General features: G+C 44.4%; 1 protein-coding gene and 1 pseudogene across 1 annotated transcript; one reads left to right on the top strand and one right to left on the bottom strand.

Moving 5' to 3' along the window:
* The first annotated feature begins 20,447 nt into the window (after positions 1-20,447).
* LOC124554272 lies at positions 20,448-20,565 on the top strand (annotated as a pseudogene).
* An 18,413-nt stretch (positions 20,566-38,978) lies between these two features.
* LOC124553255 (poly [ADP-ribose] polymerase tankyrase-1-like) lies at positions 38,979-46,667 on the bottom strand. Its single transcript, XM_047127142.1, has 2 exons — positions 46,165-46,667; positions 38,979-39,627 (listed from the first exon to the last, which is right to left on the bottom strand). Exons 1-2 carry the CDS (start codon positions 46,647-46,649, stop codon positions 38,979-38,981), a joined length of 1,134 nt encoding a protein of 377 aa, XP_046983098.1. The 5' UTR covers positions 46,650-46,667.
* Between the last annotated feature and the right edge of the window lie 25,422 nt (positions 46,668-72,089).

Genomic DNA, 72,089 nt, shown 5'->3' with positions numbered 1-72,089 from the left:
AGCGCTGGATGGCACATCTGGGCCCAACTGGCCAAGAACCAGATTTGCAATGAAGAACCAAGACAGTCAGTACGACATTGAAGTGCCCGTGTTATTCAGAAGTACGATGCAGTTGTTCCTGTGGTGACTACAGCCGTTATGAAGTGCATTAAATGTATTCGCAACTGAGAATATCGATAACCATCAGCTGAATAATGGCATGAGTACAGTGAGAATTTGTGCCTGAGTGCGACTCGTTGCCACTTATCACGAGCGGTCGCTCTACCACTAGGCTATTCAAGCATCCAGACTCCCATACGTCATCGACAGGCTGCGCTCGTTCGCGTCCTGGTCCGGCACAAATTTTCATTGTCGTCATTCCTTTATTCAGCAGTTTTCGATAAAACCGTTGACATCAGTTTCGATTTTCGTTCGACATTTGCCTTGCTTGACGATCCAACAGCGAACTGAGTGGGACTTTTTATCACTTGAAACCTAATATAAGAAAGAAACAAGATAGTGTATAGAAGTGCTTAAAAAAGGTATTAAAGGTTTTTAAAGATCAGCAATGCTTAATTTCAGCAAAAAGAAAAAAAATTAAATAAAAAACATAAATATAATACAGCAGTTTTAGTTTCCACACTGTCCTGTCGCTGAATAGATGTTACAACTCAAAATAGTCCTATCTTGGTGCATTATTTTGCAAACTTCAATGCTTTGTGTGGTGTCACCGCCAGACACCACACTTGCTAGGTGGTAGCTTAAATCGGCCGCGGTCCATTTAGTGCATGTCGGACCCGCGTGTCGCCACTGTGTAATCGCAGACCTAGCGCCACCACAAGGCAGGTCTCGTGATACGAACAAGCACTCGTCCCAGTTGTACGGACGACCTAGCTAGCGACTAGATGTACGAAGCCTTTCTCTCTCATTAGCCGAGAGACAGAATAGCCTTCAGCTAAGTTAATGGCTACGAACTAGCAAGGCGCCATTAGCCTTACAGTGATTGTAATTAAAGTCTCCTGTGTATAGTCAAGAGCGATGTACCACAATGATTGATAAAAGATAAGTATTAATCCAGCTACGTACTTTTCTTCATAGCATTAATTATGTAGCCTGTTCCAGAATTGACGCCAGTTGGCGTGTGTGTACGCGTGCCTTTCTTCCGACTACCGTGTGGCGTAACAGTCTTGTTACGTCACTACACTTTGTCCTATAGGTATGAGGTTTTCACATCGTTTACCTTGTTTTCATATCAAGATCAGCGTAGCGTTCGCTGCTTTGCCCGTGTAGACTCTATTGTCTGTGCAGCTTTTTTCTTTCGTTTTCTTTTTCCTTGCAAGGTGGCAGCTTGAATGAATGTCAGTTTCGCATCTTGCATGAGATTATATACTTCAGCGATAGTGAGCAGATTTGCCTATGAAAATGTACAGTATGTAATGGAGAGGGATGACACTCGATTCAACAGTATTAACACGCCGAACCCAAATCCTGCATGTCAATGAGCATAAGGTGAAAAAAGCTGCTGGAAGAAACGTTTTAGTTTGGGGGCAGACGCAAGTTGCGCCGTCACGGCCCGCCTACAATGAAAGACTTCTAAAAGAGGTTGGTAACCCACAGCGAGGCTGACAACGAATGCGCCGCGTGATACACCGAGGGGAGCAGTTAGCGGCCCGGCGCTGCCTGTGACGGAGAAATTCTTTAGGAAACTGCATTGGGGAATTTCCAGATGAACACAAACAGACCAGCGACGCAGCTGATCACGTGAAAGGCCTGTGGTACAATCGTGAAGTACCTGTGTAGCTTTTAGGAGTCAGGAGCGGGCCCAAAATGTGTGACTGGCTGAAGTAAACTCGGAAGCAGAAAAAGGGGCGATGTTGCGACGCAGTTTAAAGGTAGGCCCTTTGTGATTGGCACAGGTAGTTTCCACAAGATGAAAGGAACGCTCCCATTGGTCTGAAAAAGCTGTGACATGGTGCGCGAAAGGACACAGTTGGGGGACAGTTTGGTACGAAGTTCGGGGACTCTGCTCTGAACCAGAATCAAGTGTAGAACTGGGCGCATCACGCCTGTACGCCGCTAAAAAAGGGATTTTTGTGTGAATACTTTTGTGTTGGCAGAAGAGCCAACACCGTGCTACGAGAGGAGGCCGAAATGCACGCGTTTTAGCTCACGCAGGCTGGCGTGAGGAGGAAGAACTATACTGACGTGAGGTCTGGAACATGACAATGAATGAGAATTCAGAAAGCGGACATAATTAGTTTGATACTTAACTTTAATCCACTAATGGTGAAGGTCGCTCTTGACGGTACATGATTCACTATATTATCTGTTCAGAATACATTCTTGAAGTCATTATAGTAACTGAATATGGCGCCTTGCTAGGTCGTAGCAAATGACGTAGCTGAAGGCTATGCTAAACTGTCGTCTCTTCAAATGAGAGCGTATTTTGACAGTGAACCATCCCTAGCGAAGTCGGCTGTACAACTGGGGCGAGTGCTAGGAAGTCTCTCTAGACCTGCCGTGTGGCGGCGCTCGGTGTGCAATCACTGATAGTGGCGACACGCGGGTGCGACGTATACTAACGGACCGCGGCCGATTTAAAGGCTACCACCTAGCAGGTGTGGTGTCTGGCGGTGACACCACAAATACTGCATTCACTTTGGCTGACATTAAGCTGGAAATCAGTTGAAGAGTCGTTGAGCTCCGATAGTGAAGAAACGAAACAGCCACGTAGTTAATTGTTCTTGCTAGAACTGAGAGGTCATTGAACTATACACACTGCTCCAGCTATGTACGTGTAAACCGCCATATTTTTCAGTCCAGGTATGAGTGCATGTTTTCTCGGCTAATGAGAAACATATGACAGTTTCAGCTAATAAAACCAGCCAAGATTTTGATGAGATTTTTATAGGATTTTCAGAGGGCGGGAGCAACCATGCAGGCAACAGCACATCACCGCCAAAGCTAAATGCCACTGCCAGAGGCGAAAAATTGTTGGATCACCAGCTTGCGTCCACTGTGAACTCGAGCAACCTTGAGTAATCTTTTGATCATCTAGTCACAAAAACTAACCATCCTCTGTAGACTTGATTGTCAACCTAAATAGTACCGAACTTAGAACCGGAATTGGATGATTTGTCGTAATATTGGCCAACTTCTCTGTGTATAAGTAAGAAAAATCCTGTAGCGAACCTTCTATTTAAATTTGAGATTGTTGTGTTCAGTGTTGTTTCCGCTAAACAGGTCGTAATGCATTATATTGATAACTGTTCTGCAATTGTCATGTCACAATCTATGTAAACTCGTGTGCTTCTTTGACAATAATAGAGAAATTAAACCAGTCTTACAGCTAAACACCGATGTGCTCTGTCATAGAATAAGGGTCCACTCCTAACCCCTGTCATGTATTCTAGTGATGCTAACGCAATCACCGGGTGTTTTTGCTGGTTTCTGCCGAACGGGGAAAGGAGTGGAGTGTCGGGTAATGGTGACCCTGCCAGGATGGCAATTGGTCTGCCAGGATGGCAATTAGTCAACTTGGAAAGAATAATTAAATTTTGGTATTAAGAAAAAAATTCTTTTAAAACAAAAAGTGACGAGGTTGCACAAGGTATGCATCTGCGTAGTGGTCAGATTAATGTAAATGTGTGATCCACAGAGTAGGAAGGGTTGTATTAACGAGTAAAGAAAAATTTTTGTGTTTGAATAAAACTAGTTTGTGCATAACTGGTGCGAGCGAAGCTATTCACGATGTTGTTGAATAGTTTGAGTACCCACAAACTGATAACGGTGTTGATAATGATGTGTTAATGACATATGAGACTGTCTAAGAAGTGCCACGTCGTATAACTTTATGTTGATTAGAGGCCAGGCTCGCGCAAATCGTGAAAGATAGATGCTAGTTAGACTGTCTGACATGAGATGGCGGACCAACGTAGATCATCGCATATAGGACGAACCGAATATCTTGGTAGGATAGAAAATGACGTACAACAAAATGTATCGAATGCGAGTCACGAAACCGAACGAAGTGACAATGCAGAGGGAATGGTGGCAGTTTCGCGATCGGTATCTCCGGTTGCGACCGCACAAAACCGAACAGATGACGGATCTAGTGGGTCAGAAGTAGAATCAGAGAACGAACAACTTCGATACGTTGATCGAAATGTTGTAATTCTGAATCAAAAGGGACTGTTTCCTACGGAAAGAACGTGTGTAAGTGCGTCAACACTATGCACAGAAGTCGGTGAGACGTGACATGAAAGACGCGAACGGCAAAATGTACACCAAATGGTGACAGATGACGATGGCGAAGAGTCTCATAGTATATTCGCAATGTTGAAGCAACTCACTATTGTTTTCAAGCAAACTAATGCAGGTTTAGCAGACTTAAAAACAGAAGCGGCGAATTTAAAAGCCGAAACAAAAGTGGCTTTGAATGGGCTCAAATTTTAAACCAATGGTGGTTTCGAAAAAGTCGGCCAAGATCAGCAAAAGTTGCGAACGGAAGTTAATGGACAGCTTATTGAAATCCGAAAAGAGGCGAACTAATTCAATCGAGTATGGCCGATCAGAGAAAGATGCGTACTGACATTGACCACTTGCAGGATGCACTTGTATATCCACAAGATGCTGCGTCGGTACTTTCCGGTCCGAAACAGAAGCAAATGGTAGAAGTACAGCAGAGACAGGTGAGCGAAGCAGACAATGGCGCGAGAAGCGGTAACTGTGCGCATAACAACACAGCGGCAGCCGACCCTCCGAACGCACGCGAATGACGCGACGACATTGCAGTTTACTGCCCCCACACGTACCAAATTCTCAGTTTACGAGTTACAGTACAACAGATCATTTACTGCAGGTCAATATGAAGCATATACAAAGACAAAACACTGATCTTGTAACGGGAAATTTAAACGTATCTTCGAGTCCGATACACGAGGAACGGTACGGTTTAGATAATTGCACACCGCTGCGTAGATGCGATGCTGGATGGGACTCAAATATGTCATCTCAGCATCCAAATGTGGTGGTACGAATAAAGGAAAACATGGCGCCGGCCGGAGTGGCCGAGCGGTTAAAGGCGCTACAGTCTGGAACCGCACGACCGCTACGGTCGCAGGTTCGAATCCTGCCTCGGGCATGGATGTGTGTGTTGTCCTTAGGTTAGTTAGGTTTAAGTAGTTCTGAGTTCTAGGGGACTTATGACCACAGCAGTTGAGTCCCATAGTGCTCAGAGCCATTTGAACCATTTTTTTGAAAACATGGCGTAATTGAAGGGAACGGAAAATGTTGCGAAAACACAAGCGCCATATGGTGCAATAGAAAAATTTGACTATGATCACTTTTTAGCAGTCATAAAATTCCAACATTATAAAGAAAACGGGAAAGGATTACGCCCCCGCACGTTTATACATCAATTTTAATAACACACTGTGGCTGTGTCATGACTTTAGTTCGAAAGCTAGGTCACAATCGTCTACGAATTCTCTATCTTCATCTTTGTTCCCATAAAAAACTCTCGACAGTAACATGACTCGTTCAGGGGCGGGTAAACGACAAAAAAACCTACACTACACGAGCATGAGCTATAATTTACATATTTCAAATCTGACTCACTTATAAGAGTTTACTTTTATTATTGTGAAATGTTTTCTACAGTAGGTTGGTAGAAATTCACTTTAACAACAACAAAATATTAGCATTAAATGTGATCACCACAGCCAACCACCTCGCCATTACGGTATACAAGTTCGGTAGTTGGTGATTCAGCTTCAGTATAACTTTCTTTTAATTTTACTGGTAGCTCTTGATACAGTTCTTGCCTTTACTCAGGCACCCACGCACTTTGCACACCTGAACACAACCGCACAGTCTGGACTACTGATTTTCCTGAACTGCAAACTCCCCTTCTTCCATTCGAGAACTGCTCTATTGGAGTCTCCTTGTCCATAATGTATGCATTTGTTATGCAGCAGCCTAAAAAGTGAAGGAACAGTCTCATCCACTATTTCTTCCTTTTTCTGTCTGTAGCATAGTCTCACTTAATTCAATCAAATTTATCCGCATAGTTCACACTGGAATTGCAATGCTTCCGCACAACACGGCAAGTGGTATTGGTTATTGTTCCGTCATTTGTCCTGCCACTGTGGACACATCTGATGATGCACGGCATGTAGAAATCGTCCTGACTTCCATGTTACCCTTCCATCTGTTGACGATCGCTGATTCTGTAATCCAATACTCTTCTCTCGAGTTCCTTTTCCTCCCCCAGTTTTGGCGTTTTTTTTTTCTTTCTGTGGTATATTGTTGTACAAACGTTCAGACAATTGCACTTTAAGAAACTTCCTGGCAGATTAAAAATGTGTGCCGGATCGAGACTCGAACTCGGGACCTTTGCCTTTCGCGGGCAAGTGCTCTACCACGCTTTTTTTTTTTTTTTTTTTTTTTTTTTTTTTTTTTTTTTTTTTTTTTACCACTGAGCTACCCAAGCACGACTCACGCCCCGTCCTCACAGCTTTACTTCTCCCAGTACCTCGTCTCCTACCTTCCAAACTTTACAGAAGCCCTCCTGCGAACCTTGCAGAACTAGCACTCCTGAAAGAAAGGATATTGCGGAGACATGGCTTAACCGCAGCCTGCGGGATGTTTCCAGAATGAGATTTTCACTCTGCAGCGGCAACTGTGACGACGGGGCGTGAGTCGTGCTTGGGTAGTTCAGTTGGTAGAGCACTTGCCCGCGAAAGGCAAAGGTCGCGAGTTCGAGTCTCGGTCCGGCACACAGTTTTAATCTGCCAAGAAGTTTCATATCAGCGCACACTCCGCTGCAGAGTGAAATTCTCATTCTGGAATTGCACTTTAGGTTCTTGAACAGATCATATGATTTAAAATTATTGTCCATGAAAATACACTGCTGGCCATTACAATTGCTACACCACGAAGATGACGTGCTACAGAGGCGAAATTTTAACCAAGAGGAAGAAGATGCTGTGATATGCAAATGATTAGCTTTCCACAGCATTCACACAAGGTTGCCGCCGGTGGCTACACCTACAAGCGTGCTGACATGAGGAAAGTTTCCAACCGATTTCTCATACAGAAACAGCAGTTGAACGGAGTTGCCTGCTGAAACGTTGTTATGATGCCTCGTGTAGGGAGGAGAAATGCGTACCATCACGTTTCCGACTTTGATAAAGGTCGGATTGTAACCTGCTCGCGTTGGTCGAGATCCAATGACCGTTAGCAGAATACGGAATCGGTGGGTTCAGGAGGGTAATACGGAACGCCGTGCTGGATCCCAAAGGCCTCGAATCACTAGCAGTTGAGATGACAGGCATCTTATCCGCATAGCTGTAACGGATCGTGCAGCCACGTCTCGATCCCTGAGTCTACAGATGGGGACAACAACCATCTGCACGAACAGTTCGACGACGTTTGCAGCAGCATGGACTATCAGCTCGGAGACCGTGGCTGCGGTTACCCTCGACGCTGCATCACAGACAGGAGCGCCTGCGCTTGTGCACTCAACGACGAACCTGGGTGCACGAATAGCAGAACGTCATTTTTCCGGATGTATCCAGGTTCTGTTTACAGCATCACGATGGTCGCATTCGTGTTTGGCGACATCGCGGTAAACGCACATTGGAAGCGTGTATTCGTCGTCGCCATACTGGCGTATCACCCGGCGTGATGGTATGGGGTGCCATCGGTTAGACGTCTCGGTCATCTCTTGTTCGCATTGACGGCACTTTGAACAATGGACGTTACATTTCAGATGTGTTACGACCCGTAGCTCTACCCTTCGTTCGATCCCTTCGAAACCGTGCATTTCAGAAGGATAATGCACGACAGCATTTTGTAGGTCCTGTACGGGCCTTTCTGAATACAGAAAATGTTCGACTGCTGCCCTGGCCAGCACATTCTCCAGGTCTCTCACCAACTGAAAACGTCTGGTCAATGGTGGTCGAGCAACTGGTTCGTTACAATACACCAGTCACTACTCTTGATGAACTGTGGTATCGTGTTGAAGCTGCATGGGCAGCTGTACCTGTACACGCTCTGTACAAGCTCTGTTTGACTCAATGCCCAGGAGTATGAAGGCCGTTATTACGGCCAGAGGTGGTTGTTCTGGGTACTGATTTCTCAGGTTCTATGCACGCAAATTGCGTGAAAATGTAATCACATGTCAGTTCTAGTATAATATATTTGTTCGATGAATAGCTGTTTATCATCTGCATTTCTTCTTGGTGTAGCAATTTTAATGGCCAGTAGTGTAACATGATTCTTTCCATGAATGAGTGAATTTAGAACCACTTTATATCCTAAACCAACCATTGGAGACTGAAAATTTTGTAAAAAGGACTTTACAACTTTGAAAATTCATATAAATTAATTCATAGAACCTACAGAGTTCATTGTAGCGTAATTTGTAGGAAAATATATCAAGTTTTGTCTCGCGTAGTTCGCTAGTGCCGAATCGCCCCGTAAGAAGCGATAGAGGCAGTTGCGTTACAGATGGCTACCTTCACTGGCCCTGAGCGTGTTAGTTGTGTGATTTGGTTTGAAGAATCGAAATCGGCGGCAACACTTCAGCCTAATTTCTGTATCAAGTACACTTAAGATCCTCCTAGTAGGCCTGCAGTCTAGGAGTGGCATAAGTGTTTTGTAGAAACAGGGTGCTCGCTAAGACGCGGGAAATCATCTCGTCGTCCAAGCACATCTGACTCGTCGATCGACTGAGACAACGTTTTGTCAACAGCTTAAGAATTCTACGCGGCGTGCATCTCGCAAACTGCAGATCCCACATATGACTGGCGTGAGTTGAGAAACCGTTTGCATCTGAAACCGTACTGACTGACGGTCGTGCGAGCAATAAAGACACTGATGAAATTGCTCGCGAGATCTTCTGTGCGGATATGTTAAATCGATTACATGAGGTTGAACGCTTCTTGGACAAAATCATATTTTCTGACGAGTCTACTTTTCACTTATGTGACAAGGTTAACATACGTTACTGTAGGACTTGGGGCGGTGAAAATCCACATAAAACATGGCAACGTGTTCGTGAGAGCAATAAATTGAACGTTTTTTGTGCATTGCGCGAAAGCAATGTGTACGTCCCCTTTTCTTACATGAGAGAACCATCCACGGGATAGTGTACCTGGATGTGATACAACAAACTTTGATACCACAGATCGATGAGGACGACCAAAAACGAAATGATTACTTCACGCAGCCACTACCTGGCTGATGTCCGGGATTTTCTCAGCGACAGCTTTCCAAGAAAATTGATTGGCGTAATGCGCCAATTACATGACCTCCACGTTCCACAGACCTGCCACCGCTCGATTTTTTTTTAATGGAGATTCGTCAAGGCTGTCTTGTTTGTACCTCCTGTGCCCGCTTGTCTACCTGAAGTTAGAGCAAGAATATGTACACCGCCACTGAGCAAGTTACACCTGCAATAACACAGCGAGTTTGGGAAAAAATTGACTTCCGATGGGATAACCAGCGGAAACCACATGCATCTTTAGTCCAAGGTAAAAAAAATTGATTTTTTTCCTACAAAATAACATTAAGCCCAGGTCTATATTTTCTTTCAATAAATTTATATGAATTTTAAAAGTTATAAAGTCCTTTTTGAAACAGCCTGTCAATTTTTTCATTTCCATAAAACTGTGTAGACCTCGAATCGTGGGGGTGCCAGAGTGTATTACTCTAATCCAGTGGTTCACACCCTGGAGGCAATTACCCCCTCCCCCTGAGGGGTAAAAACTGAACGATTTGACTGGTTGTACAAAGCGACATGTGGTACTACAGAACTCCAGCCATTGTAGTCCCAGAGTGCAATGCTATAATCCAGGGTCCCAACAAAATTTTCTCGAGGACTCCCTCATCGAACATGATTGGTACCTTGTCATATCACAGTATTAAGTACCTAAAAAAGCCAAATTAAGAGTCTTTCTATACGTTTTCTATTTGTGGTACTTAGAAAAAACATTGACATATTCATTATTGAAAAAATATTGAGCTTAAAACTTTTTCAGTTTAGCCATCATTGTTATTGTTAAATATTTGATTATTGCTCAAAAGCTTTGTCTTCAAATCTAGGTGTTTAATATAACAAACTCCTTATAAACATAAAAATTGAGTATGAACTGAAAATTACAGGAAAAAATTAAAACTGACTGTATTGGTCTTTCAAGTGTACTACACTTCAGATTGCATTGAGTAAACATGTCTGAAAAATAAGAAAACACTAATTTCATACAACGTATTATTTATTTAAAAAAAATGCAGTTACAATGTACTCCATCAGTATACAGTTAGACGCAGAAGTTAGCGTTCGCTAAAGCTCTGCTCATGCAGGAAGCGGCCAAAACAAATCTGTTATCATACGAAATATATTTAATATAATTTTTATTCTAATAGCATCTGGCGGACCCCTCACGGACACCTGGGGGTCCGCGGACCACCTGTTGGCAACCACTCATCTCATCCATTGGTTTCTAGCCTGGGTGGTAATTACCCCTGAAGGGTAAAAACTAAACGATTCGATTGGGTATACAAATCAACGTGTGCTACAACAGACCTCAAACCATGGGAGTGCTAGAGTGTATTGCTCTAACCCGGTGGTTCCGAAGAAAGGGGTGAAAACTAAACGATTCGATTCTGTTTGAATCATGAAACTAAATTACTTTCGTACGATCATTATAGTGATAACAGATCCGTGGCTTTGTCCTGTACATCGCGGATGATGAAAGTGAGACATATGCGCAACAAATGCTAAACATCTCAAAAAAATGTCTTCTCTAAGTTTTAGATAGTAGCTGCAGTAGTCCAGAAATTCCTCCATTACTCGCTTCGAAACAGATAAATGGGTTAATTGACAGCACAATACAAGAATAGCTATGTAGAGTCTACTATAGTACTGTACACTGTATAATAATAATAGTTATGGGCTGTGGTCAGACACAAAGCATTAAAATCGTGAAATTTTCCAGTTTGTGCCAGTTCAGAAGTAAAGGGTGCAGCAATCAAGTAATTTATGAACAGTAAGTGAAGTAAACACATTTTAACTAGGATGTTTTTAAACAGGGTTGCAGGTGAAGCAAGTGCCGCAATGGAGAGGAGTAATGCAGGGGAAATATGTTTTGTAGCAACTGTCTTACCCTCACTGTGGATAGTTCGCTTTCTTATCTGAGAAGCAGTTGTGGGTAGCACTTGCGATACACAGCGAAACACACACACACTCAACCTAAATAACATTCATCTTTCATTATCATAAAAATAAGTGCTCAAAGAAAAGTGGTTCATTGTACAGTTTAGTGGGAGAGGTTTGCAACAAACAGCAAGTGGGAGTGGGGGGGGGGGGGTGGTACAAGCTAGTGACTTATTGCACTCAGCAGTAATAGTCTAACAAGGGAACATCCCCATCGCACCCCCTTCAGATTTAGTTGTAAGTTGGCACAGTGGATAGGCCTTGGAAAACTGAGCACAGATCAATCGAGAAAACAGGAAGAAGTTGTGTGGAAGTATGAAAAAAATAAGCAAAATATACAAACTGAGTAGTCCATGTGCAACATAAGCAACATAATGGATAAAGTGCGTTATGGGAGCCGTGGTCCCGTGGTTAGCGTGAGCAGCTGCGGAACGAAAGGTCCTTCGTTCAAGTCTTCCCTCGAATGAAAAGTTTAATTTTTTATTTTCAGACAATTATCAAAGTTCAGGCACTCACACATAATCAACTTCGCTCTCCAAAATTCCAGGACATGTTCAGATTTGCTTGGAGATATGCAGGATTTGACGGTCTACACGCGGAAAAATTGGAAAACGTTAAAAACATATGTTTTGACAGAGCACAGGGAAAACTGTGCGCCTGTGAAACAGTTGCATTCATTTGTTGCAGTTTATGTGACAAATTGTTATGTTTTAATCACTTTTTTGGGAGTGATTATCACATCCACAAGAAAACCTAAATCGGGCAAGGTAGAAGAATCTTTTTACCCATTCGCCAAGTGTACAAGTTAGGTGGGTCGACAACATATTCCTGTCATGTGACGCACATGCCGTCACCAGTGTCGTATAGAATATATCAGACGTGTTTTCCTGTGGAGGAATCGGTTGACCTATGGCCTTGCTATTAAATGTTTTCAGTTCCCATTGGAGAGGCACGTCCTTTCGTCAACTACTCGCACGGTTTTGCAGTGCGGTCGCAAAACAGACACTAAACTTATTACAGTGAACAGAGACGTCAATGAAGGCACGGACAGATCATAACTTTGCGAAAATAAAGAAAGTAAAATTTTTATTCGAGGGAATACTTGAACCGAGGACGTCTCGTTCCACAGCTGCTCACGCTAACCACGGGTCCACGGCGCTCATGTCTCATATTCTCCTTGATGTTGCATATGTTGCGCATGGAATACTCAGTTTGTATATTTCGCTTATTTTTTTCGTAGTTCCACACAACTTCTTCCTGTTTTCTCGATTGATCTGTGTTCAGTTTTTCAAGGCCTATCCACTGTGCCAACTTATAACTAAATCTGAGGGGGGTGCGATGGGGAGGTTCCCTTGTAAGAAGTCAAACTCTTAGCTTCGAGTACTTGTCACAATCAAAGTGACATACAGACATAAGTACATGTAGACCAATGTACGATGGAAACCTGTAAGATTAGCCCACAGATACACACAGGCGAGCTTTCCAAGTTCTTCGTCGTGTACAAGCTTAATTGAGTATAGTGCTCACTCACATAGTATCTGCTGTAGGACGCTGTCTGGGTGTCTTTTCTGTCTGGAGATCTTCGCTGTCTGGAACTCTTCTCTGCCTGGATCTCTGCCTTGATGTCTGACAAGGGAATGGTCAGACTTGCCATGTCGAAACCTGTGTTGCTTTTTTTTACCACTGTGAGTTAACATTGCAAGAAGTATGTATGCAGAATTTTAGCTGCTGACATGACCTGCAAGTCTGTAAACAATTTTATGAAGTAAGACATTATTGTCGCATAGTTTACACGCTTATAACTGCCTCTTGTACAACCCTGACCTCCCTCGCTACGTTATACCGACGCCATCTAGGGTCAAGGTGGCGTCAGCTACGCGCCGCTCTCTAGCCACAGCAGTGAGAGAGCTGATTCCCCCAGTGAAAGCGATCGTATGATAATTAAAGGTTCGTTGACAAATATGGCCGATATGTTATCTACAACATTCTTTCCAAATAGCTATGAAATAGACACAAATAAATATACGGTTTAGAACACGTCCAAATTTTATTTCTTGTAATTACCGCAAAAATGCGAAATATTGATACAATGTTCAAAACATAGGTTTTTTTGTGCACCGAGAACATACAAGCAAAGACGACATATGACAGCCCTGCGAATCACAGACGTTGTTAGATGTCCGTAGACAAAACTGGGCTGGTGTTAGGAATGAATCAGGCCTAGTAACAGTATATTTTGAGGAGTGCCACGCATATTTAATCAGATTCTGAAGCCGTGGAGAGGAAAATCGATAATGTACTACTGATTGCAGCATGAGAATATTGTCACGGTGATGTACAGGAAATTGCAGTGATCTGCACACAATAATTTTCTCTGTTAGTTTTCTGTAAAATGCCTTCCACTGGCGGAAAAATTCTCTGTCTAAAGGTTGAATTACGTTCGTCGTGCCGGGTGGAATCTGAAGTATCTCTACTCCTTTGTCACGGTGGGCTCGAAATACAGCTTTTAATGACCTTTTACGACCTGACAACGAATCTAGAAGGAGAAGAGATTTGTTCCCGCAGAACGGAAGAAAAGCATGACGCACGAGAAGTGTAACGTTTTCATTTCCCATTTTTCCAGACTTCGATGCGTCTACCACAAGATTGTTTGCGTAGAACATTGTTCTTTTGACACGTGGTCCAAAACGTCCAGTTGGTTCTTGAAGACACACATATAGTTTAGGCAGCAATGAACCATCCAGACTAATTATGGGCATTATAGTGTATGAATGGGTGAGTGCAGTCGTGGACTGCGCAATCGCCTCAATATGTCTTTTCCCTCTGAATGTCAGTGTTCTTTTCGCACGCATTTCTTTTTGAAAACCTGACTGATCTGCATTGTACACCTACGATTCATTAAAACTAGCGATTTTATTTTTTGCATTCGCAAGAAAAGCTTCTATCATTTCGATTTGTGTCACTTCATTTTCCGACCTGTTTCTCGAGACAAATTTTGTTACTTTTCTTGCCACAATTTTTTGTGATCTTCTAGAGCGACTAATCCAACTTTGAGAAACTGTAAATTCTTTAGCGCCTATCGCTTTGGCAATCTCTAGCGCCCAATCACGCGAAGTTGTATCGCTGACACTAAATGACTGTTTCCTGGCATCGGTAAATAGCTCAAAAAGTCGCGCATTTGTCTCCGTCGCAATTTCCAGTCGACTCTTACGTCGTCCAGCGACTTGCTTTTTCCATCTATACAATTCGCGTTCAGAACGGACAAAGCGACAATTATTTTGAACAGCACTGACACGTAGGCGTTTCTTACCACTTTCGTTCAATCAATACGTCACCGCTTTTTCTTTGTCTGATAAGGTAATTGTAGTTGCTGGTGTTACTTTCGGGGATAACTGATGATGGTACGCGGCACAATCACTCGAAGAGTCTTCACGAGTGCAACTTTCGTCGGTGTCTTCGCCGTCTGTAGATTCACAATCTGCAACATCGAGCGTTTCAGTTGTTTCTAGCCACATGTCTGCGCCATTTACATGCTCGTCTAGAAGTTTAACAACCATGTCGCACAACACACAGTCATCACACGTGTTTTCTGTTGATTGCTTCGTTTGGCGTCTGTGGTATATCTCCATGGCAAGCAGCAAAACATTTACAGGGTTCGGCATCACCTGAGAGGGGAGATTGAATGTTCACCGTAAAGTGGCTTGCGGAGTATAGATGAACATGTACAGAACCTCTTTCACATCTCTAACCAGTTTCAGGACGGTATGTTTCGCAATAAGTACCAGAAATTAAAAGGACGTGCATGCCACAGAAACGAATATTTGTTTCCTCTTTCCACCAAAACAGTGCAGCGATACTCCTCTGTAGTGAACGACGCGATAAGACGGCCGCACTTGCCGACCATGCGCACAACGCTCGCGACTCGCCATTTCCAGGGGTGGCCAGCCGTCACTGCAAGCGCCAAGCAGGAAACACAGCCATGTTCGTCATTTTGTATACGGACCTTTTGCACAGTTAAATAACAGTGATAAAAAAGCAATACATGTTTCGGCATGACAAGTCTGACCATTCCCTTGTGAGAGCCTCTATGTACGGCATTGTGGCCTGTTTGCTTATAGAGGATAAGTGACTGCAAAACCTTTTACCTCCAATTCGCAGCGGCTCCCCCTTCAGAGATGTGTGTGTTGTTCTTAGCGTAAGTTAGTTTAACATAGATTAAGTGCAAGCTGTTCGAGATTCTGAAAAAAGTAGGGGTAAGCTATAGGGAGAGACGGGTCATATACAATATGTACAACAACCAAGAGGGAATAATAAAGAGTGGACGATCAAGAACGAAGTGCTCGTATTAAGAAGGGTGTAATACAAGGCTGTAGCCTTTCGCCCCTACTCTTCAATCTGTACATCGAGGAAGCAATGATGGAAATAAAAGAAAGGTTCAGGAGTGAAATTAAAATACAAGGTGAAAGGATATCAATGATACGATTCGCTGATGACATTGCTATCCTGAGTGAAACTGAAGAAGAATCAAATGATCTGCTGAACGGAATGAACAGTGTAATGAATGCACAGTATGATTTGAGAGTAAATAGGAGAAAGACGAAGGTAATGAGAAGTAGTAGAAATGAGAACAGCGAGAAACTTAACATCAGGATTGATGGTCACGAAGACAATGAAGTTAAGGAATTCCGCTACCTAGGCAGTAAAATAACCAATGACGGACGGAGCAAGGAGGACATCAAAAGCAGACTCGCTATGGCAAAAAAGGCATTTCTGTCCAAAAGAAGTCTACTAATATCAAATACCGGCCTTAATTTGAGGAAGAAATTTCTGAGGATGTACGTCTGGAGTACAGCATTGTATGGTAGTGAAACATGGACTGTGGAAAAACCGGAATAGAAGAGAATCGAAGCATTTGAGATTTGGTGCTATGGACGAATGTTGAAAATTAGGTGGACTGATAAGGTAAGTGTGGTGTCACCGCCAGACACCACACTTGCTAGGTGGTAGCTTAAATCGGCCGCGGTCCATTTAGTACATGTCGGACCCGCGTGTCGCCACTGTGAGATCGCAGACCGAGCGCCACCACAAGGCAGGTCTCGAGATACGGGATAGCACTCGCCCCAGTTGTACGACGACTTTGCTAGCGACTACACTGACGAAGCCTTCTCTCATTTGCCGAGAGACAGAATAGCCTTCAGCTAAGTCCATGGCTACGACCTAGCAAGGCGCCATTAACCGTATCTGAAGATAGTCTTATTTGTATTATCACGAGCGATGTACCACAAGGATAAATAAAAGATAAGTATTCGAGGAGCTGCATACTTTTCTTATTAGAATTCAATACTTATCCTGTTCCAGACTTGACGCCAGTCGGCGTGTGTGTACGCGTGCCTCTCGGCTCCCTTTTCAGTGTGGCGTAGCTAGCTTGTTACGCCACAACAGTAAGGAATGAGGAGGTTCTACGCAGAATCGGAGAGGAAAGGAATATGTGGAAAACACTGATAAGGAGAAGGGACAGGATGATAGGACATCTGCTAAGACATGAGGGAATGACTTGCACGGTACTAGAGGGAGCTGTAGAGGGCAAAAACTGTGGAGGAAGACAGAGATTGGAATACGTCAAGCAAATAATTGAGGACGTAGGTTGCAAGTGCTACTCTGAGATGAAGAGGTTAGCACAGGAAAGGAATTCGTGGCGGGCCGCATCAAACCAGTCAGTAGACTGATGACCAGAAAAAAAAAAAAAAAAAGAGAGAGAGAGAGAGAAAGATTAAGTAGTGTAAGCCTACGGACCGATGACCTGAGCAATTTGGTCCCATATGAACTTACCACCATCACCAATTCGCAATCAGCGAGTGTGAAAGCAGCGGTTCCTCAGTGTGCGTGACCTACTGAACTGGAACTCTCACTGTGCATCTCTATCTAATTTGCAAAGATTACTGCTAACGCTTATATCTAGATGACTTTTTTTTCTGGCAACCCTTCACGATTCATCCACCATACCATATACAACAGCGAAGGGTAAAAAAAAAACTCTTTGCAGGCTGTATTGTGAGTTTGTAATTTTGTCGCAACGCCTTCACATTTGTAGGAACTTTAAGAATTTTGGCATGTCTGTTAGTGTAAAAAGCTAATTATACTACATTTGTACCCTCACATTTTCATTTTTACCAGTTTCATCCTGTGAGAAAACACTAGTTTTCCAGGAAAAACAATCTCGCCAAAAAAAAAAAAAAAAACCATAAGCAAATACTCCTTTTGAATTTGGTTTCAGGCATTAGTGCGTAGTCACATTACTGGAAGTTACACCCTTGATATTATTATTGTTGACACAGTCTCAGTAGTCTTAATTCTGTTGGGCAGTATAGTTGGCCACTCAGTCAGTACGAAGTTTTAACTGAGTCTGGCAAAACTTAACGGCTGGATACGTCGCAGGCAGCCAGCGGTCAGTGACCGGGTCCACAGACAGCGCGAAAGGCGAGGCGGTGGGGACGCGCAGTGATCAGCTGCAGGCAGAGCGGTCCCGGTCTGCAGGTTGGGCTGGGAGTGGACCCCTGGACAGCCCGGATGTGGCCGACACTCCTAGACCGCCGGCTCTCAGCTGACGTGTGGTGCCGAGGCAGCCAGAAACATTTTCGCCGTGTATGGGGATAATGTCATTGGACAGAGCACGACAGTAAAATGGTTTTCTCGGTTTAAGAAGGGTCGCTTTGACATTAGTGACTCTCCACATTCAGGATGGGTTTGATAAAGCTCGTTTAAACGCATTAATCCACAATGATCCACATCAGTGGACTGGAGAACTGGCAAATGTCATGAACTGTCATCGTTCCATCATTGCGTGACCTTTGCATGCAATGATGAAGATTGAAAAATTGGGTGTCCAGGTACCATATGCTATAAGCCAAAGTCAAAGAAACCAGCGGGTGGTCGTATGTGGGTCCCTGCTTGCTCGTCATCAACTGGCCTGTGAACAACGCCGACCATTGCTGTCGTATATCGTTACTGGTGACGAGAAATGTATCTTTATGCTAACGTAAGGGCAAGAAAGCCAGACAGTAAATGAAGTTGGCGACCCTAATTGCTTATAAATGGTTCACTTCACTGTGTCAGTTGTAATCTGAGTCATGTACATCTACGTGATTACTCTGCTATTCACAATAAAGTGCCTGGCAGAGGGTTCAATGAACCGCCTTCATGCTGTGTCTCTACCGTTCCACTCTCGAACGGCACGCGGGAAAAACGAGCACTTAAATTTTTCCGTGCGAGCCCTGATTTCTCTTATTTTATCGTGATGATCATTTCTCCCTATGTAGGTGGGTGCCAACAGAATGTTTTCGCAATCGGGGGAGTAAACTGGTGATTGAAATTTCGTGAGAAGATCCCGTCGCAACGATAAACGCGTTTGTTTTAATGATTGCCGCTCCAGTTCACGCATCATGTCTGTGACACTATCTCCCCAATTTCGCGATAGTACAAAACGAGCTGCCCTTCTTTGTACTTTTTCGATGTCATCCGTCAGTCCCACCTGATGTGGATCCCACACCGCACAGCAATACTCCAGAATAGGGCGGACGAGCGTGGTGTAAGCAGTCTCTCTGGTAGACCTGTTGCACCTTCTAAGTGTTCTGCCAATGGATCGCAGTCTTTCGTTTGCTGTACCCACAATATTATCTATGTGATCGTTCCATTTTAAGTTATTTGTAATTTGTATTTAGTTGAATTTGTATTTATATATTTATATATTATATTTTATATTATATATATATATATATATATATATATATATATATTGTATTTATATATTTAGTTGAATTTGTATTTAGTTGAATTTACAGCCTTCACATTTGTGTGACTTATCGCGTAATGGAAATTTAGCTGATTTCTTTTAGTACTCATGTCAATAACTTCACACTTTCCCTTATTCAGGGTCAATTGCCACTTTTAACACCATACAGATGCCTTATCTAAATCATTTTGCAATTCGTTTTGGTCATCTGATGACTTTACAAGACGGCAAATGACAGCATCATCTGCAAACTAAGACGGCTACTCAGATTATCTCGTATGTCGTTAACATAGATCAAGAACGATAGAGGGCCTATAACACTTCCTTGGGAACGCCGGATATTACTTCTGTTTTACTCGACGATTTTCCGTCTATTACTACGAATTGTGACCTCTCTGACAGGAAATCACGAATCTCAGTCCCACAACTGAGGCGATACTCCGTAGGCACGCAGTTTGGTTAGAAGACGCTTGTGAGGAACGGTGTCGAAAGCCTTCTGGAAATCTAAAAATATGCAATCAATTTGACATCCCCTGCCAATAGCACTTATTACTTCATGAGTAAAAGAGCTAGTTGTGTTTCACAAGAACGATATTTTATGAAACTGTGCTGACTGTGTGTCAACAAATCGTTTTCTTCGAGGTACTTCATAATGTTCGAATCCAGTATATGTTCCAAAACCCTACTGCAAATCGACGTTAGTGATATGGGCCTGTAATTCAGCGGATTACTCCTACTTCCCTTTTTGGGTATTCGTGCGACTTGAGCAATTTTCCACTCTTTAGGCAATTGTTCTTGATTGGAATTCAGGAATATTTACTTCGTCTTCTTTTGTGAAGGAGTTTCGGAAAACCGTGCATAATAACTTTGCTTTAGTGGCACTTTCATCAGTGGCTTCACCGTTGTTATCACGCAGTGAAGGTATTGATAGCGTCTTGCTACTGGTGTGCTTTATGTATGACCAGAATCTCTTTGGTTTTCTGCCAGATGTCGAGACAGAATTTCGTTGTGGAAATTACTAAGAGCATCTCGCATTGAAGTACGCTCCATATCTCGGTCTTCGGTAAAACTTTGGCAATCTTGGCGATTTTGCGTTGTTTTAAATTTGACATGCTTTTTTCGTTGCAACAACGATCAGTCATAAATCTGCTCCACCAGTTTACCCGTAAGCTGCACTGTCACTACTGTCAAACCCCAGACTCTGCTCTGGTCTCGGCGGCAGACGCACCACAAACTTCAGTTACTCCTTGTCCCTGCAGTTGTGGCACCTTTTGGCTGAAAGCTATGTCCTTTGTACGTGACTCACTGCCTGTCTACGGGGTTGTGCCACAGTCGTCTTGAATAGTAAAAAACGATACCATTAATCTCCATTTATCCGAAGGGAGCAAGTGTACGTTTCTACTGAAAAGAAAAACTTGTAAAAACTTCTCATTTAATTCCCTGCTTTTATGAGCACCAGGCAACGGCCTTTCCACAGTGGATACGCCGGTTCCCGTCAGATCACCGAAGTTAAGCGCTGTCGGGCGTGGCCGGCACTTGGATGGGTGACCATCCTGGCCGCCATGTGCTGTTGCCATTTTTCGGGCTGCACTCAGCCTCGTGATGCCAATTGAGGAGCTACTCGACCGAATAGTAGCGGCTCCGGTCATAGAAAACCATCATAACGACCGGGAGAGCGGTGTGCTAACCACACGCCCCTCCTCTCTGCATCCTCATCTGAGGATGACACGGCGGTCGGATGGTCCCGATGGACCACTTGTGGCCTGAAGACGGAGTGCTCTTATATTACACAAAAACCACTTCAGATATGACTTCAGATTATAGTGTAACTACAAGTCTATCGCAAACCGCAGCCAAGGGTGACCTCCTAATGTGCTAAATGTCTAGTGTTCAACAAGCTCCATTGCACCTTCAGCTGTTCCTGGCTTGACAACATCCCCACAGTTGTTTGATAAAACTTTTACTTTTAATGCTATTAAAAACAGAATTAAAAAAGCTTATAACGAGATGGATCCCTGGGTGAATGTATGTAGCCGTTGCCCCTTTGGTTCACATTTGATGCTGGCACTCAAATAAAAAATAAGGGAACAACACACACTAACGTAGCAACTTGTATTTCGAGAAATACGGGCCTATAAATACGTCACATCTTAACCTCATTATATTTTCAAGCAAATACTTGGCTTTTTGCCACATTGTATATTTTTAAGATTCTCATGAATTTGCTGGTCACAACTGTGTCAGTCTTAGCGAGTTGCGCCTCTGCAGTCTTCACACTCCCCTTCTCTGTTCCATCCGGCAACGGTGTGCGTCAAGAACGAATGCTGTAACGTATATACAACCAATACCTGTAACGTAGCTACAGCCGATATTGCCTGTGTTCGGCTCGATAAGCAACGTGAGTTATCAGTAAACTGAATCCAACCTGCATAACACTGTGTGTGTGTTGTATGAGTGTCAGTTTCACTGTCATTTTAGCCCTCAACAGATCGTTACATGAAAAACTTAAGACTAACGACTGGATAAGCTATCTGACTGCGTTTTTGAACAGGAATTTACAAGTGATACAGTGTCTGACTTGTGCAACGGAATTAAAACAAGTTGTAGTGTGCCAGTGTCTCTGTTTTGGCCCTAAGTTTTCAACTCACCTCTTTAGATGACTTCGTTTTTCCATGTGGTTTACAGCTACGAGCGGCAACATGCAGCAGCAGCGGCTAAAGTTTATTGTTACTAAGAATGATTTTAATTAAAAGGAGTTTCTTTGGGTCTCTTAAGTACTAAATAACTTTTGAGAAGGGATTTCACTAATTAAGTCTGTTTAAAACTTCAGAATTGTCATGAACAAGCATTAATAATGACAATGATAAATGACAAATTTGACAATAAAGGCTGAGTGCCAGATTAGCAAATCATTTCAATTTCAAAGCTACATTAACATTTACTAACCACAGCATATCACCCTACGGGCAATTAAAATTGCTAGACCACGAAGATGTGCTACAGACGCGAAATTCAACCGACATATAGAAGATAGTGATAAGCAAATGATTAGCTTTTCAGAGCATTCACACAAGGTTGGCGCCGGTGGCCACACCTACAACGTGCTGACATGAGGAAAGTTTCCAACCGATTTCTCATACACAAACAGCAGTTGACCGGCGTTGCCGGGTGAAACGTTGTTGTGATGCCTCGTGTAAGGAGGAGAAATGCGTACCATCACGTTTCCGACTCTGATAAAGGTCGGATTGTAGCCTACTGCTATTTCGGTTTATCGTATCGCGACATTGCTGCTCGCGCTGGTCGATATCCAATGACTGTTAGCAGAATATGGAATCGGTGGGTTCTGGTGGGTAATACGGAACGACGTGCTGGATCCCAACGGCCTCGCATCACTAGCAGTCGAGATGACAGGCATCTTATCCGCCTGGCTGTAACGGATCGTGCAGCCACGTCTCGATCCCTGAGTCAACAGATGGGGACGTTTGCAAGACAACAACCATCTGCACGAACAATTCGACGACGTTTGCAGCAGCTCGGACTATCAGCTCGGAGACCGTGGCTGCGGTTACCCTTGACGCTGCATTACAGACAGGAGCGCCTGCAATGGTGTACTCAACGACGAACCTGGGTGCACGAATGGCAAAACATCATTTTTTTCGGATGGGTCCAGGTTCTGTTTACAGCATCATGATGGTCGCATCCGTGTTTGGCGACATCGCGGTGAACACACATTGGAATCGTGTATTCGTCATCGCCATCTGGCATATCACCCGGTGTGATGGTATGGAGTGCCATTGGTTACACGTCTCGGTCACGCCTTATTCGCATTGACGGAACTTTGAACAGTGGACGTTACACTTCAGATGTGTTACGACCCGTGGCTCTACCCTTCATTCGATCCCTGCGAAACCCTACATTCCAGCAGGATAATGCACGACCGCATGTTGCAGGTCCTGTACGGGCCTTTCTCGATACAGAAAATGTTCGACTGCTGCCGTGGCCAGACATTCTCCAGGTCTCTCACCAATTGAAAACATGTGGTCAATGGTGGCCGAGCAACTGGCTCGACACAATACGCCAGTCACTACTCTTGATGAACTGTGATACAGGTACAGCTGCATGGGCAGCTGTACCTGTACACGCTCTGTACAAGCTTTGTTTGACTCAATTCCCAGGCGTATCAAGGCCGTTACTACGGCCAGAGGTGGTTGTTCAGGGTACTGATTTTTCAGGATCTATGCACCTAAAGTGCGTGAAAATATAATCACATGTCAGTTCTAGTATAATATGTTTGTCCAACTAATACCCGTTTATCATCTACATTTATTCTCGGTGTAGCAATTTTAATGGCCAGTAGTGTTTTTAGGTGTGGAGAATGATTATTATTATTTGGAGGATAAGAAGGTATCTTTCACTGACAAGCAAAACATGGGATTATTGCAAACTCTGATTAAGAATCACGAGCCTAGCCCTGCAATTGCTTTTGCGCTATGCTTGCGAATTTCACCTCGAATTCCATCTCCGAGTGTAGCTAAGCCATTGAAATCTCTCCTGGCTGTATAAATGAAGTGAGGCCTGGAGTGTGGTGAGATCCGCCGCCACCGACGTGAGGGCAGCGTGGCGCGTCTTCTGTCTGCGAGCTCTCGACCGACCGACACCCTGCACACGGACCTCGTCTCACGACAACGCTTAGAATGGCGCTCCCACGTTTCGCCCTCACATTGTCACTATCGATATCTGAGTGCTTACACAATGCTGAGAACAGCGTTAAGCTGGTCACATCGTTTTATGCAATGAAGGGTTCTGACACACTCCTTACAATGTCTATAAGCTTCAGTAAGAGTTCTAAATTCTCTGATTTTCCGGTGACGCTCGCTTTGCGAACTGTAAAAGTTTGTTGGAGGAAGTGTTTTGTTGCTGACTCTTCTCGGAAAGCGCTCTCGGACCGTCAACAGCAGCTCTCCTCCGGATGGGTGACTTTCCTCTCGGGATGTCTGCCACTGGAGATTTTTCACCATCTCCCTAATGCTCTCTACCTGACTTACCAATCGCGTTACCAGATGTGCCCCTGATTTTTGTATCTTCTCGATCTCTTCTGTTAATTCTACTTCGCAGACAATACAGACTATCTTTTATCTGCGGCCGTATCACGAAAGTAATCAATCAGTATGGAGTATTGTCTGACATTTGCTGTGCATTGCTCACGTGTGTTCCTGAACTTCCATTGAGTGTGTTATCTTTGTTGTTGAAATAACATATCAACTAAACTGAGCGTACAAAGTATGAACAACTAGCTCAAAAATTAGTTTGAAATGATTTTAAAATGAAATGTACAAATCATTGTTTGAATGTATGTCTGATGACTGACAACGTTAAGTACGTTAGTGGAATGGCCGTGCGCAGGTGTTGAAGCATAAAAAGGTGCACTGACGCTGCCGTACTTGTGTTGATATGGAATACATGCCCTTCTATAAAAATGCGAGATAAATACATCAACTCACGATTTGCTTAACGTCAGAGAAACCGCGCAATTGCCAACAGCGAATTAAATAACGCAACTCTAATTAACGTATTACATGCATACTTTTCATTACACTCATTTACTTCATTTGTGACCTAAAGTTAATGTATTGATATTACCTGTTCTTTCATTACTGCCTCAGCTGCACCATTCTGTCTGATGAGTGTCGAGTTTAGTGAACCGCACTGAGGAATCTGTGTTCAGAATAGAGACAGTCTGTCCTCTGCCTGAAGTATAACTACAATTACATTGAAAGTTTCCAGAATGAGATTTTCACTCTACAGTGGAGTGTGCGCTGATATGAAACTTCCTGACAGATTAAAACTGTGTGCCAGACCGATACTCGAACTCGGGACCTCTGCCTTTCGCGGGCAAGTGCTCTACCAACTGAACTACCCAAGCACATCTCACGCCCGGTCGTCACAGCTTTACTTCTGCCAGTACCTCGTCTCCTACCTTCCAAACTTTGCAGGAGCTCTCCTGCGAACCTTGCAGAACTGGCACTCCTGAAACACCCCCCAGGGGATTCACAACTCTTTTGTGGATACGTGCGTAGCGAGCACGGGGCCCCGAGCTAATGTGGCCTTCCTTCCTTTCCGGGCTGCATACCTTCCCTTTCCGCATCCTTCCCCATCCCCCGTCTTCACCCCCCCCCCTCACCTCTGGTTCTTTCCTTCACTTTCTCCCCCTCTGGGAGTATGGTTTGCGCCTACGTCCGGAGACGGACGCTTGTAAATGTACCACATTCTTCTTCTTCCTTGCTTGTATGTCTTCTTCCTTCCTTTGTCCTTCTCTTTTCCTTACCTCTTCTCTTTACCCTTTTCTCCGCTGCGGCGTTTGAGACCCCCTCTTCTTTCCTTTCCCTTTCTCTTTCTTCCTCCCTGTGCGTGTCTGAAGGCCGACCCACGCACTTCCATGCGTAGCCGGTGACGGGGTAACGCGTAATTCCCCGCCCCGGGTAGACAGGTAGGACACGTACGTACCCCCTGGTAAAGGCCAGGCCCAGGGAGGGGTGATTACCCGAGCTGATACCTTCCGAAAGTGCCGATTGGTCCCTCCGTCCGTTTGTCGGGAGGTGTGACCTGAGGTGTGAACAATCACCTAAGGCGGGTGTGCCCTCGGTGAGGGCCCCCACAAGGGAGGAGCGCGCCATCGGAGACGCCGGTAATCATGGGGGATTCTTCCGCAATGGTTTCCTCACCTTCCACTATGTCTGCTCACAAACGTAAGTTCACTGAGTCTCAGCCACAGACGGTTCTTCCATCGTTGCCACAGTTCCTTGTTGTTTCTCGGTCTGACGAAGGTCACGACTTTTCCACGGTCAACCCTTTCATTATTCAGAAAGGTGTCGACGCAATTGCGGGTCCTGTAAAGTCTTGTTCCAGATTACGGAATGGTACCCTGTTGTTAGAAACACACAGTGCCCTCCAGGCTCAAAAATTGCTGCGTACTTCTCTGCTCCACACCTTCCCTGTCCGGGTGGAACCGCACCGTACCTTAAATTCCTCGCGTGGAGTCGTTTATACACGCTCCCTCGATGGATTGTCTGACGAAGAAATTCAGCACTACCTGTCTGACCAGGGCGTCACCGCTGTTCATCGGGTTATGAAAAGGGTTGACTCGAACATCATTCCAACCCGCACTGTCTTCTTGACATTTGACAAAGTTCAACTCCCATCAAAAATCAAAGCAGGCTATGAGATAATTTCCGTTCGCCCTTATGTCCCAAACCCTACGCGTTGCTATCGATGTCAGCAGTTCAATCACACCAGCCAGTCCTGTTCCAATCCGGCCAAATGTGTTACGTGTGGCAAGGATGCCCATGAGGGTGCTTGTCCACCTCCATCCCCTCACTGCATCAACTGTATGGGTGACCACGCTGCTTCCTCTCGAGATTGCCCCGTTTTTAAGGATGAAAAGCTCATCCAGGAAATAAGAGTGCAGGAAAAGGTGTCGACCTTTGCTGCTCGAAAGTTACTCGCCAGTCGACAGCCCACCGTGCCTCAGAAAGGAAAATACAGCACTGTCCTTGCTTCTCCTCGGCCAACAAAGGAGGCGGCCACGCAGACTTGCGACCTCACATTTAGTACCACGGTCGTCAGATCGGCCAGCGCAAAGATCGCCCGTTCAACCTCACCACTTTCGCCTGCCCACTCTATGGCTCACCCTTCGTCGGGTTCTGCTAAATCTCGAGCCCAAAAGTCAGACGCCAAGTCTTCGAAAAAAGAGCATTCTCGTGAAGAGTTTTTACATACTGCAACTTCACAACCATCGGTTCCTCCTTCATCTAAACATCATACCTCCAAGAAGGCTACGAAGAAACACAGTTCCTCTCCTTCTCCGCCAAGGCGTGTCCAAACTACAGCACCACCTGGCGGAAATCGCCCTCGGCCATCTTCCGTGTCGCCGAGGCGCACTGCTGGTGGCCGGTCAACTGGCCGATCGTTGGTGGCAGGAGCTGCTCCTGACCAACCTATGGATCAGGATCTTCTGCCTTCGACTGAATGCCATTCCATGCTGTCGGTCGCAAGCTCTGAGCAGTCGTTGAGTTGACAGCGCCCTTGGTCACGTTTCTCCATTTTCTGTTCACCCTATGTCCATTATCCACTGGAATATCCGCGGCATTCGCGCCAATCGGGATGAATTGTCGATCCTCTTACGATCCTACTCGCCGGTCATCTTCTGTCTTCAGGAAACAAAGCTGCGTCCCCATGACCGCTTTGTTCTCCCTCATTTTCAGTCCGTCCGATATGACCTCCCCTCTGTTGAAGGCACTCCAGCCCATGGAGGACTCATGATTCTGCTCCATGATACTCTCCATTATCACCCAATCCCCTTAAACAGTTCCTTCCAAGCTGTCGCCGTCCGTCTTTCCCTTTCTGGATACACGTTCTTTCTATGTACGGTATACATTCCATCGTCTACACCGCTGGCACGAGCTGATATCCTTCATCTTCTTGATCAGCTTCCACCCCCCTATTTGCTGGTTGGGGACTTCAATGCCCATCACCCGCTTTGGGGATCTCCACATCCTTGTCCACGTGGCTCACTATTGCTAGACGTCTTCCACCAAGCGGATCTAGTCTGCCTCAACACTGGGCTCCCCACATTTTTGTCTGCCTCCACGGCAAATTTATCTCATTTGGACCTTGCGGTCGGTACTGTTCCGCTAGCCCGGCGCTTCGAATGGTTCGCCCTTGATGATACACACTCGAGTGACCACTTTCCATGTGTCCTTCGACTGCAGCCTCAACTGCCATATATGCGCTCGCGACGCTGGAAGTTTGCCCAAGCCGATTGGACACTTTTTTCGTCTCTAGCGACATTCGATGACCGTCGCTTTCCCAGCGTCGACGATGAGGTCACACATTTTACCGACGTTATTCTCACAGCTGCGGAACGTTCAATACCACGCACCTCCGAATTGCCCCGGCGCCCCCCAGTTCCTTGGTGGAACGAGGCATGCCGTGACGCAATACGTGAGCGGCGACGTGCTCTTCGCATTTTCCGTCACCATCCAACTTTGGCCAACTGTATCCGATATAAGCAGCTCCGTGCGCGATGCCGTCGCGTCATCCGCGATAGCAAGAAGGCAAGCTGGCAATTCTTTATTAGCTCATTTAACACCTTCACTCCCTCCTCGGAAGTTTGGAGTCGGCTTCGACGGTTCTCAGGCGCGCCTAGTTTCTCCCCGGTCTCTGGGCTCACTGTCGCGCATGATACCTTAGTGGACCCCGTCGTAATTTCTAACTCATTGGGTCAGCACTTTGCTGAGATTTCGAGCTCTTCAAATTACCCGCCAGCGTTTCTCCCGAAGAAACGTGCAGCGTAAGTGCGACATCTCGCTTTCTCCTCTCAAAATCGCGAAAGCTACAATACTGTTTTCTCCATGCGCGAACTCCAACATGCACTCTCTTCTTCTCGCTCCTCCGCCCCAGGACCGGATGGTATCCATGTCCAAATGTTGCTGCATTTATCAACCCATAGCCTGCGCTACCTCCTTCGCCTTTATAATCGAATTTGGACTGACAGTACCTTTCCCAGGCGATGGCGGGAAGCTATTGTCGTTCCCGTTCCGAAACCTGGAAAGGACAAACATCTCCCCTCTAGCTATCGCCCCATTTCTCTCACGAGTAGTGTCTGTAAGGTTTTGGAGCGTATGGTGAATTACCGTTTAGCTTGGTGGCTGGAATCCCGCAGTCTTTTAACACCAGCCCAATGCGGATTCCGACAACATCGTTCTGCCGTTGACCATCTTGTTGCTCTCTCCACTTATATCATGAACAATTTCCTCCGGAAACGCCAAACGGTAGCAATATTTTTTGATCTGGAGAGAGCATACGATACCTGTTGGAGGACAGGCATCCTCCGCACACTGTTCTCTTGGGGCTTTCGAGGCCGGCTGCCCCTTTTTCTTCGCGAATTTATGGCAGAGCGCACATTTAGGGTGCGGGTGAACACTACTCTATCCCGTACTTTCTCCCAAGAAAACGGGGTACCCCAGGGCTCCGTGCTGAGTGTTGTACTGTTTGCCATTGCCATTAATCCAATTATGGATTGTCTCCTTCCTGATGTCTCGGGCTCCCTCTTTGTGGACGATTTTGCGATCTACTACAGCTCTCAACGGACCAGCCTTCTTGAAAGACGTCTTCAAGGATGTCTCGATCGCCTCCACTCGTGGAGCATCGATACAGGCTTCCGTTTCTCACCCAGTAAGACCGTTTGTGTTAATTTTTGGCGACGTAAGGAGTTTCTTCCGCCCTCCTTACATCTAGGTCCTGTCAACCTTCCGTTTTCCGACGTCGCTAAATTCTTGGGTCTTATGTTTGACTGAAAACTGTGCTGGTCCTCCCACGTTTCCTATCTTTCGGCTCGCTGTCTGCGTTCCCTTAACACCCTCCGTGTCCTGAATGGCACCTCTTGGGGAGCGGACCGAGTGGTCCTTCTCCGCCTCTATCGCGCCTTAGTGCGCTCAAAATTGGATTATGGAAGCGTAGTCTACTCCTCTGCTCGGCCGTCTATTCTTCGGCGTCTCGACTCTATCCACCACCGTGGATTACGTTTAGTGTCTGGAGCTTTTTACACCAGCCCTGTGGAAAGCCTCTATGCTGAGACTGCTGAACCTCCGCTATCCAATCGGCGGGCAGTCCTTCTGAGTCGTTATGCTAGCCATTTGTCTTCCATGCCTGCTAATCCAGCCCATGACCTTTTTTTCGACGCCTCCCTTGATGTCGGGTATGCAGGCCGCTCCTCCTCCCTACTACCCCCGGGAGTCCGCTTCCGCCAACTGCTCCATTCCCTTTCCTTCCGCTTTCCTAAAACCTTCTTGACAACTTGGGGTACAGCACCGCCTTGGCTCCGTCCCCGGATCGACTTGCTCAGAGGCCTATGTCAATTTCCCAAGGATGGTACCCCTACACTTGTTTACCGTCGGGCATTTGCTGCTCTATGTGCACAAATGACGGAAGCCACATTTATTTACACCGATGGCTCGAAAACATCGTTAGGTGTAGGGGGTGCCTATATTGTTGGCGACACCCCAAATCACTTTCGGCTTCCCGACCAGTGTTCGGTTTATACTGCGGAGCTTTACGCTATTCTCCAGGCTGTCCACTACATCCGCCGCCATCAGCGGATACAGTACGTAATCTGCTCAGATTCTCTCAGCTCTCTCCTCAGTCTCCAAGCTCTTTACCCTGTGCACCCTCTGGTCCACCGGATTCAGGACTGTCTGCGCTTGCTCCACCTGGGGGGCGTCTCAGTGGCGTTCCTCTGGCTCCCAGGACACGCTGGTATCTGTGGAAATGAGGCGGCCGATATAGCGGCCAAGGCTGCAGTCTCTCTTCCTCGGCCAGCTATTCAGTCTCTTCCGTTTACCGACCTACGGAGCGGTTTATGTCGCCAAGTTGCTCATTTATGGCATGCGCATTGGTCAACACTTCCCCATAATAAATTGCGGGAAGTGAAAGCCCTTCCTTGCGCATGGACCTCTTCCTCCCGATCGCGTCGTCGGGAGGAGGTAATTTTAGCTAGACTCCGGATAGGGCACTGTCTTTTTAGTCATCGACATCTTTTAAGCGGTGATCCTCCCCCACTCTGTCCCCACTGCTCTCAGCCGTGGACGGTCAGACACCTTTTAATTGAATGCCCCTATTTTAATCCGTTACGCTCCCATCTACAGCTATCGCCTGATCTCTCGTCGATTTTAGCAGATGACACGCGCTCAGCTGACCGCGTTCTACAGTTTATTAGTGACAGTGAAATGACGTCAGTCATTTGAAGCCTTTTTTTTGGGGGACAACCAACCCCTTTCTATAGTGGATTTTTAAGCATTCCTTCTGCCTTTAGTTTCTCAAATTTTATGACTTTGTTCCCTTTGCTGCTGATTTTAAATTTCGTTTTTTTCCTGTTTTCTACGTCACGGGCTGGGCGCTAATGACCATAGAAGTTTTGCGCCCAAAAAACCACAAACAAAAAAAAAAAAAACTCCTGAAACAAAGGATATTGCGGAGACATGGCTTAGCCACAGCCTGGGGGATGTTTCCAGGATGAGATTTTCACTCTGCGCTGATATGAAGCTTCCTGGCAGAGACTCGAACTCGGGACCTTTGCCTTTCGCGGTCAAGTGCTCTACCATCTGAGCTACCCAAGCACGACTCACGCCCCGTCCTCGCAGCAGACGAGTTACTGGCAGAAGTAAGACTGTGAGGAGGGGACGTAATGATGTGGAATGTGTCAGTTTTATGAAAGATTTCTTTACATACCATGATTCAATTTCTTTACAACCATTTTTTACTATCTCTCTCATTATTTTTTATTTTTATCTCTCTCTCCCTTCACACACACACACACACACACACACACACACACACACACAGACAAACATTAATTTATATTTTTATTTGTTTGTTGTGATCGACTGTCGGCCAAGCACGAAAACGTCCATGGATGAGTTTCTTAGTTTTCTACATCTACATCCACATGGATACTCTGCAAATCACATTTAAGTGCTTGGCGGAGGGTTCACCCAATCACCTTTACAATTCTCTATTATTCCAATCTCGTATAGTGCGCGGTAAGAATGAACACCTTTCCGTACGAGCTCTGATTTCCCTTATTTTATCGTGGCGATCGTTCCACCCTATGTAGGTCGGTGTCAACAAAATATTATCACATTCGGAGGAGAAAGCTGGTGATTGGAATTTCGTGAGAAGATTCTGTCGCAACGAAAAACGCCTTTCTTTTACTGATTTCCTGATCTATAGAACAAGTATTAATCTAATCAAATGTAATCTAATCTAATCATATCATATTGCTGACTACCGTGAAGAGTCATGAATTACCGAAGTTGTCGCCAGTATCAGTAACGAAATCCTAACTTGAAAATAAAAGACGACAGCTTTTTGTAATAAACCGGTACTCCTATCAAGACCCTTTCGTCCCTGTTAACTAACCACGATAGATGTCTGATATACCTCCATTCAGAAGTAACAAAGTGTGCATGCATTTAAAGATGAAGCGCATGATGTGAAGTTCTGTGACGGAGATACGAACCCAACACGTAATTGGATTGTTAACTAAGTAAAATCAAATGTTGTGTATCGGTTTTCCTTACCAGCTGCTAGGTTTTTGAATCTAAAATTTTTGTGCCTGAGCGACAATCGAACCGCACACCTACCGTCCTTCTTTATCATCCACGAATATAGCTTAACTATCAATTGGTTGCTCACCAACAGTAATATGTGTGCGTGTTTGAGGAGAAATAATGACACCTATTGCGAATGTTGGTAACACATGAACAGACATCAAAAATGCATGTTAATTTTCACTACCAGGCCGGTGTGCACGTGATAGGGCTTGAAATGAAATTATGGATATTTTTGTACTGGATCAGTATTCGGACCCACATACTTACTTGGGAGGAGAACTAGAGAAGATTGCAGTCTTGAGAAAAGGAACGAAATGACCGAACTACACTGTTCCGAGAGATTCAGATCCTCGAAAGAGGAGATACGAATTCAAATCACAGTCCAGCACCAAATTTTTCAAAGTCCTTAGTTCAATCAAGTACAAGCAAAACAAGAGCCCTGTTCCTTTAAATGGCTATCGATACATCAAATAAAATAAAATTTTCTAATGTAAGTAAGATTACCGGTGACAGTATTTCTGTTTACCATTACTTCCGCCTATGTCATTTCCCAACGTAAACTGGCTCTGCCCAGTTGGTAATGAAGGAACGTGATGTTTAATGCGGATTCTGAATTATAATGTCTTTCTCTTGAGGTTGCCAGAGGTAAAGTAAATCTGTTTGTGCCTCTTAAAGTAAATGCCTGAACCCACGACTTGCACCTGTGATAGTTCGTACCACCAGACCATTGTGGCCCCATTTCCCAGCCCCAGGAGTGTGCTGTAACGGATGATATGCTTAGCTTACAAAATTAGTCACAGTGGAGAAAATGCGAGTCTATTACATGGTTAAGTAGGAGCAAGCTTCTGACGCGGAGATTATGCTATTGTCATGTCAGAAGGATGTAAAGACTCTTCTAGGCATAACAGCCTCGATGTAAAGCCATTTTGAAATTTTCACTGTTTCAGCAAATTTCTTAGTTTGAGAAAATCCACTGTGAAGTGTGAAGTTACCGGATAATTCGGTTATTACCGTCATTATTGCTATCATTTTCTTCATACCGCTGCTGGAACACATGTACTAGAACATCATTTAATGCCTTTTGGTCATTATAGAAGTGGTTGCCTAAGAACAGGTTCTTTCCCTGTCTACGGAATTCTTTTCATGTTAATATCAAACATCAGCAATTACTCGTAGATAACATTAAAACTGAAGTAATTGATGAAGACGTCACTTGATAACAAAAACGCGCTGTCTTTCTTCATTTACTTGCGCTTATAAATGGCTGTCGAATACTGCCAAACCAAACGCCAAGGGATCTTACTGCCTTCCGATATTCGTCACTGTCAGTTGTTCCATACGATTTGGTCGACGTGACCTGTTTCAGGTTGTGTATGACAGAGAATGTTTTAGAAAATCAGTTGATTTCCTTTGCAATAAACAGAAAGAGTTTCATTCTAAGCTATACAAGTTCAAAATTTTCGCAATATTAGTTCAAATTTAATATTCGCTTCTGTAATGTGAGACAGAATTTCACAGTTGGAAAACCCGCATCCGACCCATTGACCTTACACTTAGTCGCCGACCATAAATTCTAGCTCAGAGTGACACCAGTTTAAGTAACCTAATGCAGCGAAGACTGTTTGCCAGTGCTCTTTCTCACCTGAAAATACGCAGTTAACCCATTGGGTTCCAATAATACACTATAACAGTAATTTCTGTGTGTATGCAATTTATACAGATTGTAGAATTTAGTGGTGCTCTCTCTTCCACTTCTGTATACAATATGCCTGATTTAAGCGGGCCCTTTATCATTACAGTCCGAAAGAACAGACACCATATCCATATAAATACGAGGGCGGTTCAGAAAGTAACCTCCGATTGGTCACAGTGCGGGTTGTGGGGGGAGTAGCGACGCCATCTGTGCGTTCACGCACTCAACAGGTCAGTCGGCATCAAGCCGTGGTCGAGTGAACGTCGTACCTGCGCTAGTTTAGTTTTTGTGGCAGTTTGAAATGTGTCCTGCAATAGAAAACCACGCCATATGTGAAGTGCGTGCTGTCATAAGGTTTTTTACAGCCAAAGGATATTCTGCAGCAGCTATTCATTGTGTGCTTTGTGCCATGTACGGACCAAGAGTTATGAGTGAAGGAGTTGTCTGTGAATGGCTACATTTATTTAAAAGTGGACGAGAAAACGTTCATGATGAAGAGAGGAGTGGTAGACCATCATTGGTGTCTGACGAACTCGTTCAGACAGTTGATGCAAAAGTTCGTGAAAATCGACGTTTCTCAATGTCAGAGTTGTCTACTGGTTTTCCACAGATTTCTAAGACTCTCTTGTACGAGATAGTGACAGCAAGATTGGGTTACCGTAAGTTCTGTGCACGATGGGTGCCCAAAATTCTTACCGACCACCACAAAACTCAAAGAATGGCCTCTGCATTAGACTTTCTGTCACGTTATGAGGACGAAGGAGAACCATTGTTAAACAGAATGATGATGATGAGCGTTTGGCGTCATTGGCCGGGAGGCCCCTCGCGGGGCAGGTCCGGCCGCCATATCGCAGGTCTTATTACATTCGGCGCCACATTGGGCGACCTGCACGCCGGATGGGGATGAAATGATGATGAACACAACACAACACCCAGTCCCTGAGCGGAGAAAATCTCCGACCCAGCCGGGAATCGAACCCGGGCCCAGAGGACGGCAATCCGTCACGCTGACCACTCAGCTACTGGGGCGGACGTTAAACAGAATCGTGACCGGTGACGAAACCTGGATTAAGTACGTGAACCCTGAGACAAAAGAACAATCAAAGATGTGGGCACATTCAAATTCGCCTACCAAACCAAGAAAAGCCTCGCAAGATTTTTCTGCCAGAAAACTGATGGCAACGGTGTTTTGGGATGCCAAAGGGGTGTTGTTGGTTGAATTCATGGAACGTGGTACGACCATTAATCAAGACGTGTACTGTGAAACAATAAAAAAGTTACGACGGGCTATACAGAACAAACACCGTGGTATGCTGACTTCCGGTATCGTTTTTTTGCACGATAACGCCCGTCCTCACTCTGCTCGCAGAACAACGGCCCTTCTTGAGTCCTTCAAGTGGGATGTTATCAACCATCCACCTTACAGCCCAGACCTGGCGCCAAGTAATTATCACCTTTTCATGCATTTGAAGAAATGGCCTGGGGTACAGCGGTTTGATGACGACGAAGAGCTCAAAGATGCGGTCACAGGCTGGCTCCAGGCACAAGTGGGTGATTTTTATGCAGAAGGAATTTCAAAGCTTGTGAAGAGATACGATAAGTGCCTCAATCGCTATGGAGACTATGTAGAAAAATAGTGCAAAGATGTAGTTGTAAGATGTATATATTAAAATATTTTTATTTAACTTGGTGTATTTTTTTAAATCAACCGGAGGTTACTTTCTGAACGGCCCTCGTATATAGCTCTGGAAATACCAGCCATGACCTTCTTCTTCTGTGCGGATGCACACATATTCCCCGAACTCTTACGGGACTTGGAAAGAATGTCTTCGACAAGTAATGAGTGTGTTGGGGCGGGACACTACGGACGTAGTGTGTGGATGTACAAAGTGAGAATGTGAGCGTCGCGGGAGGCATGCGCGAGATACTCCCTTCAGTCATACTATCTTCTGTGCCCTCGGTGGCTCAGATGGATGGAGCGTCTGCCATGTAAGCAGGAGATCCCGGGTTGGAGTCCCGGTCGGGGCACACATCTTCACCTGTCCCCGTCGATATGAAGCAACGCCCGTGAGCAGCTGACAGTATTAATATAATTCTAATTTCATGCATGCATTCATGTCCATTGTGCTTTCCGACTGACTTGGCCAATTCCAGCAGGACAATCTGACACCCCACACGTCCAGAATTACTACAGAGTGGCTCCAGGAACACACTTCTGAGTTTAAACACTTCTGCTGGCCACTAAACCCTGACAGACGAACACTGTTGGGCATTTCTGGGATGACTTGCAGCGTTTGTTCAGAAGAGGTCTGCAGCCTCTCGTACTCTCACGGATCTATGGACAGCCCACCAGGACTCATAGCGTCGGTTCCCTCCAGCAGTGCTTCACACATTCGTTGAGTCCACGCCACATCATACTGTGGCAGTAGTGTGTGCTCGCACGGGCCCTACACGATACTAGGCAGGTGTTCCAATTTCTCTGGCTCTTCAGTGTAGTCAGCGTGAAAAAAGGAGCAGCAATATTTTTCTTAAGGAGGTTCGAAATTAAGAAAGGCTACAGAAGAACTTTCAGTCAAATGAATACAGTCATTTCATTTATACAAGGGTTGGAATGTAAGTAGTAGCAACTACACTCCTGGAAATTGAAATAAGAACACCGTGAATTCATTGTCCCAGGAAGGGGAAACTTTATTGACACATTCCTGGGGTCAGATACATCACATGATCACACTGACAGAACCACAGGCACATAGACACAGGCAACAGACCATGCACAATGTCGGCACTAGTACAGTGTATATCCACCTTTCGCAGCGATGCAGGCTGCTATTCTCCCATGGAGACGATCGTAGAGATGCTGGATGTAGTCCTGTGGAACGGCTTGCCATGCCATTTCCACCTGGCACCTCAGTTGGACCAGCGTTCGTGCTGGACGTGCAGACCGCGTGAGACGACGCTTCATCCAGTCCCAAACATGCTCAATGGGGGACAGATCCAGAGATCTTGCTGGCCAGGGTAGTTGACTTACACCTTCTAGAGCACGTTGGGTGGCACGGGATACATGCGGACGTGCATTGTCCTGTTAGAACAGCAAGTTCCCTTGCCGGTCTAGGAATGGTAGAACGATGGGTTCGATGACGGTTTGGATGTACCGTGCACTATTCAGTGTCCCCTCGACGATCACCAGTGGTGTACGGCCAGTGTAGGAGATCGCTCCCCACACCATGCTGCCGGCTGTTGGCCCTGTGTGCCTCGGTCGTATGCAGTCCTGATTGTGGCGCTCACCTGCACGGCGCCAAACACGCATACGACCATCATTGGCACCAAGGGAGAAGCGACTCTCATCGCTGAAGACGACACGTCTCCATTCGTCCCTCCATTCACGCCTGTCGCGACACCACTGGAGGCGGGCTGCACGATGTTGGGGCGTGAGCGGAAGACGGCCTAACGGTGTGCGGGACCGTAGCCCAGCTTCATGGAGACGGTTGCGAATGGTCCTCGCCGATACCCCAGGAGCAACAGTGTCCCTAATTTGCTGGGAAGTGGCGGTGCGGTCCCCTACGGCACTGCGTAGGATCCAACGGTCTTGGCGTGCATCCGTGCGTCGCTGCGGTCCGGTCCCAGGTCGACGGGCACGTGCACCTTCCGCCGACCACTGGCGACAACATCGATGTACTGTGGAGACCTCACGCCCCACGTGTTGAGCAATTCGGCGGTACGTCCACCCGGCCTCCCGCATGCCCACTATACGCCCTCACTCAAAGTCCGTCAGCTGCACATACGGTTCACGTCCACGCTGTCGCGGCATGCTACCAGTGTTAAAGACTGCGATGGAGCTCCGTATGCCACGGCAAACTGGCTGACACTGACGGCGGCGGTGCACAAATGCTGCGCAGCTAGCGCCATTCGACGGCCAACACCGCGGTTCCTGGTGTGTCCGCTGTGCCGTGCGTGTGATCATTGCTTATACAGCCCTCTCGCAGTGTCCGGAGCAAGTATGGTGGGTCTGACACACCGGTGTCAATGTGTTCTTTTTTCCATTTCCATGACTGTATTTATGCACAACCGATGCAAAAGAGTTACATGTTTTGCACCTGTTACTGTCCTTCAAATTAGTCACCAGCGTTGTGTAGAACCCGTTGCCAGCGATGTGGAAGGTGTAGTATACCGTTAGCAGAGCCTGCTCTGTTGATGGTGCGAATGGAGTGGTCTACTGCCGGTCGAATCTCTGGAATAGTTGCGAAGCGAATGCCACGAAGTGGTTCCTTCATCTTCGGAATCAAATCAAAGTGACCAGGACTTATGTCCGGGCAGTATGGCGGTTGCGGGCTCCTTCGCTGTTAACAATTAGGGGTACTTCGTACAGTCACCGTCTGAGTGGAGCGGTCTCACAATCAGTTGGCTGTAGGCGGTGGTAAGGAATGTCGTGAAAGCCGGAAAATCTGTTGTAGGCTCCTGTTATTTGAGAGTGATGACTCGTGTTACTTAGCAGACTGTAACTGCAGCGTTACAGCTATTCGGGGAACATACGATTGGAGGTTGTTCTTCGATTCTCCTGAGCTACAAGTGAACTGATCATAAGATTCCACACGATAAGTGCATGGTGTAGTGTGAATATTGCCACTTATTTCATTTTGTAATTAATCAAAGAATGAGACCATCTGCGCTGCAGAGAGAGACATAAATTAAATTCTAGAACAGATCTGACTCGAAGATTCATTCTAACCGTAGACCTTATATGGCTCTAACGTTGCTACTGTGCAGTTTATACTCGTTGCACAGAGCACATAGCAAATCACTATGAAATACTTTACAGTAAGTAAAAACTTGTTGGCTACTTACGCTTATCAAATAATGAAGCCTGTATTTTTCAGTTCTCGTTGAAGTTTCGAATGTTGTTCCTAGGAATGTATTTCAGGCGTTTCATTCGAAAGAAAGGTTGTCTCTTGTTACTGAACAGTGTTTACTTGATAACACTTTGACATACCTACCTTCATCTTACTTTAGCTGCAGTTTTACTTCAGTTGTTATATAATGCAAAGAGGGTGCAAATGAGTGACTGTAGGATTAATTTTTTGTATCCTTTATTGAAGAAAAGAATAAATGTGTAGTGAAACTATTTGAATTTTACTCCACAGACATTTGCTGGACTCTAGTCTGGGAGGCTGTGTCCTTGTCCCCACTGGCCTCAAATAGTTTCGGTGCTTCTCGCAGTGCAGCTGCCGTGACGTCATGGTTCCAGCGTTCGGCCCTCTCCTGCGGTGTCAGCCCCTCCTGACCGATGGCACTCAGGTCAGCACCGAACCTCACCAGTAGCCGTGCCGTTTTTGTGTAGCCCCAGGTTGCGGCCAAGTGGAGAGGGGTGTCGTCATTCTCGTCCTTGGCGTCGACCACACTCTCCAGCAGAACCGCCAACGCCCCCAAACTCCCATTCTTTGCTGCCCAGTGTACTGGCGTCTGGCCTTCGTGGTCCATCGCCTGCACATCCGCCCCGTTCTCCAGTAGATACTTCACCACCTCCAACTGTCCGTACCTCGCCGCCCAGTGCAGTGGTGTCCGCCCTTCCCTGTCTCTCGCCCCCACATCCGCTCCGTACCTCAGCAGACACTGCACCACGTTCAAGTATCCGTCGATTGACGCAGGGTGAAGGGCTGTCCAGCCATACTTCTCTTCCTTCGCCTCCACGTTCGCCCCCAACTTCAGCAGCCTCTCCACCTCTTCCACTATCCCGTCATCTGCCATCTTGATCATCCAGCTGTTCATTTGAGAAAACTCCCTACACAAAACAGACACATTCTCATACTTTACTATAAACACACACATACATTATCAAGAAAACTATCAGATGCGAAACAGACAAGAATTCATGAAACGCAACTGTCCAGTTCTAAATTACCAATATAAAACATTCTGCCTTATATCTTTTAGAATTCTGTGTCGCTTGAAGTACACATATATCATTGCATCCCTGTATGAAAATCCACACCTATTTCCCATTAAAAATCCGTGTTCTCAATCACTCAAGAAATTCTGTTGACACGTTTTCTCAGAGTCATACTTGACATTCACTTCCTCTCACCTTCAGATCTAAGAACTGACCTGCACTGAAACAGGTTCTTAATACCTCTATTACAGGTCCTTTGTGTGCAGCAAACGTTTCTGAAACTAGCAAAGACACTAAACATATGCAGCTGAGTTTTTAAAACAGTTCCCTGACATCTTCATAGTTAATTTCGCAACTCAACCACATCAAATACAGGAACTTATTGTTTGACATGATGCACAGATACGTCTGCATAACACACTCAACCACATACACGCATGCATCCACACACACACACACACACACACACACACACACACACACACACACACACACAATCCACTTGCAAGTAAATTCTTGTGCCTGCCATGTATCTGAAGGCGACTTCAAAACCAGTGGACTTACAGACTAAAGTAATGTCTCATGTAGGTTACAATAACAAAACTTCTTGTAAGTAAACCTTGGCTTTTCCAATACGCCGTATACGTAACACTACTGATGTGTGCACTGAGAAACAAACAATTCTGTTTTCATTGGTTCACCACAGTGAACCTAGCACACAAAGTATAGTGATGTACTGCAAACTGTGTTACTTGTGGGGAGAAGTAAAACTCAGCAACACCCATACAAAAGAAAAGCAAGAACATTCTGAGAAAAATAACGCCACAGCTGTATCTAGAGAATGTCTCTATTGTGTCACCCGACTAGTTTCGGCGGCACGTTACCGCCGTCCTCCGGGCCTACCACTGCCAAGAGGGTATTTGATTTCCTTGGCGCATTTGCTGTGGGATCCTTATTGCCAGAAGATATGGGCTGGCTTTTATCATGTTACTCGACAACGTCCTTTCCTCGGTCGTAACAATCCAGTTATTCCTGAGCTATGATTTTCTTACAGGAAACGTTCACTTCTGTCACTTTGACACACACTATGTGATCAAAAGTATCCGGACACCAAAAAAAAAACAACAAAGAATTGGGCGCTCCGCTGAACTCACGGACTTCGAACGTGGTCAGGTGATTGGGTGTCACTTGTCTCATACGTCTGTACGCGAGATTTCCACACTCCTAAACATGCTGAGGTCCACTGTTTCCGATGTGAAAGTGAAGTGGAAACGTGAAGGGACATATACAACACAAAAGCGTACAGGCCGACCTCGTCTATTGACTGACATACCGCTGACAGGTGAAGAAGGTCGTAACGTGTAATAGGCAGACATCTATCCAGACCATCACACAGGAATTCCAGACTGCATCAGGATCCACTGCAAGTACTATGACAGTTAGACGCGAGGGGAGAAAACGTGGATTTCATGGTGGAGTGGCCGCTCATAAGCCACACATCACGCCGGTAAATGCCAAACGACGCCTCGCTTGGTGTAAGAAGCATAAACATTGGACGATTAAACAGTGGAAAAACGTTGTTTGGAGTGACGAATCACGGTACACAATGTGGCGATCCGAAGGCAGGGTGTTACGAATTCCCGGTCAACGTCATCTACTAGCGTCGATACCTCTCCTCAGTGCAGCATTCCGTGAAGAATGGGCTGCCATTCCTCGAGAATTCTTCCAGCACCTTATAGAACGTGCGCTTGCGAGAGTGGAAGCTGTCATCAAGGCTAAGGGTGGGCCAACACCATACTGAATTCCAGCATTACCGGTGGAGGGCGCCACGAAGTTGTAAGTCATTTTCAGCCAGGTGTCCGGATACTTTTGATCACATAGTGTATCTTTTTTGGATTTCTACTAAACTTCCTTCTTGCTGATCACCAAGATGACTTAATCTGCATATTCGTCACATACCATCTACATGTCGAGAAGCCAGAGTTCTCGAAATGTTTCGGGAGCTGTCTCCATGTAAGTTGCATGTAATGTTGTGGAAGAAGAAATCCCTGTTGACTTGGACTTCTCAATAATAGTGTAAGTTTTCCACAGACATTGATTCTGGTGTCCTCACTCAATAATAGTGTAAGTTTTCGACAGACATTGATTCTGGTGTCCTCATCCATTAGAATATAACAGAGGATGCCCATTCGTTAAATGCCATTTTGCTCACACACGTAATTAAAAACTGTGTTTAATTCAGTTACACACTTTGTACTGGTAATAAACATTAGGCGTACGGCTAACTGTGATTTTCAGACTGACGTGACATGGAGAATACACGTGCCTGTACATTCTGTGAACGGCTCTGAGGTGCTCCTACCTGTAGCCATGGTGTGTGGCAGGGGGCTAGAATCTTTCTCAGCTGCGTTTTTAGCCAGGGGAGGTTCGAGAACATTTCTCCACGGCAGCGACACGTCGCTTGACGCCAGTCCTTCTCCCTCCGACAGTTGCTGGCTTCCCCTGGAATGTTGCTCCTGGTTTCCCTCGGCGCCCCTCTCGGGCCCCGAGCGGCCATTGGGCCTCAAACTGCCCCTGGTGTTAGACTACTGTTTACTATGCGCTCTAAAATTTTGTAATCCGCCTTGAGTAATGTTGTCATTCCATAGTCTAGCAGTAATGTAAAGTAAATTCGTAAGGCACGATTGGCTGGGAGCCCCACAGCAAGAACTTTCAGCCTCCCTCGGACAAATCTCCACTATAGCTGCTCATACGATTCCAAAGGTTGTCCACCTGTGGCTAGCGGCTGTGGCCGAGCGGTTCTAGACGCTTCAGTCTGGAACCGCGCCTACAGTATGGTCACAAGTTCGAATCCTGCCTTGCGCATGGATGTGTGTGATGTCCTTAGGTTAGTTAGGTTTAAGTAGTTCTAAGTTCTAGGGGACTGATGACCTCAGATGTTAAGTCCCATAGCGCTCAGGGCCATTTGAACCATTTTTGTCCACCTGTGCCTGCTGCTTTATTTGTTGCATATGATTGCAAGTACCTTCTTCCGCAGACCTGCCTCTTACGATAGCACCTTCTTCCTGGTGCTCTGTACTTGTCCCTGGATTCAGATGCTTGTTGTTGTTGTTGTTATCTTCATTTCGAGGAATGCTTTTATGCAGCTCTCCATGCTATCCTATCCTGTGCGAGCCTCTTTGTCTCCGAATAACTACTGCAACCTACATCCTTCTGAATCTGCTTAATGTAGTCATCTCTTGGCCTCCGTCTACGTTTTTTACCCCACCTTTCCCCCTAAATTTCCCTCCAGTACTAAACTGGTGATCCCTTGGTGTCTAAGAACGTGTCCAATGAACCGGTCCCTCCTTTCATTCAAGTTGTGGCACAAATTTCTTGTCTTCTCAATTCTATTAAATACCTCCTCACTAGTTATGTCATATACCCATCTAATCTTCAGCATTCTTCTGCAGCACCACATTTAGAAAGCTGCTATTCTCTTTTTGTCTAAACTGTTTATCGTCCATGTGTCACTTCCATACATGGCTACACTCCAAATACTTTCAGAAAGGACTTCCTGACACTTAAATCTGTACTCGATGTTAACAAAAAGCTGTTGTTCAGAAACGCTTTCCTGTACTGGAAGACAGAGACTGGAATACATCCAGCAAATGATTGAGGACAAGTTGTATGTGCTACTCTGAGATGAAGTGTTTGTCACAGAAGAGAATTTCGTGGTGGGTCGCACCAAATCATTCAGACGAGTGATGACTCCAACACACAGGTCTGTAATTCTGTCCTGAACACTGGCAAACGCATCTCGTGGTCGTGCGGTGGCGTTCTCGCTTCCCACGCCCTGGTTCCCGGGTTCGATTTCCGGCGGGGTCAGGGATTTTCTCTGCCTCGTGATGGCTGGGTGTTGTGTGATGTCCTTAGGTTAGTTAGGTTTAAGTAGTTCTAAGTTCTAGGGGACTGATGACCATAGATGTTAAGTCCCATAGTGCTCAGAGCCAGCCAACACTGGCAAACACATGGCGGGGGCAGGGCGTGCTGGACGCAAGAGTTCGTCTACAGAGGCTGATATTCGCGCTCCTATTTGGTGCCTTATGCTTAGGAGATGTTGAGGTTTAATGTCCTCCACTGCGATCGATAGAAATATTACAAGGTTGCCCTCGTGAGTCAGCACCTGATGGGATGTTTGTGAAAGCTTGCAGCTATGTGGAGACGCTAACAAGTCATCTCTAGGGTGTCGTCTTGCGCACTCTAGGCTTACGCAGTATTCTTCCCTACAGCTAAAAGTTTCGCCGGGCCAGTACTTGGAGCCTGAGACACCAGAAATGAAAAATTGTAAACACGCTGCTGCCCTCTGTGATCTGTGCTGCAGTGTTCCTGGTGCAGGTTATAAGCGACACACCCAATACTTATGTTCATCTTCTCTTTATCAAGCATGATGGCTTTTGAAGGTTTCTCACTGTCAGCAGTAGCAGTGACAACAAACAACTTTAATGTGTATTTTGTGTAAACAGGTTTACAGTGATCTGTGCATGTTGGAGAACGAGTCCTCAGCTCTAATCTGCCCGATTACAAACAGCCACTGTGTCTGATTCTGTGCTGGGCAGCCCACCCCAGTGACGAAATTATCCAGTGTTCGCTCCGTCCAGAGGCTTCATCACAAAACACAGATAACAAGTGGTTGTCTACATGACATTTGAGATAATTAATCACTCTAAGTAAGGATGCATGGCTTAAAGAGCATAACAATTTTTAAAGCTGAAAAAACTTGCCTCTTCCGTGACTTTTGCTAGCTAACTTACCTGCTAATAAATAAAGTTCAGTTCAGAGGTACAGTGACCCATTTACGCGAAGCTAGTGAATGCATTATGTGCCACCTGCAAATGCCTTTTGTAGTTGTGAATCAAGTCAAAATACCACTAAGGAACACAGTGGTAGACACTATAGGTAGTGAGATACATACGTGTATACACACATCGAAAAAAGTTTTGCATCATCTCGATTCCGAGAGTTTCCGAACCTGTATAGAAAATTGGAATAGAGATCAACATAAACATCATTTCCGCCCTTTTTATTCCTCATGAAAATCACACATTGCATGTTGTACCACCATACAGCGAGACCTTCAGAGGTGGTGGTCCAGATTGCTGTGCACAGTGGCCAGTACTATGTCCTCTCCATTGGTGCATGCCTGTATTCGTCGTAGTATACTATCAACAAGTTCATCAAGGCACTGTCGGTCCAAATTGCCCCACTTCTCAACGGCGTAGATCCCTCAGAGTGGTTGGTGGGACACGACACCACGTCGTCCATAAATAGCCCTTTTCAATCTATCCCAGGCATGTTCAATAGGGTTCATGTCTGGAGAACATGCTGGCCACTCTAGTCGAGCGATGTCGTTCTCCTGATGGAAGTCATCCACAAGATGTGCACGATGGGGGCGCGAATTGTCGTCCATGAAGACGAATGCCTCGCAAATATGCTGCCAATATGGTTGCACTATCGGTCGTAGGACGGCATTCACGTATCGCACAGCCGTTACGGTGCCTTCCGTGAGAACCAGCGGCGTACGTCGGCCCCAAACAATGCCACCCCAAAACAGCAGCGAACATTCACCTTGCAGCACTCGCTGGGCAGTGTGTCTAAGGCGTTCAGCCTCGCCGGTTAGCATCCTAACACGTCTCTGACGATTGTCTGGTTGAAGGCATCTGCGGCACTCATCGGTGAAGAAACCGTGATGCCCATCCTGAGTGGTCCATTCGGCATCTGTACCGCGCTGCATGTTGTCTTCGTAGCAAAGATGGACCTCGCCATCGACGTCGGGAGTGAAGTTTCGCACAATGCAGCTTATTGGACACTGCTTGAGTCGTAACACGACGTCCTGCGGCTGCACGAAAAGCATTATTCAACATGGTGGCGTTGCTGTCTGTGATCCTCCGACCCATAATCCGTAGGTAGCGGTCATTCACTGCAGTAGTAGCCCTTGGGCGGCGTCACCGAGGCGTGTCATCGACAGTTCCGATCTCTCTGCATCTCCTACGTGTCTGAAGAACATCGCTTCGGTTCACTCCTAGACACCTGGACACTTCCCTTGTTGAGAGCCCTTCCTGGCACAAAGTAACAATGCGGACGCGATCGAACCGCGGTATTGACCGTCTAGGTACGGTCGAATAACAGATAACACGAGCCGTGTAACTCATTCCTGGTGGAATGACTGGAAGTGATCGGCTGTTGGACCCCCTCCGTCTAATAGCCGCTGCTCGTGCACGGTTTGGTCGGGTTTAGTGACATCTCTGAACATTCAAAGGGACTGTGTCTGAGATACAACATCACCAGTCAACATCTATCTTCAGGAGTTCTGGGAACTCGAGTGATGCGAAACTTTTTTGGTGTGTGTAGAACTGGGGAACACGCGTGAGTGCCTAAGCTCGTGCTTACCTTGCCTCGTCCTCCGTGAGTGCCAAGCTCTGCTGTATAACCATCAGCTGTAAGTGACCCTTTAACAGGTTAATAGCGCCAGCATCCGTGAGACCGGGGAAGGAGCCAGTCAGCGCACGCACAGCCCGGGCTGCCTCGAGACTGGGGACGGAGAGAGTCTGCGCAGGCGCTGCCTGGTCTCCCGTACCACTCGGTGTCGGGTGAGTCTGCTGTATAGCCATCAGCTGTAAGTGACCCTTCAAGAGGTTAATGGCGCCAGCGTCTGTGAGGCCGGGCATGGAGCGAGTCAGCGCACGCACGGCCTCGGCTGCTTGTAGACCGGGGACGGAGTGAGTCTGCACAGGCACCGCCTCAGCTGCCACGACACTGGCTGTGGAGCCGTTCTGCGCAGGCGCAGTCTCGCCTCCCGTGACACCGGGTGTGGAGTGAGTCTGCGCACGCGCTGCCTCAGCTGCCGCGTCCTCCATCTTCGGAGCTTGTGCCATCGGAGATGATCCTGAAACGTGACATCGCCAACTGAGCAGCCCTTTGCCCTTAAACACCACACCTGGTACATTTAGGGGTCACAGGCAGATCTGTGGCAAGCATCAGTCAGGAAAGGTTGTTCACCACAAGTCAGGTATAACACCATGTGTCCTCGTTGTGTCACAATGGTGCCTCAGGTGAAAGCATCAGCAACACAATTTTCCAAATTTCCCGAATTATTTCAGAGCCCTTGCTTTGCGAAACATACACTACTGGCCATTAAAATTGCTACACCACGAAGATGCCGTGCTACAGACGCGAAATTTAACCGACAGCAAGAAGATGCTGTGATATGCAAATGATTAGCTTTTCAGAGCATTCACACAATGTTGGCGCCGGTGGCGACACCTACAACGTGCTGACATGAGGAAAGTTTCCAACCGATTTCTCATACACAAACAGCAGCTGACCGGCGTTGCCTGGTGAAACGTTGTTGTGATGCGTCGTGTAAGGAGGAGAAATGCGTACCATCACGTTTCCGACTTTGATAAAGGTCGGATTGTAGCCTATCGCGACATTGCTGCTCGCGTTGGTCGAGATCGAATGACTGTTAGCAGAATATGGAATCGGTGGGTTCAGGAGAGTAATACGGAACGCCGTGCTGGATCCCAAAGGCCTCGAATCACTAGCAGTCGAGATGACAGGCATCTTATCCATATGGCTGTAACGGATAGTGCAGCCACGTCTCGATCCCTGAGTCAACAGATGGGGACGTTGGCAACACAACAACCATCTGCATTCTTCTCGAACATTTTTCATGGTAATTGTTTGAGGGTGAACTGTAGCTCTAAGTATTTTGCACCTTAAACACCAAATTTATAAATAACTTTGCATTTTCCTCTCGAGCCCATCAATACTGCCTAACAAGTGATTAACCGTTGTTTTCATTTTATTTGTGTCTAACTCGTTTTTGCGGTAGTATACGCTAAGGCCAGCTTTACTTGCATATTTATTCAATAGTGAGAGAATACTTGTATATTCAGCTTTACTCACATAATCATCGTAAAATTTCTTCAAGTCGGTTTTTTTGTAGTATTCGCTGAGGTCAGCTTTGCTCACATTCTTATTAAGTAGTGTGAGAATACTTGTGTATTCAGGCTTGCCAAGAAGATTACTTAATTGCTTTTCTAGATATCTTTCGGTAACTACATCATGGCCATCTATAGGGTCTTTTACATTTACTAATCTCTTGCTTTTGAAGTCAATATAACCTTTCGTTACTTTAAAAACGATGTTTAATTCCTTTCGAAATTGTACAGCCTCACCTTCGATTTTTGAAGTTAATTCTCCCAAGTCAGCTTCACTAGCAGTCGATCTTAGCTGCTTATAAAATTGCTTGATTTTTGAAGCTAATTCCCCCGAGTCAGCTTTACTAGCAGTCGATTCTACTTGCTTATCCATCTTCTCCTTGTTTTATTTTGTTCCCTAATATATCCGTTTATTATATCGAGAATTTTATCAAACGACCAGCCATCTGTAAACAGCTTCAGAACCTGAAAACATAGGTGGCCACATATAAAGTGATGCAAATTTTGAATCCTCTCTGTATTGTAAAACAAGTTATCTTGACCTAGATAGTTCACTAGCGCTTGTGGAATATCGCCACCGTTCGAGTCAAACACAAATTTTTCACTGCCATTTTTGAAGTAGCAATCCAGTGAGTGCCTACGTGATCAGACGTGTCTAGGTTAACAATTCCTGCTTCAACTTTTGCTGATTTTTGCTGTAGTTCATTGATCGTAAAGACGCCTCTAGAATTTGCAATTTTCAGTTTCTTTACTAATTTTTCTATATCAAAGTTGGTTAGCAGATGACTATACTTTTGCATCATTTCTTTGACTTCTTTTTCTTTTAGGCATGATTTCATAGGCAAACTTGACCCTGCTTTTCTTTTCTCCATTTCTAGGTTGTGCCTCCCCTGTTCCGCGAACTCAGCATCTTCCTTCTGTTTTTTATGGACAGCGCTCGTAATTGCTCCGCACCAGCGGCCAACGATACAATTCCGCCTAACGTAGCTAGAATCGGTGACAAGAATCCGCCTTAGTGTTTACCTTCTTCTTTTGATTAGAGAGATTCGAGCGCGCACGGAGGCTTTCCGGCAGTCGTTCTTCCCGCGAACAATATGCGACTGGAACAGGAAATGGAGGTAATGACATTGGCACCTAAAGTGCCCACCGCCACACACCGTGGTGGTTTGCGGAGTATAAATGTAGATGTAGATGTAATAACGAGAGAGACATGATAAGGAAGTGTATAACAGGAAAAGGATGCACGTCGCCAGTACACAGATTTCAGTACAACTACGACAAGGAGAAATTATATTTGTCCTTGTCCATAAACTACCTTGTTTAGAAATGTATCCTAATTATGAAGTACTGCAAAATGAATACTGTGATGGAGCAAACATAAATAAAGAACCAGCTAGATCCCCGCTGCTCGCGATCAGACAGTAGCACGGTGTGTGGCGGAGGATACTTGACACACCAAGGCCATCCTGCGCTCCGCGAATGTGCCAGACTCGCTGCTGTCCATGTCGCTTCCCTCCCGCCCTCTCCCCTCCCCCCCTCCATGACGTCAGCTCTTCGGGGAAGTCCCGGCTGGTTCTGACCTTGCTCACGAGCCATGCATTACCTCCCACCACTGCCCGACGCCAGCCTGCCGCCGAGATAAGAGACTTCCTCACAGCTAGCCGGCTTACAGCGTGGGTATTTACTGCAGAGTCTACCGCAAAACGCTAGCCTGCATCTACATATATAATAGTGGAAAACAGTACGAAAATTAACATTGTCGGTCGGAATAGTTGCACACAATGCATACACAATAGTGTGATAGCCAATGTACTGAGAAGTACAGCCAAGTAGAATCGCATTTGACGTCAGCAGTACAGTATGATATAACAAGACATCGACGGTCGACGTGGTAAAGGGTGGAACTCGGAGGGCAGAAGGGAAACAGACGTCATTAGTGCTTTTACACAGCCACTCGGAAAACATCACGCGATGAAAGAGCAAAAATTGGTTCGTGGGAGGAAATGGGACTGTCTAATCGCCAACTGCCAAGAAGCTGAATTATTCAAGGGCAGAAATCCATTACTTCGTTAGACTCGCACAGAATATGGACAGAATGGAAAATGTGGGTAAAGTAGAAAACTGTCTAAGGCATCGAAACACTTTTGCGCGGAGCAAGTGCCAAAAGCCATTGTTATTCTCAACTTGTCGCTGATTTACAGTTGCCGGCAACTGCCAGACCTGTAGGACAAGTTCTGTGAAATGACAAAAGTAGTGAGGCCGGTGGTTCAGGGCAAATCCTCTACATTCTGCGCCAAAGATGGCGCCTCCCGGAACCCTCAAATTTTTGCCTAAAAGATGGCGACCGCTTCTTTGCGGCCGCTTTCTTGCAAAAGTTCGGCACCTTCTAAACGGCAACTTTTTTGCAAAATGTTGGCGACTTTTATGTCGAGCATCTATTTTTTTTGCAGCTACTTTTTTGCTAAATCTTGACACCTCCTTAAACCCGTAACTTTTTGCCAAAAAGGTAGCGGTGACCCTTTTTGCGGCCACTTTTTGCAAAATTGCGGCGACTTTACGACAGCCGTGTAAGTGGCAACTTTTTTGCAAAATATTGTCAACTTTTTATCGGCGAATTTTTAGCGGTCATTTTTTGACGAAACAGTGGCAGCCGCCTAAACGGTAACTTTTTTTACAAAATGTTGGCGACGCTTTTATCGGTCACTTTTTTGCGAGCACTTTTTTGCGCTCACTTTTTTGCAAAATTTTCGTGGCCACTTTTCTTCGGAAGCGACTTTTTCGTTAAAAACCGAAAGCCACTTTTTTTCGGAAGCAACTTTTCGTCAACAATATAGCCATTTTTTTTCGGAAGCGATTTGTCACTTATTTCTGCGGCGAATTTTTTTGCAAAATTTTGGCGGGTATTTTCAGCAAAACGTTGGCGACTTTTTAGCGCCCACTTTCTTGCGAGCGCTTTTTGGGAGCCGCTTTTTCGATGCGATTTATACCCGCCGCCAGCGAGCGGCAGCGGCAGCATCGAATGGCGAGCTGTCCTGTATGAAAATTGAATTGCATAATTGAAATATTTTTTGTACATGTATATTTAATAAATATTTTGTATTGTAATAAATATATTATATTTAATATATTAAATATATTATATTTAATAAATATATTGTATTGCAATAAATATATTGTATATATTTAATAAATATATTGTATATGTATATTTAATAAAATTGCAACGAAAGGAAATGGATTGAATAAATATACTATGCATGAACTAAAAGATGAAGCGAAAAAAATAGGCTTAAAAGGTTAGCCGCAGCTGAGAAAACACCATCTTATTTACATTAATAATGCTCAAATGAATGAAAAACAACATGAAGAAGAACCTATTGAGCCAGCAACTTATTCAGATGATTAATCAAATGTGTAAATTTTTAAATCTGAACAATTATGCAACTTGTATTCAACAAATGAAACATACGCTACACTAATTGCTGATTATATCAAAAAAGAAAATCCATTCAAACGTGCCAGATGGAGAAATATATCAAGGTGGGGAAAACTGTCTGAAGATTTCATGAGAGATTTTCAAGACAAATTAGACTGGACTGAAACATCATATACTCAAGAAATGTCTGAAGATTTCATGAGAAAGTTTCAAGACAGATTAGACTGGCGTGCAGTATCTTGTAATATAACGCTGTCTGTAGATTTCATGGGAGAGTTTCAGGACAGATTGGACTGGAATCATATATCATACAATAAAACGTTGCCTGAAAGTTTCATGTGCTAATTCGCAGATAGATTAAACTGGGAATATATGTCATTGCATCACGTATCAAAACATGAAATGCTGTCTCTAGATTTCATTAGAGAGTTACAAGACAGATCAGACTGATTTCAAATATCAGCACATCAAAAACTGTCTGAAAATTTCAGGCGAGAATTCGCAGACAGATTAGACTGGGAATTTATGTCACTGCATCAAAAAAAAGTCTGAAGATTTGAAGCGAGATTTCCAAGATATATTGTTCTGGAACGGTATATCGCTTTGTGAAAAGCTGTCTGAAGGTTTAGTAATGGAATTTCAGCATAAAGTAAACTGGGAAGTAATTTTAAAATTTCCAAATCTGTCTGACTCGTTCAAACAAAAGATGTTATGTCCATATGAAATACTGACCAAACAACCTGAAAATGACTGTTTTATATGCTTAACAAATGAAAGTGGTCAATTCGTGCTGACAAACCGCAAACACCTTTTTCATAAAGAATGCGTTGCCCGGTGATTAGCAATGGAAAATAACTGTCCAATGTGCAGAACAGTTATGAAGAGAAATATTGAGTGAACATTTTCAATGGATCGAGATCCATTAAAGAAACATATGCCTACAAGTTGTCACTAATTATTCCGTGCTTAAGATCATAAGTCAAACTCTTCTTGCCGTATAATGATGTACGCTAAAGTGTCATCAGGAATAGGCGCATTAAAAGTGTCTGACAGTTTCATGTCTGTCTTTTGAGCAGTGACGATATTCTTGCGCCTGCTCATATTGATAATGTACATTGGATACGGATTAATGAGAGCGAATGCACTAATTTTAGCGCCATTACTCGATTTAGTTATTTTCTTGAAATCTATGAACGCACTGCATGCCTTCAGACAAGTGCCTGGAGGATTAATGTTCCACAGTTCTTCAGGAAATATATCGTCTCGGCCATTCTCGAGATAAATATTTTGCAGCTTAACATGACCACACAACGACGAGTCTGTGTCCTCGTTTCCTTTCCTTTTGGAAAACACAAAATACAGCATGTCAAAGTCCATAGAATTATAGTAATTTGTTGTATCCATTTCAAAATTTCTTTTGCCGCTGATTCCCGCTATTTCCTGCGATTGAAGGTCAAAAGCTGAAATAGGTGTTTTAGGTCGCTTAAGCATCTTTCAATTCCATTCCATAGTTTGCTTCGCGCTTTACAATAGGTGCTCGAATTTCTATATTCGTAATTGTTACTTTACCATGGTATGGTCGAGAATCTGAACACTCAGTGCCATCATCCTTCTTTGAAAATCATCTATACAACGCGTCGCGAGGATGTGGACTTCCTACAAACGTTATCGTTGAATCTCTTTTCCACATGATTTCTTTGTAATCTTTAAAGAAACCTCCCAGCATTTTCAGCGGGTAAAGTACTTCATTTTCTTTTCTTTGCAACTTCCCGTTGTTAATGAAATTTCCCTCGAATCTTGTGCCATCGTCCAGAGAAGACGTTAGGTGATTCAAGACTGTTGAAGAAACGCCTGGAAGTTCTAGCCGGTAGATAATGTGTCCTCTTTTATTGGCAATTGCGACACTCCACAGAAGACTTGAAAAATTGTCAGCTAGTTTCACATTCGATTTGCCCTCATAGGCAGGGTAATCTCAGCCGTCTTCATGTGTCGCATTAAATGTCATGTACAAGTAAGCACTATTATCAAACCAGCCGTCACCAACTTTGACGTCTATTTCTACGTCTGTGTTTGGCAAGTTCAACTTATTTCTGGTCTTCGCGTTTACTGGGAAAGACTGCTACTGGTAACTTTCTATCTTGTTCATATTTATTAAACAGGAAAAAATTTTTATTGCACCATTTCCAGAAGCACAGTTAGATTCGCACCACCAAAATCTATCACAGAATCGTTTTCATCCATTATAGTGCCTTGCAGATTTTGAACTTTATCGTAAACTGGGAAAAATAACGGATATATACGAGGGTGGGTCAATTACACTCCTGGAAATGGAAAAAAGAACACATTGACACCGGTGTGTCAGGCCCACCATACTTGCTCCGGACACTGCGAGAGGGCTGTACAAGCAATGATCACACGCACGGCACAGCGGACACACCAGGAACCGCGGTGCTGGCCGTCGAATGGCGCTAGCTGCGCAGCATTTGTGCACCGCTGCCGTCAGTGTCAGCCAGTTTTCCGTGGCATACGGAGCTCCATCGCAGTCTTTAACACTGGTAGCATGCCGCGACAGCGTGGACGTGAACCGTATGTGCAGTTGACGGACTTTGAGCGAGGGCGTATAGTGGGCATGCGGGAGGCCGGGTGGACGTACCGCCGAATCGCTCAACACGTGGGGCGTGAGGTCTCCACAGTACATCGATGTCGTCGCCAGTGGTCGGCGGAAGGTGCACGTGCCCGTCGACCTGGGACCGGACCGCAGCGACGCACGGATGCACGCCAAGACCGTAGGATCCTACGCAGTGCCGTAGGGGACCGCACCACCACTTCCCAGCAAATTAGGGACACTGTTGCTCCTGGGGTATCGGCGAGGACCATTCGCAACCGTCTCCATGAAGCTGGGCTACGGTCCCGCACACCGTTAGGCCGTCTTCCGCTCACGCCCCAACATCGTGCAGCCCGCCTCCAGTGGTGTCGCGACAGGCGTGAATGGAGGGACGAATGGAGACGTGTCGTCTTCAGCGATGAGAGTCGCTTCTGCCTTGGTGCCAATGATGATCGTATGCGTGTTTGGCGCCGTGCATGTGAGCGCCACAATCAGGACTGCATACGACCGAGGCACACAGGGCCAACACCCGGCATCATGGTGTGGGGAGCGATCTCCTACACTGGCCGTACACCACTGGTGATCGTCGAGGGGGACACTGAATAGTGCACGGTACATCCAAACCGTCATCGAACCCATCGTTCTACCATTCCTAGACCGGCAAGGGAACTTGCTGTTCCAACAGGACAACGCACGTCCGCATGTATCCCGTGCCACCCAACGTGCTCTAGAAGGTGTAAGTCAACTACCCTGGCCAGCAAGATCTCCGCATCTGTCCCCCATTGAGCATGTTTGGGACTGGATGAAGCGTCGTCTCACGCGGTCTGCACGTCCAGCACGAACGCTGGTCCAACTGAGGCGCCAGGTGGAAATGGCATGGCAAGCCGTTCCACAGGACTACATCCAGCATCTCTACGATCGTCTCCATGGGAGAATAGCAGCGTGCATTGCTGCGAAAGGTGGATATACACTGTACTAGTGCCGACATTGTGCATGCTCTGTTGCCTGTGTCTATGTGCCTGTGGTTCTGTCAGTGTGATCATGTGATGTATCTGACCCCAGGAATGTGTCAATAAAGTTTCCCCTTCCTGGGACAATGAATTCACGGTGTTCTTATTTCAATTTCCAGGAGTGTATTATCCACAAAGTAGTTATAAAATTTTATTGTAATCAAATAGGAAAGTTACAAGAAATCATATTTTGACATAGTCTCCTTGCGTTTCAATGCGTTTGGTCCATCCTTGTACAAGCTTCCTCATGGCCTCATAAAAGAAGGTTCTCGGTTGTGCTGCGGCCCAGGAATGCACCGCTTCTTTCACTGCTTCGTCCGAGACAAATCGACGGCCATTTAATGCCTGTTTGAGTGGACCAAACAAGTGATAGATCGGGAGTATATGGAGGATGATCCAGTACTTCAAATTTGAGTTTCTAGAGCGTTTCAGCAGTGTGGGCAGCAGTATGCGGACGGGCTTTGTCGTGCAACAACACAACACCTTTCGACAACAATCCTCGGCGTTTGCTTCGAATTGCAGGCTTTAGCCTGGCAGTAAGCATCTCACTGCAACGTACACTGTTTGTTGTTGTGCCCCTTTCCCTATAACGTTCCACTACTCGACCTTGTCCGTCCCTAAAAACTGTAAGCATTAGTTTTCCTGCGGACGGTTGGGTCTTGAACTTTTCTTGCACGGAGAATTTGGATGTTTCCATTCCATACTCAGCCGTTTACTCTCCGGCTCGTAGTGATGGATCCATGTTTCGTCACCAGTAATGATCCTATCTAAGAATTTGTCCCCTTCCTTACCACAGCGATCCAAATGTTTTTTTCGCAGATGTCCAAGCGCGTTTGTTTATGCAACTGTGTGAATTGTTTTGGGACCCATCTTGCACAAACCTTATGAAACCCAAGTCTGTTGTGGATGATTTCGTAAGCAGAACCGTAACTAATTTGCAGACGATGTGCCACTTCGTCAATAGTTAGTCGTCTGTCTAAGAGAATCATTTCACGTGAACGCTCAATTTGTGGAGGTAAACGGTCGTCTGACTCCTTCATCGTGCGTAACACTTGTGCGACCATTTCGGAGTTTTTCAATCCATTCGTAGACACTCTGTTGTGGCAAAACACTGTTCCCGTACTGTACCGAAAGTCTGCGATGAGTTTCAGCCCCTGCTACGCCTTCCGACCACAAGAAACGGATCACTGAACGTTGCTCTTCTTCGGTACAGACAGACAGCGGAGCAGCCATGATTAACACGGCAGCGATAAAGAAACTAACCTAGCAGCTTGAAAATTGCAAAGATGTAACAACAAATAAACAAAGCACGCGTCATCAACGAAAAACGACAGTACTACCAAAATAAACAAAAATATACCTAAATTGCGGGTAACAATTGACTTACGCTCGTAATAAGACTGCCAAACTGCAAATGACCAGCTAGTTCCAGCAACTTTGGCTTAAATGAAGCGATAATGTTCATTTCCCTGTGAAAATGATCAGAGTCCTTTACAAACATGGCGTCTGTTAAATTAAAATGGAATTAGGTTTTACCGAAAGGACTGACTTTCGGCAGTGTGCTGCAACAGCGTTTACTGCGAGCTCCACAGTTTGATTCTCCGTCAAACCCGACAACTGCCCAATACTGAGCTCTCTGTCAAAATACAGCTTATGGCGTGTGCTCTGAATTTCGACTCCGTCGAGCGTACTGTTTGGCTTAATCTTTATATTATCAGCATTGAATGCCTGCTGACTCTGTATATATTTCTCTAAATTATCTAAACTGTACTCGTCTGTGGGAACAGTCAACATATTAATGACACCGTCTTCCTCAAAGTGTAGTCCGTTGTTTCTACATCTAACATTTGGAGTTAAAAATGTCGAGTAAAAACCAACCAATCCTATTTTTGTAAACGCACTTCGTATAGGCATATTCAGCCTTTTTTTTAAAGTCGAAACTCTGTTCATTTATTATTATAAAAATGACGAATGATTGGGAGCCATAAACCAGAATTCGTGAAAAAAAAACCAGAGAAAGAAACATGGCAAACTTTCACCTAATTCTACTCGACGTGCAATAATAGGCAAAAGTGGATTTGGGAAGACAACGTTAACGATTGAAAATAATAGCGCCAGGATGGTTGAACTGGAAAAAAATTACCCACCTGTGTGTTTACTCTAGAAGTTTAGATCAGCTGAAATATCAAGAATTTATAAAAGCGTGTTAAAAAATGGAAGACAAATACAAAAAAAAATTACTACTTTTATCAAAAACACTGATAAAATTATTCCACTAGATGAATGTGTACATAATTCAGTTGTTTTTGACGACTTCGTTCTTGAAAATCAAGATACAGTCAGGAAATACTTTAGGACACAAACGTGCTCAAAAATTCCCTTGCAGTTGGTGAGAGATAACCTTAATTTTTTCAACATTTTTCGGCAAGATGACACAAATTTAAATCTCATCTATGACGAATTTGTGGGTGGAGATTGGAAGTGGAATGACTTTAGAGAAATTTTGCAGCAAAATCTTGGAACGAGGATTTTCACTTTATAACTATCGATATTACTCTGAAAGCGAATTAATCCAAAAACAGAGATAAAATAAAAACGTTTGTCAGATTTCTATGGATCAAGATCCATTTACCCAACTGTTTACCCAACTATTGTGTGAGCTACCAAAACCTAGCCACTTCACATAAATTTTATCACCTTCCTTTTTAATCGCTTTTTCCACGAGATAAACAGTTAGGTATTTCGTCTTCCGTAATTCCTGCTCATAGAAGCTTCCTTCAATTTCGTAGCCACTCATATCCTTCAGCTTATATGTAGGTGGTTTTGTGTTGCTGATATCAACGACTTCAAATAATTCAGTAGACCAATTTGCTGTATAACCTTTCTCGAACAAACCCCTCACTTCGCTGATTCTCACTTTGTCACCTGGCGCGTACTTGGGTGGTTCACCTCAGAGTTCAAGCGTTTCTTTCCCCCGTAGCAAATCAGTTACATCTACAGGTTTCATGCCTATTGAGCTATGTACACTGTTGTAGTATTTGTGTATCAACTTTGGTAGTAGGTCGACCCACCTGTAAAAAGCAAACTGTTCCCACCTTTTTTCCTTGATTGTTCAGTTAAACAGCTCGACGACGGACGCCTTCATCTCTGAAAAAGTAGAGTAGTGATTTATCTTTTCAAGCTTCATCAACTCTCTAAAGTGTTTGTTGTAGAATTCTTTGCCGTTATCTGTTTGCAAATTTTTCGTCTCCCTTTCTGTCAAAATATATTTGAAAGATTTATCTTTAACAGGTATCGCCCAAGCAAATTTTGAAAACGCGTCTATCACAGTCAACAAATGCTGCATATTTTTATTGATTTTGGATATGTTCTTTAGGTTACCAAAATTCATCTCAACTAAGTCAGCTTGTCACAAATCGTCTGTACCAAATGCTGTAACGGCTTTCCTTGGGAAGTTCTTTCTCACCGGTTAGTGCAGCTCGTCCACAGTTTCTTCACGAATATTCACAGTCGACCACTTCACCGTTTTTCACAAACTTGCTCTTCTCACTCTTACATTCTGCACAATTTCCCTCGATTCTTCTCGAACATTTTTTGTGGTAACTGTATGAGGGTGAACTGTAGCTGTAAGAATTTTGCATTTTAAACACAAAATTTATAATTAACTTTGCATTTTCCTCTCGAGCCCATCAATACTGCCTAACAAGTGATTAACCGTTGTTTTCATTTTATTTGTCTCTAACTCGTTTTTGCGGTAGTGTACGCTAAGGTCAGCTTTACTTGCATAGTTATTCAATAGTGAGAGAATACTTGTATATTCAGCTTTACTCACATAATCACCGTAAAATTTCTTCAAGTCGGTTTTTTTGTAGTATTCGCTGAGGTCAGCTTTGTTCACATTCTTATTAAGTAGTGTGAGAATACTTGTGTATTCAGGCTTGGTAACAAGATTACTTAATTGCTTTTCTACATATCTTTCGGTAACTACATCATGGCCATCTATAGGGTCTTTTACATTTACTAATCTCTTGCTTTTGAAGTCAATATACCTTTCGTTACTTTGAAAACGATGTTTAATTCCTTTCGAAATTGTACAGCCTCACCTTCGATTTTTGAAGTTAATTCTCCCAAGTCAGCTTCACTAGCAGTCGATCTTAGCTGCTTATAAAATTGCTTGATTTTTGAAGCTAATTCTTCCAAGTCAGCTTTACTAGCAGTCGATTCTACTTGCTTATCCATCTTCTCCTTGTTTTATTTTGTTCCCTAATATATCCGTTTATTATATCGAGAATTTTATCAAACGACCAGCCATCTGTAAACAGCTTCAGAACCTGAAAACATAGGTGGCCACATATAAAGTGATGCAAATTTTGAATCCTCTCTGTATTGTAAAACAAGTTATCTTCACCGAGGTAGTTCACTAGCGCTTGTGGAATATCGCCACCGTTCGAGTCAAACACAAATTTTTCACTGCCATTTTTGAGGTAGCAATCCAGTGAGTGCCTACGTGATCAGACGTGTCTAGGTTAACAATTCCTGCTTCAACTTTTGCTGATTTTTGCTGTAGTTCATTGATCGTAAAGACGCCTCTAGAATTTGCAATTTTCAGTTGCTTTACTAATTTTTCTATATCAAAGTTGGTTAGCAGATGTCTATACTTTTGCATCATTCCTTTGACTTCTTTTTTTTTTTTGGGCATGATTTCATAGGCAAACTTGACCCTGCTTTTCTTTTCTCCATTTCTAGGTTGTCTCCCCTGTTCTGCAAACTCAGCATCTTCCTTCCGTTTTTTATGGACAGCGCTCGTAATTGCTCCGCACCGGCGGCCAACGATCCAATTCCGCCTAATGTAGCTAGAATCGGTGACAAGAATCCGCCTTAGTGTTTACCTTCTTCTTTTGCTGTAAGATATTCAAGTAATTTTTTCACAGCAGGAATAGATAAAGTTATGAGTAAACTGCCGCCTTTTTTTTAATTTGACTGGCTTTCTGTTTCACCTGTGTTTCAGTGAGAAAATTACCAAGAAAGCCGTGACTTTTCAGTTCGTCGTTGGAAAGCCTTGGCTTAAATAGCTTTGGCTTTTGGCTTGCCGCTAGATGACCCATTAAAGTCAATACTAAATTCTTTCAGTTAATAACAGGAGAAAAAAATTATAATGTCCAACCATTATCGTCTACTAACCCATGTCTAATTCTCTATTTCCTACATCAGAAATCGGTAGCTAAGGTAGAATATTCAAAATTTCTAGGTGTATGCATTGATGAGGAGTCGAACTGGAAAAAACACACTGAGGATCTGCTGAAACGTTTGAGTTCAGCTAATTATGTTATTAGGGTCATTGCAAATTTTGGCGATATACATCTCAGTACGTTCTCGCTTCCCACGCCCGGGTTCCCGGGTTAGATTCCCGGCGGGGTTAGGGATTTTCTCTGCCTCGTGATGACTGGGTGTTGTGTGATGTCCTTAGGTTAGTTAGGTTTAAGTTGTTCTAAGTTCTAGGGGCCTGATGACCATAGATGTTTAGTCCCATAGTGCTCAGAGCCATTTGAACCATTTTTTAGCATCTCATTAAATTAGCTTATCACGTCTATTTTCAATCTCTGCTTTCGTATGGCATCATATTCTGGGGTAACTCATCATTGAGTAAAAGAGTGTTCATTGCACAAAAGCGTGTAATCAGAATAATTGCTGGAGCTCATCCAAGATCATCCTGCAGACACTTATTTAAAGAGCTAGGTATCTTCACTGTAGCCTCAAAATATATATATATATATATATATATATATATATATATATATATATATATATATATTATTCACTTACGAAATTTGTTATTAACAATCCGAACGAATTCAAAAGTAATAGCAGTGTACATGGCTACAACACTAGCAGAAAGGATGATCTTCACTACTCAAGGTTAAATCTAACTTTGGCTCAGAAGGGGATAAATTATGCTGCCACAAAAGCTTTGGTCACCTACCTGATAGCATCAAAAGTCTGACAGATAGCCATATAGCATTAAAAAGGAAATTAAAAGAATTTCTTAATGGCAACTCCTCCTACTCATTAGACGAATTTTTGGATATAGTAAGTGGGTAATTTCCCCAACCCCCCAAAAAAAAGAAATTGAAAATATTAAGTGTCATGTAATATTTTGTGTAATGTAATATCTTGTATAGACACCTTCTATTAACCTGACACGTTCCACGTCATTACGAAGTGTCGTATTCATGATCTATAAGGAACAAGTACTAATCTAATCTAATCAACAGCAGTAGAAGCTAATCTTTAGCCTAGCGATGCAACATTGCTGAAAATTCTCTCTTTTTGCTGCCTTCTGCAATTCTATATCTACTTGATGCCTATTTTCCAGATCTTCATGGTCTCTGTACGCAGTGTCATGTCTCTTGCAAGCTTCATCTAAAGGATTAATTCCTACAACTCCAACTGCTAATCTTTCATCTAGTTTAGTAAAAGGCCCGCAAAATTTCATGCATGGTAGGTGCAAGGCGTTGGTAGATTATTCAAGATTTATTGACTAGGCCTTTACCATGCTTTTCTGACTCCCAGAACGTGTGACGGAGATGATTCAGAAAACTAATCAAGTACGAAATTCCCATCGAATTTTTCACTATGACGTCGTTAAATTTCGTCATATCTACATTTTCTTTATGGTAACTATTATTTCCTGCATTCTCTTCACCGCAAATCACCATCAGCCGGTCAATTAAATCTCTGACGTCATTCATCCAAACATACTCTACAGGTTTTGCTCTATATCTTTTTACAAAACCCATTTCTCCTTAGCTGCTGCCTGGTGACTTTGACGTCGAATTGCTACGTACTCTTCTTAATGACTGCCATATTGGGTTAATGATGCTGTTGTACTTTTCGTAGCCGACATGGACCATTGTGGTGAAATACTGCCTTCGTTTCTTTCAGCATAGTTGTATATGCTTCAAGGTCATCAGGCACGTATTCGAATGATACGTTCTTCCGAGTTAGCAGTTTCATCAATCCATCGCTGGCATTGAAAGCGTTATCTTTGTCAGAAACAGTGTCATTGTGAAACGCGTTACTTCCGAATCGCCTATGTATTGCTTTCCATGGTCACATCTTAAGCCAAATACTGTATCGCGGAGAACGGCAAGTATTTTGATACTTTCGGTCCGAGATATGTTGTCGAGTAGTCTGTAACAGCCTTCGTCTTCTCCCGTTCTTCTTCCTCAGTTTGCTGAAGCATAGGATCAAGTCTCTTGCGCGTCTCTGACGTGATCGGTTCATCACCGACAAATCTTCTTTCAAAAGATAATTCCTTAGGTGTAGGCGGTATAGGAAACACATCGTCATAATTCCCTTCGTAAGGATGTAGCTACAGCACCGAAAACTTCTTTCCCTAAAGCATCCAGTTTGTGGATAACTGGCTCTTCTTTCTTATACTTCTCGTATTCTGTTGTCGGTTTCATCTTCCACTCTTTGAACTGACTTTTCAGCTGTTGGAACTTCTTCCTGTTCTTCTTTGCTTCTTTAACAAGCGTTTGATTGTGCTTTGCAGACATCTTTATTTAAGGAGAAAATTTAAAAGATGCGCGTTTACGTCTCACGTTTTACGTTTACGTCTCACGTCTCACTATTTTGCGGGTCTCGACTATAATGGTGGCCCAATCGTTGATGTTCCTATATTCACACTATATCACTCCAATATACGAAGCATGTTAGCAGTTGATGTAGAGAATTGGGTTGGCGCCATTAAATTGTATTGTAGTTGTTGCTGCTGCTGCTGGCTGGTTCACTGCTGTATCTTGATGTTAATGTTGGCTCTATATGTATTCGTCTAGGGGTAAAAAGATGAGGTCCCGTGTTGTTGATGTGCTTGTTGATAAATAATGAACGACAGAATAAGTGAACTTCAACTATTTATTGGTATGGTAGCCATCTTAACTCCGCCGACCACCCAAAGACGTTGTCACAGTACAGAGTAACACTTCTTTTACAACATCTTTGGACTGTTTTTCCACATAAGATAATAACATACACACTTTACAAAAGTTCTGTCAAGACTGAGCTGACGAGGCTTCTAGCTGCTTGTATTTATAACCTCGTCAAAGAACGACTAAGAAGAGATGTGGTTTATAAGTCAGGCATCCATCTGCTATCGTAAGTTGTGCAAAAGAGTTATTAATTTACATCGAGTGACATAATTTAATAGGTCATTAAAATGACAGACAGATTTGTCAACCTGTCAGAACAATTCTTTGTTGCAAAAAGGCCGTTTTTCAAAGGTACATCTATTGACTTCTCTCATTTGCATACATAAGTAAATAACGTGAATTATTAAAAATTACAGTGGTTCTCGTTTAAAATAGATGTGTTTACATGAATAGTGAGTGAAAATAGTCCTAGTGAATAAATAGGTTTCACTGGATAATTTTTATTTAAGGAGATCCAAAATACGTAAGTTGACAAATATTATTCGTATTTCATATTAATTATTTCAGTTGAATACAGTGCTTTTACATAATGACATCTGCTGTATCAGTGTTCAAGTGATGTTACTTTTGTGTGGGTCAGTTATTAATTATATTTTAATGGATTGACTCTTTATGTAGGCATGTTATGCAATCATTGCTAACATACACAATTACTTTTCTATTATCATAATTGCTAGTTAAACTTGTTGAATTAGGAGGGTATCGCATACTTGGTTATAATAAAGCCTTTAATAGGTTACGTTACACGCCCATCACAAAAATGCAGGCACACACGTGGACGACACATTAATGTTATAGCAACGTGTCCCTCTTTCCGTCGAAACGACGTGTGGATGGTGCAATGCGTTTGCAATTTAGTATGACGCGTGTGTCCCTCTCTCCGTCGTTTCGACGGATGGATAGCACTCACTACGTTTCATGTTTACTGTAATTTTTACTGCTGATAAATTCAGCATTCTGTTACACGAGGATCATTTAGTAATTAAAGAGAGAAATTGGTCTGGGGAAAAAACTGTTAGTAGGGCAAATTTGGTACTTTTTTGGCTTTAAGTTGGCACAACTGGGATGAACCCTGATGAGCTCATGTATGAACATTGTTTTGTTTACAGCCTCAAAAATGCATTTCAAGACGGCAAGTCCGCTTGAAACGTCCACATTAGCTGAACAACATTCTGTTATTCGTTTTTTACTTGCTGAAGGCGAGAAACCGGCGAATATATACTGTAGAATGTCTAAGGGATATTTTGAAGGTTGTATGAAGCGTGCAAATTTTTACAAATGGGTAGAGCAGTTCAGAAATGGTCGCGGCTCTGACGAACACCGTACTGGCCGACCAGTTGCAGTTTCAACTCCCTCACTTGAAAGTCAAATTGATGACATTATTCGTGCCGACAGCCGTGTGACTGTGGAAATGATAATTGATGAGGTTCAAGTTAGTACTGGTACAGTTCATAACATTATCTGTAACAAGCTGAAGTACTGCAAAACATGTGCAAGATGGGTCCCAAAGGAAACAAGGTTGAGAGTGTGCACAGAACTAAAGGAACGTTATGAAAGAGAAGGTGAGCACTTCCTCGACAAAGTTTTTATTGTGATGAAACTTGGGTTCGCTAGTGTGAGCCAGAATCAAAAAGACGAAGCATGGAGTTGAAGCACACCAAGCATCAGCAGGAAAGTAATGCTGACGGTGGTTTGGGATGCTGAAGGTCCAGCTTTTTGTGATTATCTCGATTTGCTTTCAAACAAGGTGGAGAGACGTCGTGGATCTCAGAGGAGAGGTGTGATTCTACAACAAGACAACGCACGTCCTCATATTGCTCAACTAACCCGTGAAAAAATCGACAACATGGGCTGGGAAGTACTGCCTCATCCCCTTTACAGTCCTGATTCAGCACCTAGTGATTGCCATTTGTCTGGTGCACTGAAGGAGGCATTACGTGGGATGAGGTTCCAGGACAACGATGACCTGAAAATGTTTTTGGGAAATTGGTTCAAACATCAAGATAAAGAGTTCTTTCCAGGCGGAATAAAAAAGCTTGAAGCCCGTTGGAACAAGTGCATTAATGTTCAAGGGGATTATGATGAAAAGCAGAAAAAAAGTATTGTTTTGTAAATATAAACGCTTTTATCTCCAGACCAATTTGTCTCTTTCTTTATTGAATGGCCCTCGTATCTGTCTGGTAAAAGAATCTTACACTCGCCATCGAGCTCTAGAGATGTTAGAGATGTTTTGTATCCGTATCTTGTATTTACGCTGCTGGCTATACTTTTGTATGAACGTCCTTCTTCTAACTCGCTCAGCCTTTTATGACACACTGGCGCGTTCACGTTATTGAGGTTCGTCTTCAACTGATTTCGTTCCATTTTTGCTATATATATATATATACAGGGTGTTACAAAAAGGTACAGCCAAACTGTCAGGAAACATTCCTCACACACAAAGAAAGAAACTATGTTATGTGGACATGTGTCCGTAAACGCTTACTTTCCATGTTAGAGCTCATTTTATTACTTCTCTTCAAATCACATTAATCATGGAATGGAAACACACAGCAACAGAACGTACCAGCGTGACTTCTAACACTTTGTTACAGGAAATGTTCAAAATGTCCTCCGTTAGCGAGGATACATGCATCCACCCTCCGTCGCACGGAATCCCTGATGCGCTGATGCGGCCCTGGAGAATGGCGTATTGTATCACAGCCGTCCACAATACGAGCACGAAGAGTCCTACATTTGGTACCGGATTTGCGTAGACGAGAGCTTTCAAATGCCCCCATAAATGAAAGTCGAGAGGGTTGAGGGCAGGAGAGCGTGGAGGCCACGGAATTGATCCGCCTCTACCAATCCGTCGGTCACCGAATCTGTTGTTGAGAAGCGTACGAACACTTCGACTGAAATGTGCAGGAGCTCCATCGTGCATGAACCACATGTTGTGTCGTACTTGTAAAGGCACATGTTCTATCAGCACAGTATGAAATCATGGCGGTGAATCGAGGAAGTACAGTACATACTGACGAAACTAAAATGAACTCTAACATGGAAATTAAGCGTTTCCGGACACATGTCCACATAACATCTTTTCATTATTTGTGTGTGAGGAATGTTTCCTGAAAGTTTGGCCGTACCTTTTTGGAACACCCTCTATATGGATTTATCGGTTCTAGTTACACGACAGTATTCTTTAAAAGTCTTCATTATTGTCTTGAATGAAAAAGATGGTTTTGGGCAATTTATACCAAATTATGACAGTTCAGATTTACCTGCTCTCACTAGAATGTTCGAGAATTCATTGTGTTCGTAGAATACGCCGTGCCTGAAGAAGCACAACATGCCATTTATGTATCTAAATATAGTCTAAGGCCGACGGTATGCCAGGAAAACATTTACTGATAACGCTATAGACCTTTACTCTAAAGCTGCATTCGTCTATTTCTGCGCAGTATACATCGTCAAAAAAAAAAAAAAAATGAAAAATGAAAACTTTCTGCCTGAATAAGTGTGCAACGCTGCGTAGACGACAGAGTTTTGCCGCCGGCCTATATGAGACACTTTTTTAGGGTAGCCAGCTTCTAGCGCTAAACTCGTAACTTGAATCACGAGTGTCATGCTATTAACAATCAACACGACTTGACCTGAAGGCCTCTCATAAACAGCTGATATATTTTTGAAATTCTGCAGTAGAAATCTTAACGCGAGTGTGAGTAGCAGAGGTTTAGTAGCAGCCAGCTCGTCATCATTAATAAGAGCGTACATCCAAATCCTTCTTCCGTGGAAAATGTACAGGAATTCGTTCATAATAACACAACTTGAGAAGGGAGTGGGACAGGGTTGTAGCCTCTCCCCGATATTATTCAATCTGTATATTGAGCAAGCAGTAAAGGAAACAAAAGAAAAATGTGGAGTAGGTATTAAAATCCAGGGAGAAGAAATATAAACTTTGAGGCTCGCCGATGACATTGTAATTCTGTAAGAGACGGCAAAGGACTTGGAAGAGCAGTTGAACGGAATGGACAGTGTCTTGAAAGAAGGATATAAGATGAACATCAACAAAAGCAAAACGAGGATAATGGAAAGTAGTCGAATTAAGTCGGGTGATGCTGAGGGGATTAGATTAGGAAATGAGACACTTAAAGTAGTAAAGGAGTTTTGCTATTTGGGGAGCAAAATAACTGATGATGGTCGAAGTAGAGAGGATATAAAATGTAGACTGGCAGTGGCAAAGAAAGCGTTTCTGAAGAAGAGAAATTTGTTGACATCGAATATAGATTTAAGTGTCAGGAAGTCGTTTCTGAAAGTATTTGTATGGAGTGTAGCCATGTATGGAAGTGAAACATGGACGATAAATAGTTTGGACAAGAAGAGAATAGAAGCTTTCGAAATGTGGTGCTACAGAAGAATGTTGAAGATTAGGTGGGTAGATCACGTAACTAATGAGGTATTCAATAGGATTGGGGAGAAGAGAAATTTGTGGCACAACTTGACCAGAAGAAGGGATCGGTTGGTAGGACATGATCTGAGGCATCAAGGGATCACAAATTTAGCATTGGAGGGCAGCGTGGAGAGTAAAAATGGTAGAGGGAGAGCAAGAGATGGATACAGTAAGCAGATTCAGAAGGATGCAGGCTGCAGTAGGTACTGGGAGATGAAGGAGCTTGCACAGGATAGAGTAGCATGGAGAGCTGCATGAAACCAGTCTCAGGACTGAAGACCACAACAACAACAACAACAACACAACTTCCAAACTGCTTGATTTTTGTTCTTTTTCAGGCGCTGCTGGCGTCGGCGGCTGTGTAGGCTCACAAGCAACAGCAGCAGTAACAGCAAGTTTCCCGCATAAACTTTGAATACTGCGTATATCGTCTTCAGATGGCTGCATGATGGTGTTGTTGTAGAGCGCGTACTTCATTGACTCAGCGACGTCGGAATAGGCAAAACCTAGCGTGTGGCCAGTTTCGTGAACCAAGACAACGAGCAAGTTTGTTTGTCAAGAAGGCGTATTATTGACCATTTCTATGTGCTAGTATTCATCCTGACCACCATGACTTTCAATAGGGTCGTTTTACAAATCAGGGTAATCTGCAACAGCCAGTATGCGACCTCTCCCGTCAAAACTTCGTTGGCAGAATTGCAGTACTGAATGTTGCCTTCCGTGAGCTCCTGTCTTGTTCTAAATGACAGTATCAGGATTTCGGGTGCTGTTCTCAAAAGTAAGCTCTGTGTGGTGCTGCCACATTTTAAAAGCTGCTTCAGCTGCCTGCAACATTTTTCTTGTGGCGAGACAGTAATGCCATTTTACTTTCTTCATGTTCAATTTGTAGATGTGTCTAGTAAAGCTCAAAACGTTATTTCCGCGCCACATCTCGGTTTCTCCTTTAATTGCGAAGTTTCTTCCGTCAGCTCGCTATTACCTACTAGATTATATTTCTGTCGAAATAACGTAAGTGCTGCTTTGAACGCTTCTTCACTCAATTTAGAAAGCTGATCTTCTTGGGCAGCCAAATAACCAAATTTGTGCAAGTACTTCATTGCTGCTTCATCTAGAGCAGATATTAATAAGAGTAAAAATATCGAAACTACAATTATTCTGTTCATGGAAAAATTTTTATTGTTATTTTTTATTCAAGTTAATTTTCATGGATGTCTGCATCCAAATATATAGAGTATGTGTTCAAAAGCATCTGGACACCTGGCTGAAAATGACTTGCAAGTTCGTGGCATCGGTAATGTTGGAATCCAATATGGTGTTGGCCCACTCTTAGCCTTGATGACAGCTTCCAATCTCGCAGGCTACGTTCAGTCAGGTGCTGGAAGGTTTCTTGGGGAATGGCGGCCCATTCTTCACAGAATGCTGCACTGAGGAGAGGTATCGATGTCAGTCGGTGAGGCCTGGCACGAAGTCGGCGTTCCAAAACATCCCAAAAGTGTTCTGCAGGATTCAGGTCAGGACTCTGTGCAGGCCAGTCCATTACAGGGACGTTATTGTCGTGTAACCACTCCGCCACAGGCCGTGCATTACAGACAGGTGCTCGATCGCATTGAAAGGTGCAATCGTTACCCCCGAATTGCTCTTCAACAGTGGGAAGCAACACAGTACTTAAAACATCAATGTAGGCCTGTGCTGTGATGGTGCCACATAAAACAACAAGGGGTGTAAGCCCCTCCATGAAAAACGCGACCACACCATAACACCACCGCCTCCGAATTTTACTGTTGGCGCTATACACGCTGGTAGATGGCGCTCACATCCTGCGATCGGACCGCCACATTGTGTATCGTGATTCGTCTCTCCACATAACGTTTTTCCACAATTCAGTCGTCTTAATGTTTACGCTCCTAGTCTGGAGCCGCGCGACCGCTACGGTCGCAGGTTCGAATTCTGCCTCGAGCATGGATGTATGTGATGTCCTTAGGTTAGTTAGGTTTAAGTAGTTTTAAGTTTTAGGGGACTGATGACCTCAGATGTTAAGTCCCATAGTGCTCAGAGCCATTTGAACCATTTTAGGCTCCTTACACCACGCGAGGCATTGTTTGGCATTTACCAGCATGATGTGTGGCTTATGATTTCAACTGTCGGCGGTCTCTGTCAGTCAACAGACGAGGTTGGCCTGTATGGTTTTGGGTCATCCGGATGGTATAATAAAATGGAATCAGTTATAGATATCAGCAACATGCAACTTACATTCAACAACAAGGAAGTGTAAACTATCCAGGACAATGAGAACAATCAATGGTTCAAGGTCAAAAATGTGTCTGAAATTTTTTAGTGTAAAAATACTGGCGATGCAAATACGTGAACACGTAGAAGTTGATGGCAAAGTGAGATGTGAAAGAATTTTTAACCCCCCGAGATTTATGGGGGTTAAGGGGCAACGGAAAATCATCAATATTTATCAACGAAGCAGGACTGTATTCACTGATCTTCTCATCCAAGAAAGAAGACGCTAAGCAGTTTAAAAAATGGCTCACACGTGACGTCTTACCATCAATCAGAAAATATGGTGAGTACAGAATTAAAGACAAATAACTCACTTGGAAAATATAAACAGAATTCGCGAAGAGCACATTCAAAATTTAAATGGAATAGTTGATAGAGCTGTAAGGAACTTTACTTGAATTATTACCTCATGTTGTTGCTAGAACAGTCAATGAAAATTTGAGACTGAAATGATTTGACGATGATTGCGACTACACTTACTATGACATCCTAGTGGAGAGAAGAAATTTGCAACAACATTTGTACGGCGTAATGGACAGACATCCAAACAGAGAAGAAATTCTGAGGCTCGAGTACAATCCAAATTCGATAAATTTGTACCAAAAATGAAGGAAAACTTGAGTATCGACTACCACATGAACTACACTACTGGCCATTAAAATTGCTACACCAAGAAGAAATGCAGATGATAAACGGGTATTCATTGGACAAATATATTATACTAGAACTGACATGTGATTACATTTTCACCCAATATGGGTGCATACATCCTGAGAAATCAGTACCCAAAACCTCTGGCCGTAATAACGGCCTTGATACGCGTGGGGATTGAGTCAAACTGAGCTCGGATGGCGTGTACAGGTACAGCTGCCCATGCAGCTTCGACACGATACCACAGTTCATCCAGAGTAGTGACAGGCGTATTGTGACGAGCCAGTTGCTCGGCCACCACTGACCAGACGTTTTCAATTGGTGAGACATCTGGAGAATGTACTGGCCAGGCAGCAGTCGAACATTTTCTGTATCCAGATAGGCCCGTACAGGAGCTGCATTATCCTGCTGAAATGTAGGGTTTCGCAGGGATCGAATGAAGGGTAGAGCCACGGGTTGTAACACATCTGAAATGTAACGTCCACTGTTCAAAGTGCCTTCAGTGGAAACAAGAGGTGACCGAGACGTGTAACCAATGGCACCCCATATCATCACGCCGGGTGATATGCCAGTATGGCGATAACGAATACACGCTTCCAATGTGCATTCACCGCGCTGTCCCAAAACACGGATGCGACCATCGTGATGCTGTAAACAGAACCTGGACTCATCCGAAAAAATGACGTTTTGCCATTCGTGCACCCAGATTCGTCGTTGAGTGCACCATCGCAGGCACTCCTGTCTGTGATGCAGCGTCAAGGGTAACAGCTGGTAGTCCATGCTGCTGCAAACGTCGTCGAACTGTTCGTGCAGATTGTTGCCTCGCAAACATCCCCATCTGTTGACTCAGGGATCGAGGCGTGGTTGCACGATCCGTTACAGCCATGCGGATAACATGCCTGTCATCTCGACTGCTAGTGATACGAGGCCGTTGGGATCCAGCACGGCGTTCCGTATTACCCTCCTGAACCGACCGATGCCATATTCTGCTACCAGACATTGGATCTCGACCAACGGGAGCAGCAATGTTGCGATACGATAAACTGCAATCGCGATAGGCTACAATCCGACCTTTATCAGTCGTAAACGTGATGTTATGCATTTCTCCTGCTTACAGAAGGCATCACAACAACGTTTCACCAGGCAACGCCGGTCAACTGCTGTATATGTATGAGAAATCGGTTGGAAACTTTCCTCATGTCAGCACGTTGTAGGTGTCGCCACCGGCGCCAACCTTGTGTGAATGCTCGGAAAAGCTAATCATTTGCGTATCACACCATCTTCTTCCTGTCGGTTAAATTTGGCGTCTGTAGAACGTCGTCTTCATGGTGTAGCAATTTTAGTGGTCAGTAGCGTATTTCAATATGAAGGATGACTAGACGCAAGACGAACTGATTAATGATATCAAATATCTCCATGAGGCTACGTTGTCGGCATAATTTTAATGGATCGAAATCCATTAAAATTGTGGTTGCAGGTCATTCTTTTTGCGTACAAGTGTTCACACAGTCATAGTTTGCATTGTACCATCCACCTGTCGTTTCGACGGAAAGAGCGAGGCCGGCCGGAGTGGTCGTGCGGTTCTAGGCGCTGCAGTCTGAAACCGCGCGATCGCGACGGTCGCAGGATCGAAACCTGCCTCGGGCATGGATGTGTGTGATGTCCTTAGGTTAGTTAGGTTTAAGTAGTTGTAAGTTCTAGGGGACTGACGACCTCAGATGTTAAGTCGGATAGTGCTCAGAGCTTCTGAACCATTTTGAAAGAGGGACTCGCGTTGCGATAACATTGATGTGTTGTCCACGTGTATGCCTGCATTTTTGTGCTTATTTATTGCAAGAGCATTTAGTGTATCGTCAATCTACAATAGCTAAAGCTATGAATCACGTGCCAGCCTAGCGATAACAGAGAAGATAGCGGTGAGGGGCAATGGCCGCCGCCTCTGCTATCGCGGAATTTTTTCA

The sequence above is a fragment of the Schistocerca americana genome, chromosome 11, assembly GCF_021461395.2.
Source record: "Schistocerca americana isolate TAMUIC-IGC-003095 chromosome 11, iqSchAmer2.1, whole genome shotgun sequence".
Lineage (NCBI taxonomy): Eukaryota > Metazoa > Arthropoda > Insecta > Orthoptera > Acrididae > Schistocerca > Schistocerca americana.
Note: the sequence above shows the minus strand (reverse complement) of the source record. Positions and strands in the feature narration are given on the sequence as shown.

Coding starts and splice junctions, on each gene's coding strand:
- LOC124553255 (XM_047127142.1), bottom strand. CDS start 46,649: ATGGCACAAGCTCCGAAGATGGAGGACGCGGCAGCTGAGGCAGCGCGT. Junction 39,628..46,164: donor CTCACGGAGGACGAGGCAAG/GTAAGCACGAGC, acceptor TGTTTTGTGTAG/GGAGTTTTCTCAAATGAACA.